The sequence below is a fragment of the Lolium perenne genome, chromosome 5 (assembly GCF_019359855.2).
Source record: "Lolium perenne isolate Kyuss_39 chromosome 5, Kyuss_2.0, whole genome shotgun sequence".
In the NCBI taxonomy this organism is placed as follows: domain Eukaryota; kingdom Viridiplantae; phylum Streptophyta; class Magnoliopsida; order Poales; family Poaceae; genus Lolium; species Lolium perenne.
This window is the reverse complement of record NC_067248.2, coordinates 107,353,671-107,425,270: the sequence shown is the minus strand read 5'-3', so window position 1 is coordinate 107,425,270 and position 71,600 is coordinate 107,353,671. Positions and strand designations below refer to the sequence as shown.

Here is a 71,600-nt window from a genome sequence, read left to right as displayed (position 1 = left end):
AAGAGCTCTCCGGCGGGCAGGAATCCGCCGGGGAAATTCCCTCCCGGAGGGGGAAATCGACGCCATCGCCATCGTCATCGAGCTGGACATCATCTCCATCATCATCATCATCATCATCATCATCATCTCCACCATCTACACCGCCATCTCCACCGCTGCATCTCGTCACCTCTGTAACGATTTGGGTTGGATCTTGATTGTTTGATAGGGGAAACTCTCCCGGTGTTGATTACTACTTGTTATTGATGCTATTGAGTGAAACCATTGAACCAAGGTTTATGTTCAGATTGTTATTCATCATCATATCACCTCTGATCATGTTCCATATGATGTCTGGTGAGTAGTTCGTTTAGTTCTTGAGGACATGGGTGAAGTCTAAATGTTAGTAGTGAATTATTGTTGAGTAGTATTCAATGTTATGATATTTAAGTTGTGGTGTTACTCTTCTAGTGGTGTCATGTGAACGTCGACTACATGATACTTCACCTTTATGGGCCTATGGGAGTACATCTTGTATTCGTTTGCTAATTGTGGGGTTGCTGGAGCGACAGAAACCTAAACCCCCGTTAGTATATCGGTGCAGGAGGGATAGCAGGATCTCAGAGTTTAAGGCTGTGGATAGATTTATCTTAATTACTTTCTTATATTTGCGGATGCTTGCAAGGGGTATAATCACAAGTATGTATTAGTCCTACGAAGGGCGGTGCATTAGCATAGGTTCACCCACACAACACTTATCAAAACAATGAAGATTAATCAGCCGTATGAAGCGAAAGCACTAGACTAAAATTCCAGTGTGTCCTCAAGAACGTTTGGTCATTATAAGTAAACAAACCGGCTTGTCCTTTGTACTAAAAAGGATTGGGCCACTCGCTGCAATTATTTCTCTCGCATTTTATTTACTTGTACTTTATTTATCTGCTATATCAAAACCCCCTGAATACTTGTCTGTGAGCATTTACAGTGAATCCTTCATCAAAACTGCTTGTCAACACCTTCTGCTCCTTGTTGGGTTCGACACTCTTATTTATCGAAAGTACTACGATACACCCCCTATACTTGTGGGTCATCAAGACTAATTTCTGGCGCCGTTGCCGGGGAGTGAAGCGCTATTGGTAAGTGGAATTGGTAAGGAAACTTTTACTGTACGTGCTGATTTTGTTTCTGTTTGCTACTATAAGTCATTATGGAGAGATCCTCCCTTGAATTTCTATTTGGGAAATCTACTACTACTGCAACGGTAGTGGATGAGGCGCCAGGTGAGGAAGTGATACCATATAAAATACCTATTAAAATTATTGAACGTGTTGTGGATAACCGCTATGAAGGGGATGGAACTGTTCATCCTGGAGATCATTTACTGTTTTTACATGAATTATGCGGGTTATTCAAATGTGCAGGTATTTCAATGGATGAAGTTAGGAAGAAATTATTTGTTATGTCGCTATCTGGTAAAGCGGCGCATTGGTATAAACTGCTGAAGGATGGGCATTCTGTTGATTGGAAGGATATTGTGCCTCTATTTTACTCTAAATTCTATCCTCCAAGTTCACAAAGACCGCAACCGAATATATAATTTCTGGCCTCATGATGGAGAGAGTATTGCCCAAGCGTGGGGGAGATTGAAGTCTTTAATGCTCAAATGCCCCATTCATGAGCTTCCTGGTAATATTATCATTGATAATTTCTATGCAAGACTTTCTTTTCAAGATAAAACCTTGCTGGATACTGCTTGTTCTGGATCATTCACACGCAATAAAGAAGAGTTTAAATGGGACCTTCTTGATCGAATCCAAGAAAATACTGAAGGATGGGAGAACGACAAAGGTAGAGTGTCAGGTATAAATTATAATTATGAATGCATTGAAACTTTTATGGATACTGATGAATATCGTAATATAAGTGCTACATATGGTCTTGACTCTCAAGTTGTTGCAAATATTTATAAAGCCTTTGCCTCTCATTTTGAATTGCCTAGGAAGAATTTTGATAAGTATCATGAACCATATAAAGATAAAGTTGATTCGCCTAAAGGCAAATGTATTGAAATTAAAACTGTTGATCATGTTCTTCCTGAAGATTATATTGAAAAAACTCCTTTCCCTGCTAAAATGAAGGAGTATTCTGTTATAACTAGTGTAGTTAATAAAAGTGCAAAGAAACCCATAGAACCTGAAGAACAAATAAAGGTTGAACCTGCTGTTGCAATAGTTAAAGATCTTGTGACTGAAAATGTGGAAGATGGTCATATTATTTTTTGTGAAGATGCTTCTAATATTGTTTCGCATCCTAATAAGTCTAGGAAAGCCAGTGTTCCTGTGCTCTCTGTTCGAATTGGTGATCATTGCTATTATGGTTTATGCGATATTGGTGCAAGTATTAGCGCCATTCCTTATGAGCTCTACACGGAAATCATGCATGAAATTGGTTCTTGTGAACTTGAAGATATTGATGTGGTTATTCGGCTAGCTAATAAGAAACTATCTCTCCCATTGGTATTGTTCGAGATGTTGAAGTTCTATGTGGTAAGATTAAATATCCTGCTGACTTTTTGGTACTTGGTTCTGCTGCTAGTAAGTCTTGTCCTATTATTTTTGGTAGACCTTTTCTGAATACTTGTGGAGCTATTATAGATTGCAAGAAAGAGAAAATTGTTACTAAATTTGCTGGTGAATCTTATGAGTTTAACTTCTCTAAATTTGCCAAAACTCCTTATAAGGCTGATTTGCCTAATGATGATTTTAGAGTTGAACAGTGTGCATCTATTGCTCTTGATCCCAGTAATCCTTTGCAGCAACATTTGGAGAATAGTGAGAGTGAAGTTTTTAGGGAAGAAAGGGATGAGCTTGCTGAAATTTTCCTTCGTCAACCTATTCTTAAACATGACTTACCGGTTGAAGATTTAGGCGTAACACCACCACCAAAGGAAGATCTTGTATTTGATTTGAAACCATTACCTGATAATCTTAAGTATGCTTATATTGATGATAAGAAAACATATAATGTTATTATTAGTGCTAAGCTTTCAGATATTGAGGAAGAAAGGTTATTGGAAATATTGAAGAAACACCGAGGAGCTATTGGCTATACTCTTGATGATTTGAAGGGGATTTCTCCCGCTATTTGCCAACATGCCATCAATATAGAAGATGGTGCAAAACCTGTTGTTGAACATCAGCGTCGTCTAATTCCCAAGATGACGGATGTGGTAAGAAATGAGGTATTAAAACTTCTTGAAGCAGGTATTATATATCCTATTGCTGATAGTAGATGGGTTAGTCCTGTGCATTGTGTTCCTAAGAAAGGAGGTATAACTGTTGTTCCCAATGATAATGATGAGCTTATTCCTCAAAGAGTAGTTGTAGGGTATAGAATGTGCATTGATTTTCGAAAAGTTAATAAAGTTACTAAGAAAGATCATTACCCTTTACCTTTTATTGATCAAATGTTAGAAAGGTTGTCTAAAAATACTCATTTCTGTTTTCTTGATGGATATTCTGGATTTTCACAAATTGCTGTTAGAGCTAAAGATCAAGAGAAAACCACTTTCACTTGTCCCTATGGAACTTACGCTTATAGGCGTATGCCTTTTGGTTTATGTAATGCTCCTGCTACTTTTCAAAGATGCATGTCTGCTATTTTTCATGGCTTTTGTGAAAAGATTGTTGAGGTATTCATGGATGATTTTTCTGTCTATGGGAATTCTTTTGATAATTGCTTGCGGAACCTTGATAAAGTTTTGCAGAGATGTGAAGAAACTAACCTTGTTCTTAATTGGGAGAAATGCCACTTCATGGTTAATGAAGGAATTGTATTGGGACATAAAATTTCTGAAAGAGGTATTGAAGTTGATAGAGCTAAAGTTGAAGCAATTGAGAAGATGCCCTATCCTAGGGACGTTAAAGGTATTCGTAGTATTCTTGGTCATGCTGGTTTTTATAGGAGGTTTATTAAAGATTTCTCTAAAATTTCAAAGCCTCTTACTAATCTTCTTCAAAAAGATGTACCTTTCGTTTTTGATGATGATTGTAAGGAAGCTTTTGAAACTCTAAAGAAAGCCTTAACAACTGCTCCTGTAGTTGAACCTCCTGATTGGAATTTGCCTTTTGAAATTATGTGTGATGCTAGTGATTTTGCTGTAGGTGTTGTCCTTGGACAGCGAGTAGATAAAAAATTAAATGTTATTCATTATGCTACTAAAACTCTAGACGCTGCTCAAAGAAATTATGCTACAACTGAGAAAGAATTATTAGCCGTAGTTTTTGCATGTGATAAGTTTAGACCCTATATTGTTGATTCAAAAGTTACAGTTCATATTGATCATGCTGCGATTAGGTACCTTATGGAAAAGAAAGATGCTAAGCCAAGGCTTATTAGATGGGTGCTTCTTTTGCAAGAATTTGATTTACATATTGTAGATAGGAAAGGTGCTGATAATCCTGTTGCTGATAATTTGTATAGATTGGAAAATATTTCTTATGATCCTGTTCCTGTTAATGATAGTTTTCCAAATGAACAATTGGCTGTAATAAAGGTGGGCTCGCGAGATAGTCCTTGGTATGCTGATTATGCTAACTTTATTGTTTCGAAGTATTTGCCTCCAACCTTTTCAGCTCAGCAAAGGAGGAAATTCTTTTATGATTTGAGGCATTATTTTTGGGATGACCCACACTTATATAAAGAAGGAGTGGATGGTATTATGCGAAGATGTGTCCCAGAATATGAACAACAAGAGATATTGAGTAAATGCCATGGTAGTGTTTATGGAGGACATCACGCCGGAGATAGAACCGCACAATAGGTTCTACAATCAGGTTCTTATTGGCCAACACTTTTCAAGGATGCAAGGAAGTTTATCTTATCTTGTGATGAATGTCAAAGAGTTGGTAATATCTCTAGACGCAATGAAATGCCTATGAATTATACTCTTGTTACTGAACCATTTGATTGTTGGGGATTTGACTTCATGGGTCCTTTCCCTTCTTCAGAAGGTAACACTCATATACTTGTCGCTGTTGATTATGTTACTAAATGGGTAGAAGCTATACCTACAAAAAGTGCTGATGGTGAGACCTCTATAAAAATGCTTGTAGATGTTATATTTCCGAGATTTGGAGTACCTAGATATATTATGACTGATGGAGGTTCTCATTTTATTCATGGTGGTTTTAGAAAAACTCTTGCCAAATATGGTATTAATCATAGAATTGCTTCAGCTTATCATCCTCAAACTAGTGGGCAAGTAGAACGTAACTAACCTATCGCCCTTGTAAAGGATTTCTCCATAATGACCATTAACAGTTGCTCCTGTAGTGGCCAAATAAGGTTTAGCTGCTCTTATAACAAAGGAATCCATATTAATAATGAAAATTTGACCAGATTTTTTTATGTGCGATTTAAATAGGCATACATTTTCACAAATAAGTTGTCCAATATAGTCTTTTTCCGCCTTTACCACGCATTATTGTATGCGCTTCTATAGGAGTATATATACTAGAAGTAAATTCTAGCCGTTTTCTTTTGAATCCTAAAATTCGATTAGAAAGATAGAAAGGCCATGAGGGTGGGAAAATAAAAATCAAATCTTTTTAATTAGTTCTCCTTTTTTGCAATTTTATTATTTTATTCCTTTCGTTTTTTTAGAAAATATTTTTTATAGAATACTCGACCAGATTAATAAAACTGAGAAAATTAATTCGGAAAGAAATTTTTTTGAAGCTCCATTGTGGAATTCAGACCTAACCATTCAAGGAGAAGCAGTGGGAACGACGGAACCTATGATTCGATAACTTTTCCTAATAGAATTCTCATATTTATCATGTGGGAGTTAGAATTAATTCCTGTTTACTTACTTTTATCCATGTGGGGGGGAAAGAGGCGTCTATATTCAGCTACAAAGTTTATTTTGTAGCAGTTCCCCTTTCTCGGTCCGAGAAGTGCATTGTTGGAACTGGATTGGAACGCCAAACAGCTCTAGATTCGAGGGTTTCCGTTATAGCCGAACGCGAGGGAAAGATCCTTTTTTTCTTTCTTTAGAGTTTTCTATATGCACAATTTCTCGATGTTTCGATGAGAATTTCTTGACTTTCCATATATAGAAAGAGATAGACTATAAATGACATCTCTTATGTCAATAAGACCAAAGGGATGGATATTAAATGATAGGAAGTGCTAGGAAGTGAAATAGAATGAAATAGAGCCACTTTTGGCTTCCCTATGAAATGAGGGAGCCAATATTTTATTGCGAATAATTCCGACAACCTCAGGAGAAAAAAAGGCATTTACTTATTATAGAGATGGTGCGATTTGACTCTTTTTTTTTTGTTTTTTTTAGCCCTACCTATACCTAGACGAGCCAGCTTCGCTTCAACCAATTCTTTCGTACCCTCAGCTTTACTCAAGTTAGCTTCGGCTATTTTAAGTGCCTGTTGAGCTTCTTCCGGATCAATATCACTACCCAGTTCCGCATCATTTCCTAAAATGATGATTTCATTATTAACTACTCTCGCAAAACCGCTCCACAGAACCGCCGTTAACCATTGGTCGTTGAGGAGGCGTATTCTCAAAGGACCCATATCTACTGCTGTGTTAATGGGGGCGTGGTTTGGTAATACGCCAATTTGGCCACTATTAGTGGATAAAATGATTTCTTTTACTTCACAATCCCAAATAGAGAAATTAAAGCTATTTTGGGAAAGACTGTTAATAAATCTAGAAAGAATTGGGCTAGTAAGTTAAAGGAAGCATTGTGGGCTTATAGAACTGCTTATAAAAATCCTATGGGAATGTCTCCTTATAAAATGGTTTATGGAAAAGCTTGTCATTTACCTTTAGAACTAGAGCACAAAGCTTATTGGGCTGTAAGAGAACTTAATAAAGATTTTAAACTTGCCGGTAAGAAGAGGTTGCTACAATTGAGTTCTTTAGATGAATGGAGAAGTGAAGCTTATGAAAATGCTAAACTTTTTAAGGAGAAAGTTAAGAAGTGGCATGATAGAAGAATTATTAAAAGAGAATTTAATGTTGGAGATAAAGTCCTATTGTATCGGTCTCGTCTCAGATTTTTTGCAGGGAAATTACTCTCAAAATGGGAAGGACCATATGTTATTGAGGAGGTATATCGTTCAGGAGCAATAAAAATTAGCTCTTTGGAAGGTAACGCCACACAAGTAGTGAATGGACAAAGACTCAAGCATTATATTTCTGGAGATTCTTATAATGAAGATATTGATGTTATTCAAGTGATAACTCCGGAAGCTTTCATCAAAGATCAAATTGGCAGTTCTGCAGAGTCCGACTTTGAATAGGTAACAGTGTTAGTAATAAAAAGTCTGCGTTTAGCTTTCCGAACAATATTTCTGCTGTTTATGGAAAATATGAAAAATTACGGGATCGAAACGGAGTGGAGGAGACGCGCGAGGGCCCGTCACCATAGGTCGGCGCGGGCCCCACCCTGGCCGCGCCGCCCTATGGTGACAGCCCCTCGGCGTCCCATTTCCACTCGTTTTCGGCCTGGAACCTTCCTTTTATCGTAAAAATATTTGCTATATAATCCCCCAGATCTCCAGAGGTCCGTATATCGTTTTCTCGTCGTGTTTTGTTTCGAGCTGTTTTCTGCCAGGATCTGTTTTGATCTAGAAGCACCATGGTCTCCAACAACAAAGACAAGGGACCTTTGGAGGAAGATATTCAAGACACTGAATTGAAGGAAGAAGTCGAGAGCGAGGATGAGGAAGAAGTGGAGGAAATTCCACGAGTACACCCGCGTGCCACCATTGCAAGCATTGGCGTGATATCAAATCCGTCCAACACCAAGAGAAGTGCACGGATCGCTACCGGAGGAGCAGTTCCACGTCGCTTCTTAGCTCCAAGGACATCTTCTCCAGTCAATTACCACCCTTTCCGCAATCTAATCTGCAATCGTCAAACTGAAAGGACCCCCAAGGTAGTGTTGCCAAGTGGTTGGGATATAGATCGTTCTAACATTGCAGGAGAGATGAAACCTGAAGCTGAAGGGTGGGGAAGCAACTCTAAGAGCTGGGACTCGCCATCTGACATGCTTATGAGCCGCGTTGAGCACAACTCGGAGCTGATTCGCAACCTCACTTATGAGATTGAGGATTTAAAGGAACTTGTTAAGAAGCTTGTCGGGAAGAATCCACCATCATCGCCGAAGGAGTAATTCATCATCGGTATTGGCATCCCCTTGGTTTGTTCCAAGCTTGGGGGAGTGCCGCGGTATCACATCATCACTATCTTTATCTTTTACTATCAAGTAGTGTCATATCATGAGTAGGGAAGTTATTATATAGAATAGTTTGCAGTGTGGAAGTATCTCTCTCTTAGTTGGGTATCTGTGTATCCGTTGGTGTGAGTTATCGTTATAGAATATTAATGAGAAGTCTTATCATTTACTTTTTTGCACACCTTATTTTAGTTTGCAATTTCTTTTATATGATTACTCTTGACATTAGTATTGATATCACTTTGGGAGCATCAAGTAAATCTATTTGGTTTTGACAAAGTTAGCATTGGTCAATAGCAACAACACCTTGATGTTTAAATAGAAAAGGGAAATACATGTAGATATACTATTCTATTATCTTTATGCTAATGAGTTTGGTATTCTGAAGTTAAAATTGCTTGTGCTTATGAGAAAGATGCATGATTGTTTCTATCACATGTATATTTGTTTGTTTCCCTCAACCTTTATGCTTGTTACCCAACCTTGCTAGCCAAAGACCTGTATCGAGAGGGAATACTTCTCATGCATCCATAACCTTAGACCAAACCCATGCCATTTGTGTCCACCATAACTACCTACTATGTGGTATTTTGCGCCACTCCAAGTAAATACTTCATGTGCTACCTTTAAATAATTCAAATTATATTACTCCTTATTTGTGTCAATGTTTTATAGCTCATGAGGAAGTATGTGGTGTTTTATCTTTCAATCTTGTTGGCGGACTTTCACTAATGGACTAGTGGCACATCCGCTTATCCAATAATTTTGCAATAAGAGCTGGCAACGGGGTTCCCAGCCCCAATTAATAACTTTCATTAATAATTCTCTTCACATGTTTTGCCCTGATTTATCAGTAAGCAACTTAATTTTGCAATAGACACTCCTCCGTGGTTTGAGAAATGTTGGAAGGCACCCGAGGATTCGGTTAGCCATGGCTTGTGAAAGCAAAGGTTGGGGGGAGTGCCATCCATAATAAAACTAAAATCCATGTGTAAACAAAAGAGAAGGGGGATGATCTACCTTGCTGGTAGAGATGACGTCCTTCATGGGAGCCGCTCTTGGAAGGTCTGTTTGGCAAGGGGGTTATAGTACCCACTACCATTCGTTGACAACAACAAACACCGCTCAAAATCTTACTTTTATGCTCTTTATATGATTTCAAAACTTGAAAAGCTCTAGCACATGATTTAATCCCTGCTTCCCTCTGCGAAGGGCCTATCTTTTACTTTTATGTTGAGTCAGAAAACCTATGTCCTTCTATCTTAAGCAAGCAATTGAGTTGTTGTGAACCAACCATTTATGCTATGATCTAGTTAATCATGTCTTTTATGCTTTCTTGTTTAGTACAAATTTTATCTGAATGAATATGACTTTGAAAGTTATCAATGACTATGAGGAGATTGTTATGATTGAGGATGAAAGCCCTGCTATATAAATTCCGATATGAAAGCTTTGCTTAGAAGATAAATACAATTTGTTAGTAGTTCTCTGACCAAGAACAAAGTTTGCCATAACCAATCATGATTTCCTATGCACCTCTATTTGTGATTTCTCTTTACTTAGTTCAAGTTTAGTTATATGAAGAGAATGTTTACTAGAATGTCTTGTGCGAATCAATATGATGCTTCTTGTCCATATTTTATTTATCGACTCTTCACTCCATAAACATGTGGTCTTGTTTAGTGAGCTCAGTTTCGCTTGGGGACAAGCGAGGTCTAAGCTTGGGGGAGTTGATACGTCCATTTTGCATCACTATTTTATATCATAATTTGCTGTTATTCATTGATATATTTCATATTTAGAGATGATACTTATGTTATTTCACCTATTTTGCATGTTTCATGATCATTGGAGAATTATTCACCGGAGTCAGGATTCTGCTGGAAAAAGCACCGTCAGGACACCATATTTCTGAAGATCAACAATTGACGGAAGTTATACGAAAAATCCTATTTTTCTAGAAGACGAAGGGAGCCAAAAGGAGGAGCCGAGAGGGGCCACCATGGGCCCCCCCATAGGCCGGCGCGGGCCCAGGCCTGGCCGCGCTGCCATGTGGGGAGGGGGCCCATAGCCCCCTCTGGCCTCCTCTCCTTCGCGTACTTCTTCACCCAGAAAACCTAAGGCACGGGGAGTTACGGAGAATAGCCAGAGCCGCCTCTGCGGGGCGGAAAAACACCAGAGAGAAAAGAGCTCTCCGGCGGGCAGGAATCCGCCGGGGAAATTCCCTCCCGGAGGGGGAAATCGACGCCATCGCCATCGTCATCGAGCTGGACATCATCTCCATCATCATCATCATCATCATCATCATCATCATCATCTCCACCATCTACACCGCCATCTCCACCGCTGCATCTCGTCACCTCTGTAACGATTTGGGTTGGATCTTGATTGTTTGATAGGGAAAACTCTCCCGGTGTTGATTACTACTTGTTATTGATGCTATTGAGTGAAACCATTGAACCAAGGTTTATGTTCAGATTGTTATTCATCATCATATCACCTCTGATCATGTTCCATATGATGTCTCGTGAGTAGTTCGTTTAGTTCTTGAGGACATGGGTGAAGTCTAAATGTTAGTAGTGAATTATTGTTGAGTAGTATTCAATGTTATGATATTTAAGTTGTGGTGTTACTCTTCTAGTGGTGTCATGTGAACGTCGACTACATGATACTTCACCTTTATGGGCCTAGGGGAGTACATCTTGTATTCGTTTGCTAATTGTGGGGTTGCCGGAGCGACAGAAACCTAAACCTCCGTTAGTATATCGGTGCAGGAGGGATAGCAGGATCTCAGAGTTTAAGGTTGTGGTTAGATTTATCTTAATTACTTTCTTGTATTTGCGGATGCTTGCAAGGGGTATAATCACAAGTATGTATTAGTCCTACGAAGGGCGGTGCATTAGCATAGGTTCACCCACACAACACTTATCAAAACAATGAAGATTAATCAGCCGTATGAAGCGAAAGCACTAGACTAAAATTCCCGTGTGTCCTCAAGAACGTTTGGTCATTATAAGTAAACAAACCGGCTTGTCCTTTGTACTAAAAAGGATTGGGCCACTCGCTGCAATTATTTCTCTCGCATTTTATTTACTTGTACTTTATTTATCTGCTATATCAAAACCCCCTGAATACTTGTCTGTGAGCATTTACAGTGAATCCTTCATCAAAACTGCTTGTCAACACTTTCTGCTCCTCGTTGGGTTCGACACTCTTATTTATCGAAAGTACTACGATACACCCCCTATACTTGTGGGTCATCACGGCCGCTGCGGTTATTGGGGTTATTGGGGGCAAACTTTTTGCCGGTGGAGACACGGCGTTGGTGCTGAGCAGGTGCAGCGGTGTTGCCTGCAAGCTTGGCGAGTCTCTTGGGGCACTCGTTGGAGTAGTGTCCCACTACACCACACTCATAACAAGTGATGGTGGCCTTGTCCTTGGTTGCAATGGGGATGGCGTTGCTTCCGGTTCTTGGAGCGGTGTTGGTTTTGTTGTTGTTGTTGTTGTTGTTGTTGTTGGGGGCTCTGGGTGGAGCACGGTTGAAGTTGTTGTTGTTGTTGTTGTTGCTGTTTTTGTGGTGGCCTCCTGGCCTGGGGTTTCCTCCACTCCGGTTCTGATAACCCGGGCGTGAAGTCTGCATCTGGGGCTTGCTGTTGTTTCTCGGAGTGAAACCTCCGCTTGAGCTGGGGCGATACTTCGGGGCATTGCTGGGCCCACTCTGGTGCATCATGCGGCGTTTGCGGTTCTCATTGGCTTGATTCAGCTTGCCTTCCATCTGGATGGCAGAGTCCACTAAGGCTTCAAGGTCGGCGAAGGGGATGTTGACAAGGACAGTCTGCATCTCATCGTGCAGTCCGTTCAGGAATCTCTCCTGCCTCTTCTCGGTGGTGTCGGTCTCGTCGGGGGCGTACCTTGACAGAGTAAGGAATCTGTCGCGGTATTCTACCACCGTCATCCTGCCTTGCTTGAGTTCACGGAACTCATCCCTCATCTTCTTGATAAGACCCGGGGGCACATGGTACTTGCTGAACTTGAGCTTGAAATCTGCCCAAGTCATGACTTGACCTCCGTTCATGGCACGGGTGCTGGTCCACCAAGCTCTTGCTGGTCCTGCTAAGTAGTGCGTGGCAAACAGCACTTTCTCATTGGCCTCTACTCCAGCTACTTCTAAGTTGTTTTCCATGGTCTGCAGCCAGTCATCAGCATCCAAGGGTTCTTCAGTCTTGCTGAAGACAGGTGGGTTGGTGTTCTGGAAGTTCTTGAGCTTTGATCCAGGGTGATCATGGTTTCCATGGCCATAATTGTTGTTGGCCAGCTGCTGCAGTGCTGCTATGTTGGCTTGACGTTCAGCTCTGTCAGTCTCCCTGTCTGCCATCAGGGTTTGCAGCAGTTGCATCATTGCATCCGGATTCGCGTTGTGATTCAGAAGAGCCATCTGAACAGGTAGACAGATCATGAGATAAGAGGGAATTTCTATGGCTTGTTTGGGTAAGTTTGAAAATATTTAAAACTTGGGAAACTTTTTGATGATGAACATAACACACAAACATTCATTCATTCATCCATCACATATTACAAACTAACACACCCATGGTTTTAAGAACCATTCTTCTCATGCTACGATACAAGGGACGGGATACAACTCACACCTACATAAGTGATCTAGTGCAACTACTCCTCCACATCTACGTCCACATCGATGGGGATGATCCCATCCTCTGCGGCCTCCAGGAACTCGTAGTCCTCCTCCTCGGTGAACTCGTCCTCCTCAAAGTCGTCGTCGTCACTCAGGAAGGCTCCTCCTCCCTGAAGGTCGATGCCTCCATCGTCATCCTCCATCTCTCTCACCTGGTCCTCTTGGGCCTTGACAGTGATCTCCAAGGTTGCTATCTTGGCGCGAAGGCGCACTATGGTAGCATCCTTCTTGGCACGCTGCAAGCAGAGTGACTTGCGGTCCTGGTTGAGCATCTTGATGGCATCGGCGTGCTGAGCCAAGGCCATGTGAGTCTGGTTGGCGTAACCACGGGAGTTATCCAGCTCCTTCTGAGTCTGGAACAGCATGTAGTCCAGATGGTCCACATGGTGCCTCAGCTGGGGGTGCATCTGTACCTCCATGGGTGCTCCAAGGGAGTCACACCTTGCATGGTGAGCAAAGTGAGACGCGAGTACCGCTACCACGTTCTGTCCGCACAGACGCGCAAGTGCTTCCTGAAGAGCACGAGCGAGTCCGTCCATCCAGCTGCTTTCCCTGAAGGAAAAGAGGATCCTCTCAGAGGTGGGAGGCTCCATCTTGCCCCTCAAGTCAGCGGTGATAACCCACTGAAGCTCCCCTCTGTGCTGGTCGTTGACCTTGACTCCGTGAAACTCGCGGTGGGGGCGCCCAAGGTACTCCGACAGACCGTCGAGGTCCCTCTCGAAGATCAAGTCCCCGCCGTTCCCGAGCTGGTAAAACTTGACGTTGGTTGGCTCCATCTGAAAGTGAAGTGGATGAGCAAGTTAGAGAGTGAACAAGTCTGTCAAAATTTTAAGTTCCTTTATAAGGAAGAGCATGGCATATCATTTTGAACAGATCTCAAGGAAAAGAGGGGGTGTAAATTTTTGCAAGTATTCATTTCCTTTGTTTTTGTGAAACTAACTTTTTCAGAACGTCCATTCTAAACTAGGGTCTCCTAAGGTCAAACAATGGCTCTGATACCAACTTGTCAACACCCGGATTTTTAAGTCCAGATGCCTATTATGTCATTCATCGCAATCCCAGGAATATTATTGTTGCGAGGCATAATAGTTAAGTATCACAGTCATCATTCATTACAAACCATATTGTCTTACAACTTGAATCACATGATACATATTACACAAATAGTTGATCTATTGATCAACGAACAAACACAAGTTCATAGCGGAAGCGTAAAGATAAATGGACTCTCTAGTCCACAGGCCAACGCTTGACGTCAGAAGACTCCTAGTTGTCGTAGGCGTCCTGCTGGTAATCTCCTTGGTAGTTCTGTTCATCTTCATACTCTGGCCATTTGAATAGCCAGGGACAAAGCCGTGAGTACTTTAAGTACTCGCAAACTAATACTAGTGTAAGTGCTAGCAATTCTAGTAAGGGGTGCTAAGCTCTAGTTTATTTGCATAAAGCCAATTTTTGTTCACAAGTATTTGATAAAGACTTATTCAGGTGCTAACTAGCTCAAGTGGGAACATTAGTGTCATTCCCACAACTCTGTTGTGATTCAAAACAAATCACCATTTCACCCTTCATTCTATCAACACTTTATCTAACACTGGAAAATGTATGGCCTTTCCAACCGTCCGTAACCATGGACACGGCTATTCGAATAGGTTTACACTCTGCAGAGGTTGCACACTTGTGCCGCAACATTTGATTTCATCCGTCGGGATAACCCCGAATCATCGTAACACAGTACGCGGATCATCAACCATAACCTTTCATTTACAAACCCTAGTATGAGCACCTCTCCCCATGAGCTTGGCCTCCCAGTGAAAACCAACTGTCAGCCTGGGAACTGCACAGGGCTTGGCCGTACAATTCACCTCAATTCACATCATTTCTCAACAACGGAGGTAGCCTCGGCATAACCCCTATGATGTGTGTTCAGAGGGAACCCATACTAAGATACATAAATTTCTAGTTACGCCCTTACCCATAATCAGGTATTGTGGGGGTACTCAAGAATTGGAAAGGTATCACATCCAAACCAATATCCGTTGTTAATCAAAAATCACTATCTTCTCTTGGTCATATTCACCTTCAACATTCATTCAATGGAATGCATCATCATTCCAAAGTTTCAATTTTATTTCAAGTCACGTGTTCCCATCTAGAGTAGTCAAGTTTTAATATTAGCACTAGCATCTAGTCATGAGGGGTGCTAACTACTTGTAATGCTAGTTAGGCTAAGTTTGCTACTCTTGTAGTATTCTAGACTTAGACCAAAGTTAACTATAAAAGGAAACTTAAATATTCAAATTGAAAACTTGCAAAGTAAAACTTGGGATGGGTTCATGAAGCATAGAAAAGATGAGTGTGCCTTGTTCTTGGTAGAACTTTGCACTTTGCAAGAATATTAGCTTGCCTTGGTAGTGGTCAAAGTTCTCCTCCTCCTCCTCCTCTTGGTAGCAACCTTCCTCTTCCTGGTATTCTCCGGTACTAGCGTCTAAATTTGAATACGAGGTATAATCACTCAACAAATTTATTGGCTATTCCAAACATCACAAATATTCACACAAACTACTCTAAGCACACAATTAATATAATTAGGGTGCATTGGTGGTGTTGCTTGAGAGAATTTAATTCCTTCTTATTACCTATGTAAATGATAGTTTCCATAGGGTTCTTGAGAAATAATTTCCTCTCATTGAAATCTTCTTAAGATTTAATTTCTCAACAATCATACATGAATTTTATATTGACCTAGGTCAACCATTCATGATCATCATTTGAGAAAATGATTTAAATGAGGTAGACCACCTCATACCATTTAATAATTCTACAAATGATTTAAATCTCCAAGTATTTCATCTAAGAGTGTTTGACCAGGGGTGCAAACATCACATGAATTCACTTGGGACAAGATTTAAATGAAGTAAAATACTTCATATGATTTGCATAATAGTTTTGGACAATATCACTTAAATAAACTAGCCCTATTGTCCATTATTTAAACTAGGGCATGATCATGCAAAGTGACCACACCATTTTCTTGCAGAAACAATTAGTGTAAGTCAAAAGTGAGCTATTGGAGTTGGAATTAACTAAATATCTATTTTGGTTGATTTTTAATAATTATTTGAATATGAAAAAGTCCCTGCCTTCTTCTTTTTATCATTTTTTCTACAACAGATCTTGAGGTGGGACCAGTGGCATGTTGTAGAACTTTTCCCTAGCTTTCCAACGATATAAAATTTGTTGAATTTGGCCAAGCCAAACAGATTCTAGGAATTTTCAAAGTTGGGTCCAGTATTGAAATTTAAATGAAATGGGAAATTCGAGTTTGAATTAAAAGGGCCGGCGGGAAAACTAACTGGGCCGAATTGATTTAAACGGCGCAAGGCCAGCCAACCACGCGTCTCGCACGCGTGGGCTGTCTGACGGGTGGGCTCCACCTGTCAGCCTCCTTTTAACACGCGAAGCGGTACGAGGCGTGTGGGGCGTTGGATTAGAACAGAATCGGACGGCTCACGTGCATCGTCGTCTCCGACGAGATGCCATGGCTTCTACGGCGAGCCTAGGGGGTCGGAGGGCTAACCAGTGGTCCAGCGAGCGGCGGCGGTGGTCGAGGCGAGGTTGTCGATGAAGGGGAAGAAGCATGTAGCAGTGGCGCAGCTTGAGGAGGCCTGGATCACCGGCGATTGCACCAGGGCTTCCGCGGCTCCGATCGCTCAATTGAGCTTGCTCCGGCAACGATTTGGTGAATGGAGTGGTGGTAGAATCAGGGATGGGAGGAGAAGGGGTTGGTGTGCTCAATGGTGTCCAGGGAACACCCTATTTATAGAGGAGCTTGGGTGCTGCGGGGCAGTGGTGGTGGCGACATGCGCGCGGCGGTTCCGGCGGGCTAGAGGGCTGGGCAACGACGCAGCGGTGTTCTACACGTCCAGGCGGTCCTCCTGGGGGCGACAGAGGGGTTGGACGGTGCCTAACGCGGTCGCGTGGCTTCCGTGTCTGCCGCGGCCATGGCGGGATCGTGTCGTCGTCTCCGGCGGCGGTCCAGGGTCGCGGTCATGAGCGTGTCAGGCGGGTCTGAGGTGGCTCGGGGGTGCTCAACTCGTTGCTGGAGGGGCCAGAGCGATGGCGTGCTGGTGGGGTGGCGCGTGGCCAGTGATTCCCATGGCATGCACACTCGCGACGCGAGCGGCATCCTGGCGTGTTTTGGGCGCGCGTCGTGCGGCGTTGGTCGTCGTCCAGCTCGACAGTGGCGTGGCTAGGGAGGACTAGGGTTGCCTGGTGGCGCGTTTGGGCAGCAGGGCCGGTGCTGGGGAGGAAGGAAGAGAGGGGAGGCTCGGCATGGCCGGCATGGGCCGGCATGGCCATGCCATGCAAGCTAGGGCTTGCCCTCCTAGGGTTTCTTTGGTGGTGTGAGGCTGAGCGGGGACCAGGGGACATGTAGAGTAGTTTGGGGGCAGTAGGGTTGGGGTAGAACACTATTTGAAATAGTGTTGAATGTTTCCCTATTTGTAATTTGCAATATTTGCTCAAATTTGAATGAGGTAAAAAGGTTGCAAGATTTGGAAGTGGGGTATTTGGTTGAGTTGTAAATGACCAGAGAGAATGAGAGGTGGTGGTGGAATTGTCCAATTCAAAGAATTGCAAAAATTGCTAAGTGTGAGATTGTTCCACATAACAAAAAGTCCTAACTTTACATGAGCATAGAATTGGATCCAAAGTGAATTTGGCATGGTGGTCTTTACAAAAGTTGTTCATCTTGATGTCCTCTTGGATGACATGCAAAGAGTTGAGAAAGTTTAGTTTAAAAGTCTTGAGATACAAGGGCTCAAAGTAGGGACCAGAATATAATTGGCAGATTTGACCATCATCATATGTGATCACCATTTGAGTTTGATTTTGATTTGATTTGTGTTTCTTTGGTTCCAATAGTTGTAATAAGTGTTTAGTAACATACTCCAACTAATGGTGAAGACCAAAATGGTCTAGGGTCAAGATTTATAAAAATGGCCTAAACCATATGTGAGGGTATTAGGGTTTTTCTTATTTGATTTCTTTCTCTTTTATTTTATTTGATTAGTGATCTTCACTTGATCACATTAGGGTTTTAGGGTTTAGCATACTAACACATTAACAAACATCATGGCATATCACTCAAATGCACAAGTCCTATGCAGGGCACTATATGCAATTTAAAAGTTTTTGGTTGGCTCTGAATTTTGAATCTTTGGAATTCTTCTTCTTTTATTTTATTAAAATTTGGGATGTTACATCTGCCCTTATGAATCATCGAGACCTCTCCATTGGTGTTGATATAAGGACCGTTCATTGGAGCTGCCGTTATTCGTAGCTGGTGTCGATTTTCGTCCGTGATTGCGGGAGGAGGTGGCAGGTGGATCTCACTCCTTGGCCCCTGGGGGTTTCTGTTTGCTGCCTGTGCGTTGGCATGCCCTGCGTACCTATTCAGTGCTTGGAAAGTTCGGCAATCCTTTTGCAAGTGCCCCGACTGCCTCTTTCCGTTGTTGTCGAGATAAAAGAGCATTTGGCATGGTCCGTTCATCATATCTTCGCGAGATATATACGGCCTTTGGAACCTTGGACCATTATTTTGCCTGTTAGGACGGGGGACCATCCCTGTAATCGCTACGCTGTTCACCACTCTTTTGATAATCATCTCGATTATTTCCTCCACTATTTCCTCGGAAGCCAGCCGATACTTGGCCGGGACCGTCATACTCTGAAAACTGGCGAGAAAAACGCCGTCTATTTTGATTATTTCGATTACGATCTTCCTCGGGCGACCTATGTCGCTTGTTGTTGCCAGCATCCTCTCCATCTGCCCAGCGATTCGCTATTTCCATGAGTGCGGCTATTGTTTTTGGGTTAGTCCTTCCCAAATCCTCGATCAAATCTTTCCTTTGGATCCCAGCGACAAAAGCATCTATCGCTCTCTCGTCACATATGTTTTCTGCCGAGTTTTTGATAATGTTCCACCTCTGGATGTACATCCTCATCGACTCATCGTACTTCTGTCGACAAGCTCTCAATTGCTCTATTGACGCAGGTTTCTTGCATGTGGATAAGAAGTTTTTCACGAACATGTCCTCAAAGGTCTCCCAGCTATCGATAGATCAAGGTGGTAACTTTTTTATCCATGATCGCGCCGCCCCACTTAAGTGTACCTGGATATTCTGCATAGCAGTTGCTTTGGTTCCACCCGTCAGTTTTACTGTCTCCGGGTAATCTACGAGCCAGTCCTCAGGATCTTGCAACCCGTCGAACTTCTTATAGTTATCAGGCAGCTTGAATCCAGACGGGACCCGCATTTTACGAACTCGTCGTATAAAACAAGGGAAACCGCACATATCCTCCTCAGCTACCTCGGGTGACTGCCGACGTTCTCTCCTTTCATGTCGCGCCCTGTCGACCCGTGCCTGTGTCGCCGTATCTCTTGCCGATGTTCTTGGAGGGTCATGTACTGCCACTGCAGGACGTGGACTATTTTTCCTTGCCGCGCCTTCGGGAGGCGTGCTTGTACTTGTGAATGTCGTCCCCATGACTCCGACTCCTGCCAAAGCCATGTTATACAATGCTTCTCTCGGATCTCCAGGAGGTGTCCTATTTGCCAGTATAAAAGCCTGTGTCGCCATGTATCCAGCTTCAAGTGTTTTAGGGATGAAGTTCCCTCTCGTATCTATCGACATGAAAGACATGTCGAGGTTCTGGATTAGATGCTCCCTCTCGCCTTCAGGTATGTTCTGCAACCGAGATCTTCCCCTGGTGCGAGCGTCTCTGTGATTATCTCCCGAAGTTCCTGATTGTCGACTCAACTTAGCTCTTCGCCTGCTTGATGCGGAAGCGGCAGCTCTCCTCTTTTCAAGTTCAATTCTCTGTTTTTCAAGCTCTTGACCAGCACAGGCGAGTTTATATTGGTACGCTTGCAACTCTTCAGCTGTTGCAGTCGTATTCATCGGCTCTGTGCCGTCCAAAGCTTTTGTCGCTCTGTCCCAAACTGATTGCGGGAGTTGCACCATCTGCCGCGTCGCAGGCCAGACATATTTGGTGCCTAAACCTCGCATAAGATTAGCGGGATCGATGAACGGATTTCCCGCATCATCGAAAGCCTCCGACGTTTCTGCTTCTGGTCGACTTGAATCTCCAATTACACAGACTTGATGATATTTTGAAGTTTTGCTTTCTTCGAGATCGGTGACACCGTCATATAGATCGGCGAAGACCTCTCGAACAGAAGTAGATCTATCGATGAAATCAAAAGTGTCGACATTGTCTGAGTGGTTGCTTATATTTGAGTCCGCAGACGACCCGAAAGACATGTTGCGAGCTTTCCGCTTGAAGGGGGCTTGGTGCAGATTGTTGACGAGATCTCTTCCTCGCCTGACTCGAACGATGACACCGATCCTGAGGAATCAGAATCGGCTGCCATCGATCTTGACGAATTCGATATCGCGAGACGGTGAGATCCCTCCTTCCCGACGCGGAAGTGGAACCTTCCGAACGTCATCTCCATGGGCTCTTCCAAATACGCATATGCATCCACAAGGGAGGGCGGGTGAGGAATAAAATCGACTAGATCAGTTTCGACCTGTTTACCTCCGTCCATCGCGTTTCTTGCCACCGAAGATGTCGAAGATGTTGAACGTGCCATCGAGATCAGTTCCTTGTCGCCTCTAATCCCCACAGATGGCGCCAATTGACAAGATATTAACTTGTCAATGCCTACAAGTTGTAGACTAGGGTTTTGCTGGAAGCAGAGGGCAAGTAGATCTCGAAGGTTTCAGCCGGAAAAGTACTCGACTGCTAGAAAACTAGGGTTGTGTTGACAATGAATCGATCCTCTCTCTGTCCCTCGACTCCCCCTTATATAGGAGGCGGAGCCAAGGGTTTCGTGATGTACAAGTTACAAAGTCTGGGAGACTCTTTGAGTTCGTCCCGTAATAGTTACAAGTCATTATTCCTAATACAACTCTATATTTCCAAACTATTTCATAACTGGGCTTCCGGGCTTCATAAACTTCGGGTTGTGGGCCTTCAGTAAACCCCGGGTACCATCTTCGGCAGGCCCATTGGGGATGCCGATGTCACCGGTTTTCTGAACACAAAGGATTAGACATATCGAGTGGAAAGAGATGTTTGCAGAAAGTAAACAGAACAGGATTGCAGTTGAATTTATCAGTAAAGGAAATAGGACTGGGGTCCATAGTTCACTAAAGGTGTCTCTCCATAAAGAAATAGCATGTTGGGTGAATAAATTACAGCTAGGCTATTGATAGAATATCAACCAATACATGACAAGATGATTACTATGATATTTTATATGGGCATTACAACATAATACATAGACCGTAATCCAACTGCGTCTATGACTAATAATCCACCTTGAGGTTAGCGTCCGCACCCCTTTCAGTATTAAGTTGCAAGCAACAGATTATCATATTAAGCAATGTGTGTAAAGTAAACAGTAGAATTACCCTCGGATAAAACTTTGTTGTTTTCTCCCTAGTAGCAATAGCACATCTATACTCTTAGAAGTTATAAAGTCACTCTCCCAAAAAACTAGAGGCATGAACCTGCTATCGAGCATAAATACCCACTCTTGGAGTCACAAGTGTCCACTTGGCCAGAGTTTCTACTAGTAACAGAGAGCATGAAAGATCACAAATAACGTATGACATGAATATATAATCAATCTCAACATAGTATACAATATTCATCGGATCCAAGCAAACCAAACATATAAGATTACATAAAGATGATCTTGATCATGTAGCGCAGCTCACAAGATCGATACATGAAGCACAAAGTGGTGAAGACAACCATATAGCTACTGCTACGGACCCATAGTCTAGGGATGAACTACTCATGCATCACTTCGGAGGCGGGCATGGCGATGTAGATGCCTCCGGCGATGATTTCCCTCTCCGGCAGGGTGCCTAGAAAAGCTTCAGAACCCCCCGAGATGGGTTCTGCGATGGCGACCGCGACGGAACTTTTCGTGGATGGAGGCTCAGGTGTCCAGGGTTTTCCCGAGAAGATGTATGTATAGGTGGAGGATTTATGTGTAACACCCCAAATTTCAAAACAAAGATAAAATAAATTGCCTTTTTCCAAAAATGAGAACCAACAAAAACTTTTCTTAAATAGAGTGCTATGCTTAGTGCTCATACCTATTACTTGTGATTTTGCCATGAGGAGTGTAATTATGCTTATGTGATAAACAAAATAAAATCAAACATATGCATAGAGGCATATGTGACACTTAACCAAAATATTAAAATTTGACCTAGGCACCCACCTTGTCCCAAAATGGTGTGAACCTTTTTCCCAGCTCAATCAAACCCCAAATAAACCTCACTCTGGTCAAAGTAAAGAAAAGAAAAATAAAAGAATAAAAGGTTAGAAAATCACAAACCCTCACATATGACTCTATGCCATTTTTATAAATTTTGAACCTAGACCATTTTGGTCCTCACCATTATTTGAATAGTGTTACTACACACTTATTACCACTGTTTGAATCAAAGAAACACAATTCAAATCAAAATCTCACTCAAATTGTGCTCACATGTGATTATGGCCAAATCTGCCATTTCTAGTCTGATCACTACTTTGAGCCCCTGCATTTCGAAATTTTTAAAATAAAATTTCCCAACTCTTTGCATGTCATCCAAGAGAACATAAAGGTGAACACTTTTGTAAAGAGCACCATGCCAAAATCATCTTTGATCAATAGCTAGGTTCATCCAAAGTTGGAACTTTATATTATGATCAACAATCTCACTTTGTCACTTTTTGCTTTTCCTTAAATTTGAAAACTCCACCACCACCTCTCACCTTCTCTGGTCAAATACAACCTATCTAAACACACACATTTCCAATTGGCCAACTATTTGAATTAAACCAAATTTGGTGAATTACATCAAAATTCAATTATGGAATAATACAACACTATTTGAAATAGTGTCCTAGCTAACCCTACCCTGCCCCAAATCACTCCACCTTGATCTCTTGCCCCCTCTCTGCCTCACCACGCACAGGAACCCTAAGGAGACAAGCACTAGCATGCTTGTGCATGGCCATGCCGGCCATGCCGTGCCCCCTCTCTTCTCCTTCACCCCCAGCTCTGGCCCTGGTGTCCACACACACCACCTCACCACCCTAGCAACGCCTAGCACCGCCACGGCCATGGACACTGTCGACACTCGCCGGAAAACGCGCGCCCAGAACGGCCCAGGCATGTCGTGGACGTTGCACGTGCACGCCATGGACGCCCACGGGCCACCTGTCGCCTCGCCGCTCGACGCCTCCCCCGGACCCCCTGGCTGCGCGTTGAGCTTCGCCGTCGCAGCACCAACCCGCCGGACACGCTCCTTTGCCCCCGCGCATGGTGTCGCCGTCGACATCGTCGCCGTTTCTCCGCCGCCGTGCCGCACGGCATCGCACGCGCCAGCACTAACCCGACCGTCCCCCACCTCGCCCTCTAGCTCTCTGGAACCGCCTGGCCGCCACCTACCTCACGCCTACCTCGCCAACCCCTCTCCCTCGCCGGAATCGCCGCGACCTGGTCGAGTTCGTCGCAGACCTCCGGCCACCTCGAGCGCCTATAAAAGGGGAGCCCCTCCTCCTCATCTGAGCACGCCAAGCCACTTCCCTCCCTCCTCTGAGCCTCCTCGCCCTCTCTCCCCGCAACATTGCGCAGCGCCGCCGTCCAATTTCCACCTCGCCGCCCGTGAGCCGCCGCAGATCAATCCGAAGCTACCGTCCACCCCCGGAGCTCCAGCGACAACCGTTGAGCTCGCCGTCATCGACAACGTCGACTGGCATCAACGCCGCCACTCGCCGGAGCCCAGGATCGCCGCCGACCCCCTACTCCGCCGTGCCAGCACCGCCCCTCTCGTCGACGACGACGACGCGCCTCGACCGCCCGATCTGCTCCTGATCCAACGGCCACCACTCGCGCGTACCGTTTCGGTAAGAATGGCCCGCTGACGGGTGGGTCCACCTGTCAGCTGGCCCGCAGCGCTAGTTGGGCTGCCCCCTGGCTTTTCAAATCTTTTGGCCCGTTTAATTTCCCGCCGGCCCATTCTGCAAATCCTGTTAAATCAATTGGGTATAAATTTAAATACTGAACCTGTTTTAGAAGTTGAATAGTTTCAAACCTACCCAACCAAATTTGATGAAATTTATGTTGTTGAAAAGCTAGAGAAAAGATATATCCAATGCCACTGGTCCCAATTCAAAATCTTGTGTAGAATTAATGTGACATAAATAAAAAGGCAGGGACTTTTTCCTATCCAAATAATTATTAAAAATCAACCAAAATAGATATTAAGTTACTTCCAACTCCAATAGCTCACTTTTGACTTACACTAATTGTTTCTGCAAGAAAATGGTGTGGTCACTTTGCATGATCATGCCCTAGTTTAATTAATGGACAATATGGCTATTTTATTAACATGATATTATCCAAAACTATTGTGTAAATCATATGAAGTATATTACTTCATTTAAATCTTGTCTCAAATGCATTCATATGAAGTTGGACCCCTGGTCAAATAATATCATATGGAATTATTGGAGATATTAAATCATAATAGGCATTAATTAAATGATATAAGGTATTCTACCTCATTTAAATCTTTTTCTGAAATAATGGTGATGAATGGTTGACTTAGGTCAACATGATATCATGTCCTATTGTTTGAGAAATTAAATTTTAAGAAGATTTCAATGAGAGGAATTTATTTCTCAAGAACTACATGGAAACTATCATTTACATATATAATGAGAGGAAATTATTTTCTTAAGAATAAAGCCATAACAACCCACATGATGACAATGTGATAATGCTAGAATAGTATGTGTGATTTATGTGTGTGCTTAGTATAGCTCTTGAACTGGTGTGGTGATTGTATCCTCGTATTCGTGTATAGACGCTAGTACCGGAGAATACCAGGAAGAGGAAGGATTCTACCCAGAAGAAGAAGAGAACTTTGACCACATCAACAACCAAGGCAAGCTAACACTACTGCAAGCTCTATGGTTGCAAGCTAATATTCTTGAAAAGTGCAAAGCTCTATCAAGAGCAAGGCACACTCATTCTTTTATTATGCTTCATGAGCCATCCCAAGTTTTACTACAAGCTTTTACTTACAAGCTTTATTGCTTTTGTTTTATCAAAGTACTTTTGGATTCATGATTCACTTGGTCTAGAGTAGAACAAGATCATCAAAGTTAGCCTAAGGCAATCAAAGCTAGTTAGCACCCCTCATGACTAGTTGCTAGTGCTAATACTAAAATTTGACTACTCTAGATGGGAACATGTGACTTGAAATAAAATTGACACTTTGGAATGATGATGCATTCTATTGAAGGAATTTTGAAGGTGAATATGACCAAGAGAAGATAGTGATTTTTGATATAAAACTAATATTGGTTTGGATGCGATACCTTTCCAATTCATAAGTACCCCCACAATACCTGATTATGGGTAAAGGCTTAACTAGAAGTTTATGTACATTAGTATGGGTTCCCTCTAAACACACATCATAGGGGTTATGCCGAGGCTGCCTCCGTTGTTGATGAATGATGTGAATTGAAGGTGAATTGTACGGCCAAGCCCTGTGCGGTTCCCAGGATGACAGTTGGTCATCACTGGGAGGCCAAGCTCATGGGGAGAGGTGCTCATACTAAAGTTTGTAAATGAAAGGTTATGGTTGATGATCCGCGTACTGTGTTACGATGATTCGGGGTTATCCCGACGGATGAAATCAAATGTTGTGGCACAAGTGTGCAACCTCTGCAGAGTGTAAACCTATTCGAATAGCCGTGTCCACGGTTACGGACGGTTGGAAAGGCCATACTGTTACCAGTGTCAGTTTCTTTGAAAATAGTGATGCAACGAATGGTGAATTGTTGACTTGTTTTTGAATCACAACTTGAGTTGTGGGAATGACACTAATGTTCCCACTTGAGTAGTTAGTACATGAAGATTCTTTATTTCCAATACGTGTGAACTCAAAATTGGCTTTATGCAAAAGAAACTAGAGCTTAGTACCCCTTTACTAGAACTGATAGTACTTACACTAGTATTAGTTTGCGAGTACTTTAAAGTACTCACGGCTGTGTCCCTGGCTATTCAAATGGCCAGACTATGAAGAGGCGCAGCAGTATGAAGATGATGGACAGCAGGACGTCTACGACAACTAGGACTACTCCTGACGTCAAGCGTTGGCCTGTGGACTATAGAGTCCCTGTATCTTACGCTTCCGCTATGAACTTGTGTTTGTTCGTTGACCAGTTCGTTGATCAATAGATCAACTATTTATGTAATATGGATCATGTGATTCCAAGTTGTAAGACTTTATGGTTTGTAATGAATGATGACTTATGATATTCAACTGTTATGTCTCGCAACAACAATATTCCTGGGATTGCGATGTATGGCATAACAGGCACCTGGACTTAAAATTCCGGGTGTTGACAAGTTGGTATCAGAGCCATTGTTTGACCTTAGGAGACCCTAGTTAGAATGGACGTCTGAAAAACTTAGTTTCAAAAACAAATGAAATGAATAATTGTGAAAACTTATTCTCACTCTTATCCTTGAGATCTTTTTCAAAAAAAAAAAAAAAGAGAAATATATGCTCTACTTTTCTTTGCAAGCTTACCTAAAATTTTGCACACTTGACTACTTCTCTAACTTACTCATCCTCTTTGCCCACAGATGGAGTACCAATGGGAGTTCTATCAGCTTGGTCACGAAGGCGACCTAAAGTTCGAAAAGGATTTGAAGCAACTAGTGGAATATCTAGGACACCCGTATCCCGAGTTCTTCGGAATACCCCTCAAAAACCACTCCGGAGAACCGCCTAGGTGGGAAGTTTCTACTGATCTACGAAGAAAGATTGGAGCCCCGGTATGGGAAACCATCTGGTTTTCTGTAACGGGAAACACTTGGAAGGAAGGACTAGTCAGTGCTATGCAAGAAGCCATTGCCCGTCTGTGCGGACAAAATGAGAACAAGATCAAAAACACTCGCTTCATCTACTACCCAAGACATGACTCCATGGGAAGACCGACGACCATACCCCCGCACACGGAGATGAACCCCTATGTAGCACACCAGGACTTCAGGCAGTACAAAACCCGCAGGGATTTGGACCACGCCCTCGCCTCTCGCCAAGCACATCACCTGTAAAGACGAAGAATCCACCCAGAAGAGTAGTATCACTCCAGCACTTAAGTAGGTGTGAGTTGTATCAGGATCCCCTTGTATCGTAGAGCGAATGAATGGTTCTTCAAACCAACGGTGTGTTAGATTTGTAATGTGTGATGTTTGGTATGAATGAAAAAGTGTTGTTGGTTTTACCCCTTCAACACTACTCAAGTTTTCAAGTTTTGAACCTTTGAAACTGTTTGAACTTTAACTCAAACAAACCATAGAAAATTCCCTCTTATCTTATCATCTACCTCAATCTTCAGATGGCCCCACCAACCCGCAGCGCCAACCAAGACGCCATGATGCAGATGCTAGAGATGATGATGGCAGACCGGGAAGCCGATAGAACTGAACGCCAAGCCAACATCGCTGCACTGCAGCAGATCGCTCAGAACCACAACGGCCATGGAAACCACGACCACCCTGGTTCAAAACTCAAGAACTTCCAGAACACAAACCCCCCTGTTTTCAGCAAGACTGAAGAGCCCTTAGATGCAGACGACTGGTTGCAAACCATGGAAAATAACCTTGAAGTGGCTGGAGTAGAAGCCAATGAGAAAGTGCTGTTTGCCACGCACTATTTAGCAGGACCTGCACGAGCCTGGTGGACAAGCGCCCGCGCAATAAATGCGGGACAGATGATGACCTGGGAAGACTTCAAGCTGAAGTTTAGCAAGTATCACGTGCCCCAAGGACTGATCAAGAAGATGAGAGACGAGTTCCGCGAACTCAAGCAAGGCAGAATGTCTGTGGTAGAATACCGCGACAGATTTCTTACTCTGTCAAGGTACGCCCCGGATGAGACCGATACAAATGAGAAAAGGAAAGAAAGATTTCTGAACGGACTCCATGACGAGATGCAGACCGTACTGGTCAACATTCCCTTTGCTGATCTAGAAGCCCTGGTGGACTCCGCCATCCAGATGGAAGGGAAGCTTCACCAAGCCAATGAGAACCGCAAACGCCGGATGATGAATCAGCATGGGTCCAACAATACCCAGAAGTACCGCAACAACTCATCTGGAGGATTTACTCCAAAATACAACAAGCCCACTGCCCAGACTTACCGCCCAAACTACACCAATAACCAGGGAGGACCCCCGAAGCCCGGAGGCAACAACAACAACAACAACAACAACAATCACACCAACAACAACGGGAGCAACAACAACAACAGCAACAACACTGGCCCTAGGACTGGAAGCAATGCCATCCCCATCGCCACCAAGGACAAGGCCACCATCACTTGTTATGAGTGTGGAGTGGTTGGGCATTACTCCAATGAGTGCCCCAAGAGACTCGCCAAGATTGCCGCCAACACCGCTGCACCTGCTCAGAACCAACGCCGCTTCGCCGCAAGAAAGAACCAGAACAACAACGGCCGCTACTACAACCTGACTGCCACCGAAGCTCCAGAAGCACCTCAGAACATGCCAAGTATGTCTTCCTGTTAAATCATACCGCCCAATCTCTCTTAGGAACCTAACTTTTCTTAAAATCTCGGGACGAGATTTGTTTAAGGGGGAAGGGTTTGTAACACCCCAAATTTCAAAACAAAGATAAAATAAATTGCCTTTTTCCAAAAATGAGAACCAACAAAAACTTTTCTTAAATAGAGTGCTATGCTTAGTGCTCATACCTATTACTTGTGATTTTGCCATGAGGAGTGTAATTATGCTTATGTGATAAACAAAATAAAATCAAACATATGCATAGAGGCATATGTGACACTTAACCAAAATATTAAAATTTGACCTAGGCACCCACCTTGTCCCAAAATGGTGTGAACCTTTTTCCCAGCTCAATCAAACCCCAAATAAACCTCACTCTGGTCAAAGTAAAGAAAAGAAAAATAAAAGAATAAAAGGTTAGAAAATCACAAACCCTCACATATGACTCTATGCCATTTTTATAAATTTTGAACCTAGACCATTTTGGTCCTCACCATTATTTGAATAGTGTTACTACACACTTATTACCACTGTTTGAATCAAAGAAACACAATTCAAATCAAAATCTCACTCAAATTGTGCTCACATGTGATTATGGCCAAATCTGCCATTTCTAGTCTGATCACTACTTTGAGCCCCTGCATTTCGAAATTTTTAAAATAAAATTTCCCAACTCTTTGCATGTCATCCAAGAGAACATAAAGGTGAACACTTTTGTAAAGAGCACCATGCCAAAGTCATCTTTGATCAATAGCTAGGTTCATCCAAAGTTGGAACTTTATATTATGATCAACAATCTCACTTTGTCACTTTTTGCTTTTCCTTAAATTTGAAAACTCCACCACCACCTCTCACCTTCTCTGGTCAAATACAACCTATCTAAACACACACATTTCCAATTGGCCAACTATTTGAATTAAACCAAATTTGGTGAATTACATCAAAATTCAATTATGGAATAATACAACACTATTTGAAATAGTGTCCTAGCTAACCCTACCCTGCCCCAAATCACTCCACCTTGATCTCTTGCCCCCTCTCTGCCTCACCACGCACAGGAACCCTAAGGAGACAAGCACTAGCATGCTTGTGCATGGCCATGCCGGCCATGCCGTGCCCCCTCTCTTCTCCTTCACCCCCAGCTCTGGCCCTGGTGTCCACACACACCACCTCACCACCCTAGCAACGCCTAGCACCGCCACGGCCATGGACACCGTCGACACTCGCCGGAAAACGCGCGCCCAGAACGGCCCAGGCATGCCGTGGACGTTGCACGTGCACGCCATGGACGCCCACGGGCCACCTGTCGCCTCGCTGCTCGACGCCTCCCCCGGACCCCCTGGCTGCGCGTTGAGCTTCGCCGTCGCAGCACCAACCCGCCGGACACGCTCCTTTGCCCCCGCGCATGCTGTCGCCGTCGACATCGTCGCCGTTTCTCCGCCGCCGTGCCGCACGGCATCGCACGCGCCAGCACTAACCCGACCGTCCCCCACCTCGCCCTCTAGCTCTCTGGAACCGCCTGGCCGCCACCTACCTCACGCCTACCTCGCCAACCCCTCTCCCTCGCCGGAATCGCCGCGACCTGGTCGAGTTCGTCGCAGACCTCCGGCCACCTCGAGCGCCTATAAAAGGGGAGCCCCTCCTCCTCATCTGAGCACGCCAAGCCACTTCCCTCCCTCCTCTGAGCCTCCTCGCCCTCTCTCCCCGCAACATTGCGCAGCGCCGCCGTCCAATTTCCACCTCGCCGCCCGTGAGCCGCCGCAGATCAATCCGAAGCTACCGTCCACCCCCGGAGCTCCAGCGACAACCGTTGAGCTCGCCGTCGTCGACAACGTCGACTGGCATCAACGCCGCCACTCGCCGGAGCCCAGGATCGCCGCCGACCCCCTACTCCGCCGTGCCAGCACCGCCCCTCTCGTCGACGACGACGACGCGCCTCGACCGCCCGATCTGCTCCTGATCCAACGGCCACCACTCGCGCGTACCGTTTCGGTAAGAATGGCCCGCTGACGGGTGGGTCCACCTGTCAGCTGGCCCGCAGCGCTAGTTGGGCTGCCCCCTGGCTTTTCAAATCTTTTGGCCCGTTTAATTTCCCGCCGGCCCATTCTGCAAATCCTATTAAATCAATTGGGTATAAATTTAAATACTGAACCTGTTTTAGAAGTTGAATAGTTTCAAACCTACCCAACCAAATTTGATGAAATTTATGTTGTTGAAAAGCTAGAGAAAAGATATATCCAATGCCACTGGTCCCAATTCAAAATCTTGTGTAGAATTAATGTGACATAAATAAAAAGGCAGGGACTTTTTCCTATCCAAATAATTATTAAAAATCAACCAAAATAGATATTAAGTTACTTCCAACTCCAATAGCTCACTTTTGACTTACACTAATTGTTTCTGCAAGAAAATGGTGTGGTCACTTTGCATGATCATGCCCTAGTTTAATTAATGGACAATATGGCTATTTTATTAACATGATATTATCCAAAACTATTGTGTAAATCATATGAAGTATATTACTTCATTTAAATCTTGTCTCAAATGCATTCATATGAAGTTGGACCCCTGGTCAAATAATATCATATGGAATTATTGGAGATATTAAATCATAATAGGCATTAATTAAATGATATAAGGTATTCTACCTCATTTAAATCTTTTTCTCAAATAATGGTGATGAATGGTTGACTTAGGTCAACATGATATCATGTCCTATTGTTTGAGAAATTAAATTTTAAGAAGATTTTAATGAGAGGAATTTATTTCTCAAGAACTACATGGAAACTATCATTTACATATATAATGAGAGGAAATTATTTTCTTAAGAATAAAGCCATAACAACCCACATGATGACAATGTGATAATGCTAGAATAGTATGTGTGATTTATGTGTGTGCTTAGTATAGCTCTTGAACTGGTGTGGTGATTGTATCCTCGTATTCGTGTATAGACGCTAGTACCGGAGAATACCAGGAAGAGGAAGGATTCTACCCAGAAGAAGAAGAGAACTTTGACCACATCAACAACCAAGGCAAGCTAACACTACTGCAAGCTCTATGGTTGCAAGCTAATATTCTTGAAAAGTGCAAAGCTCTATCAAGAGCAAGGCACACTCATTCTTTTATTATGCTTCATGAGCCATCCCAAGTTTTACTACAAGCTTTTACTTACAAGCTTTATTGCTTTTGTTTTATCAAAGTACTTTTGGATTCATGATTCACTTGGTCTAGAGTAGAACAAGATCATCAAAGTTAGCCTAAGGCAATCAAAGCTAGTTAGCACCCCTCATGACTAGTTGCTAGTGCTAATACTAAAATTTGACTACTCTAGATGGGAACATGTGACTTGAAATAAAATTGACACTTTGGAATGATGATGCATTCTATTGAAGGAATTTTGAAGGTGAATATGACCAAGAGAAGATAGTGATTTTTGATATAAAACTAATATTGGTTTGGATGCGATACCTTTCCAATTCATAAGTACCCCCACAATACCTGATTATGGGTAAAGGCTTAACTAGAAGTTTATGTACATTAGTATGGGTTCCCTCTAAACACACATCATAGGGGTTATGCCGAGGCTGCCTCCGTTGTTGATGAATGATGTGAATTGAAGGTGAATTGTACGGCCAAGCCCTGTGCAGTTCCCAGGATGACAGTTGGTCATCACTGGGAGGCCAAGCTCATGGGGAGAGGTGCTCATACTAAAGTTTGTAAATGAAAGGTTATGGTTGATGATCCGCGTACTGTGTTACGATGATTCGGGGTTATCCCGACGGATGAAATCAAATGTTGTGGCACAAGTGTGCAACCTCTGCAGAGTGTAAACCTATTCGAATAGCCGTGTCCACGGTTACGGACGGTTGGAAAGGCCATACTGTTACCAGTGTCAGTTTCTTTGAAAATAGTGATGCAACGAATGGTGAATTGTTGACTTGTTTTTGAATCACAACTTGAGTTGTGGGAATGACACTAATGTTCCCACTTGAGTAGTTAGTACATGAAGATTCTTTATTTCCAATACGTGTGAACTCAAAATTGGCTTTATGCAAAAGAAACTAGAGCTTAGTACCCCTTTACTAGAACTGATAGTACTTACACTAGTATTAGTTTGCGAGTACTTTAAAGTACTCACGGCTGTGTCCCTGGCTATTCAAATGGCCAGACTATGAAGAGGCGCAGCAGTATGAAGATGATGGACAGCAGGACGTCTACGACAACTAGGACTACTCCTGACGTCAAGCGTTGGCCTGTGGACTATAGAGTCCCTGTATCTTACGCTTCCGCTATGAACTTGTGTTTGTTCGTTGACCAGTTCGTTGATCAATAGATCAACTATTTATGTAATATGGATCATGTGATTCCAAGTTGTAAGACTTTATGGTTTGTAATGAATGATGACTTATGATATTCAACTGTTATGTCTCGCAACAACAATATTCCTGGGATTGCGATGTATGGCATAACAGGCACCTGGACTTAAAATTCCGGGTGTTGACATTATGTCGGCTTGGCACAAGGTGGGCCCAGACCTACCCTAGGCGCGGGCCAGTTCCAGGCCGCGCCTAGGGGTGGTCTGGCTGCCCTGATGCACCTCTTCGACCCCCCTCTGGACTTCGTCTTCGTTTCAGTAAAATATTGACTTCGGCTTTTGTTTCGTCCAATTTCGAGAATATTTTCTGTACAACTTTTCTGAAATACAAAAACAGCAGAAAACAAAGAACTAGTACTGTCGCATCTTGTTAATAGGTTAGTGCCGAAAATCATATAAAAGTGCAACGAAGTGTAAACAAAACATATATCAATTGGTGTAAAACAAGCATGGAGTATCAAAAATTATAGATACGTTTGAGACGTATCAACTAGCATGTCAGTGAGAGATAATTTTACAACCACTAGCCAACCACGCGTGAACAATGGAGCTCGCCCGACCTAAACTTGTCGGGTAATTTGTCCACAAGGTATTGAAGTTGCCCGGAAGCAGCGAAAAGTTCTTGCATATCAAATGGTAGTCCCATGTAAATTTGGAGGGAAATTGGGCAATGCCACATCGAAGCTCTTTGATGATGAAACTTTGCTATGTTATGAGAAATTTATGAGATGGAGTGAGCATTTGGAAATATCGGTTTCGAGGCTCAAAGCTAATACAAAATTCTTGCATGGCCGTCTAGCAAGCATGATCGACGGTACACTAGTTGCTTTTGGGTGTTCATGTGATGCATTCTAAACTTTGCAAGTATAGTGTCAATCAGGGTTGTCGTATTAGTACAAAGCGACGCTAAGGACGTCCCTCAATTAAAACGGGAGCTACATGACCTACGGTTAAAAATATTACTCATGGCAAATGAGGCCCACGCGAGCCCGTGAGTCAAGCCCGTGGGTCGTCACCCAAGCAAGATCAGCAATGGATATTTCGGGGTAAATGTTTCCTTTTAATAGAAACGGATTTCCGAGAATAACATAATCTCATGTGAAGATCAATGGCATCGGGTAATCATGGAAAACTATTGGCACTGAATTTGGATGATGGAACAAATCATTCCAGCGTATACAAATAGTTTAGGCCTTAACAAAGATAATTCCGCCAATACAAAATAATCACTCGAAAGACTTTCTGTAGGCATGACAACACTAGTTTCATACTTGGAACTAATAGATTCCATCAAACAAGTATAGTTCCGGCCGTAGCAATAAGCACTTCAAACAAATATTTTTAACTTAAAAATAAAATAAACTTATTTACTTTGGTATATTTTAGGATATATATACACTATACATGAGAATCCATTTCATTGGTTTTTTACAATGTGCGTATTTTTTTAGTTCAAGTGTGTGGGGCCTCGGACTTACTAGTCTGAAACTCCTGTTATGCATACCATTTCACGATCCCAAGATCATTCCATCGTGAATACATAACCAAACTGATACCAGATTACAACATCCATTACAGTACCGAATTAAAAGGATTACACAAGTTTTACATCATAGGCCATGAAGACCGTAGTTCACAAACAGCAGCGGAAACAACTTGACTCCAAAAACGGTGGAACCCAAGTTAGGCCTTTACCCTACAGACGACTGACTGGGAGAGCATCCTAGTTTACGTCTTCGGCGTCGTACTCCTCTTCTTTGTAGTACTCCTCTTCTTCGTAGTACTCCTCTTCACAGCCTGGCCAAGTAAATAGCCAGGACAACAATGTCAATGAGTACTTTTGAATATACTCGCAAACCACCTTAGAGAGAAATAAAGGATATGCACTATGGCAGTAGCAAGGAACAGACACTACACTAGGGCGACAAGGAGCGAGAGGTAGTTCCTCTCGAGAGTATGATATCTCTATATATTTGTTGAAAACCTTTTTGAAAACAAGTTTATTTGAAGACTAATAGGTAAGGGTGACCCAATTTCCTTTTCGGCCATCAGAATGACCAAAACAACTTTACCATCTTTCCTCCGTACCTCCCAGGTACATCTCCACCAGTCCTACTGGTATTTTTCTGTACCTCCCAGGTACATTTCCAAAAATCATTTTGGAGAACACTTTTGTAAAACAAAAACCTTCCTTTAATGCTAAGCAGCTTCCATTCCCACGTCCATAACCGCGGACACGGCTATTCGAATAGTTTTGCACTCTGCAGAGGTTATACACTTTTCCCACAAGATCCGAATACTTATCGTGTGGGCATCATCCCTGGATAATAACATATGCCACGACAAGTACCTGATCGTAGTTTTTCGCCTGCTCGCCTTAGCCTAAGACATGCCGAATGAGTTGTACCTCCCAACACCAGAGTTCGAGGGCTGTCCAGGAGTAGCAAGGTCACCAGCACACTCGACCCTCCGGAATTCTATCCAACCACTTAGGCATATTTCAATGGGAGCTCATAAGTTGTACCCCGCGTACCTGGACAGGCAAATGGGTTGCGTCCCTTCTCAGGGAAGAACCCCGGTCGAAGCGTCCATGGTCGGACTGCCACTACACTTGCAGGACCCAAACTAAGGCGAGACAAACTACTACGCTACGCCCCGTCCACTTAAGGGTAATGTGGTTGTACTGGCTAGGTCCGGTTAGGTACTCAGTCACCAAAGTTTTTCGAAAACAATTTTCTCCACTTGCCTCCAGCAACTTTCTTCCCAAAAACCTTTTCCTTTTTATAAACTCGCACTTGGTCAGGGCTACCCCATTCCAAGGTTTTCGAAACTCATCTTTTCTTGAAAACATTTTCACAAATCTTTTTAAAGAGGGATCCCAACCTATAGTCCGGCTTTTCTTGAAAAGCGGCGACAAGCATGATAAGGTGCTAAGCACCATATCTCTAGCAATTGTTTGATCAGTAGGTATCACGAGGGCTGCACCTGTCAGGGTGGAATAATTAAACTCCGAGTGGCATGACCACTCACATAAATAAATAAAATCATGCAATTTATAAAACTTATAATAATGCAAAAGTAAGATAACTAGGACAAGGTATGCATCAAGAGATGGCTTGACTTGATCAGCAAAGTGTACCTGGCTTGCTTCTTCCAATTCCCCAAAGTCACCTCCTCCTTCGTTTCCGGCAGCGTTCGAATCTAGCGTCGCAAAATAAAAAGAAACAAGCAACACACCAAATCAACAAACCATTCCAGAATAGTCCACACAAAAATTTGATAAAATCACAGTGTGTAAAGGTTCACAATAACAAGCTACTGGAAGTGGATTCACTAGTTTAGGGTTTTTAACACAAAAGTTATGATTTTTACAAATCCAAAAATGACTTAGGAACCATTTAAATGCCCTAAATCTTTCTATGAGCTACAAAAATGCATGCAACATACCTACTAGAAGCTATCAACATGTAGAACACACTTGCACAAGAATCACATGCAAATGAATTTTTAAATAACTTGGAAAATTTAAACAAGACAGCAACCAGAGCAATTGAATAACTAAGCACACCAGCATCAGAGCATAATCAACCAGAGAAAAACATACCAATGGATAGTTGTTACTAAAGGTGATCTAACCCCACTAGTTTGGAATTTTTATGACTTGTAAAAGAATTTACAAAAATTAGATATTGAAAAGGTGCCTTGTTTCAGTAATAAAATCTTCAGACATAAAGTACCACTCACAAAATTATTTCCTTTGGCACAAAAGTACCCTATCATGACATCTACCAGCAGCACTTAGATTTGCTCCAAAAATATATGTAGTTTTCAAAACAAAAATCAAAGAATGGCTCTCTGGACAGAATTTTATTTGTAAATCAAACCAGATCCAGGAAGCTCCTGCATGTCATGCCTATGCCAAAAGAAATGTATTTACCCATACGACACACCGAAATTAACCTAATGCAAAAAGGATCTATAAATCTCACACACTAAATAAAATACACAACTAGTAACATTCTAGGGTTTGATTTATCAGCTCAGATTTATAACCATAAAGCACATGCAAGAAATTGTTTGTGGTTAAGAACTTTTTTGTGAGCATCCAAGAATTTGAATCATCAAATTTGGATCATCGAGGAATAAATGAAATTTCAAAACCTACAGCATAAATTACTGGCAGATTTAACAAGAAATTAGAGGGGAAATGAAACGGGCTGAGATGGCTGCGCGGCCCAGATCCGCCCAGCATACGCCATGGATGCGCGGGATGCGGCTTTTGAATACGGCCAGACGTGGCCGGCCACGCTGGCACGCGGGGCCCGGTGCTACCCGATGCACCCGTTGGATTTAAATCCAACAGTGCTCGGGCTTTCTTCCACCCCGCGATGCGGATGGATGGCGACGGGGAAACCCTAGCAACTGCAGGCTCCGTATGCTCACCTAGGTTGACATAAATCGATGGGATTAAGTGCGTCGGGCTCGGCAGAGGAAGTGTTGTCGGATGGCGGTCGTGGCGGCAAAAATAGCAGTGGTCGCTGCGACGGTCGGCGGCGGCGCACCACACTATTGTTCATGCAGGAGTCGGCATCGAGGTAACCTGGGTGAAAAGCAAGTGTGTGTTAGAGAGGGAGAAGCGCGGCGCATCTAGAGAGCTAGAGAGGAGAGTTATAGAGGAGCAGTAGCGACGGCAACCTCCACCGTGCTGCAGCGGCTACCACGTCGTCAAGCAAGAACTCGAGCCGCAGGAGAAGCAAGGCTTCTCTCCGCTCTAGAGGGAATCGAGTTGGTGGACGGGGGAAGTGGTGGCGAGAGGATAGCGTAGAAGGAGGGACGCACGGTGGACTCGGTGCGTGCACGATGAGGTGAGGGCGCGACGGCTCCCTACTGGGCAAGATGGATGGTTCTGCTGCGTGCTTGAACTGCGGAGGAGGTTTTTGGAGGGAAGTTGATGTCGCTGGTGCGAGGGAAACGGATGGAAATGAGGGTTCACGTCCGTCTGCGACGTGTTCGACAAAATGCCAGCAGGGTGGCAAGGTCATGTGCGTGCATGGCGATGCAGGGTGGCGCATGTCCGTGCGTGGCAGAGATGGTGGTAGCCTCCTCGTTCGCAGAACGGCGGCTAAGGTCACCGATACGGGGGTGTGGGGTGGACGACGTGGATGTGTGCTCGGCGGCGTGCACGTCACGGGTTGGGGGTTGATGAGCGTGGGTCAGAGAGAGGGAGCGTTCCAGAGAGTGTCCAAGAGAGATAGAGAGAGAGGAGAGCAGGGACGCGTCAAGGTCGCTGGTCCCTGCGTGCACGAGCATCAGAAAGGGAGGAAGGGGTGCGGCCTCCCGTGTGGTTTTCCAAGAGAGAGGTGATGGGAGAGGGGATCCTAGGTCGATGGGTAGGGGAGAGGAGAGGGGGTGCAGGTGAGAGAGAGCAGCAGGGAGCAAAGTGTCCAGGTTTGGCTTGACATAAGTGGAGCTATGCTCCAACCTGCATGCACACACCCAACCCGGCCATCCTCCTCTCTCAACCCCTCTCTCACTCCACCGGATGGAAAAAAAGGGCCATGTATTGCACACATGTGAGGGGTGAGATGAGTGAGGGAAAATGAGAGGGAAAGAAAATTTGGGAAAGAAAAATGGGAGCAGAAACTTGTTGACTAGGGCATGGCCTTTGTGACCATTTCTAAACCTATGCCAACTTTCAGATTTTTGGCAAGACCACCCCCATGTGATATTGGTCAAGGCAAAGATGAAAATGAGATGGGGCCATATGCACAAGGCTAGGGAATTTTTCAGGATAATAATTGGTTAAGTAATGGGAAGGAAAAGACAAAATCAAAAGGAGTAGAAATGTGATATCAAAATATCCCATTCTTATGCACTAGGGGTTTTTGTAGCCCTAGGGGTTAGTAAGGATTTAAAAACCCACTAGTCAATCAACAAGGAGAAGTTACAATACTCTAATGGTTTTAAGAAATTTAAAGTTGGTGCTAAGGTGGAGATTTCCTACAAGCAACATGCACACACACACAAAAACAACAAGGGTAAGATCAAACATGCATGCAAGAAACAAAGACAGAAAAAGTTCTTGTTGGCCCTAAATTTTGCATTCCAAAATTTTAAACCTATTTGCAAAAGTTGGCTTGTTACAAAGTGACCACGGAGCTCAATTTGAGATGAAAATTTTGAAGCGTCCTTTTCTAGGATTTACCAGAAGATGATAAGAAGTAGACTAGGAAGCTCGTGGGCCTCGATAGAGGGCCCACGTTGCAACCACCCCCGAGCCTACGCTGTGGGACCCACCTTAGTACTCGAGCACTATGTCGCCTCAGTTTCAATGCCATCCAATGAGTTTGGCCCTAAAAACGCCAATGCATATGATGGCATAAGCAGTTGGTGGCCGTTGATGGTGCTTCGGTGATGGCGCCGGACAATCTTGCTGAGCGTTGTTGTGGAAGCGGTTGGGAAACTCAAGAGGAAGGTGTGATGAGCACAACAGCAAGTTTTCCCTCAGTACGAAACCAAGGTTTAATCGACCAGAAGGAGAAAGGAGTGACTTCTGAAGGTGTTGCTAGCTGACTAGTGGCAGGGCGCACTACCGGCGTCAGCAACAACGTGGAACATGCACACAACACAACCAAAGTATTTTTCTTCAACTTGCAGTGAGGTTGTCAATCTCACTGGTTTGCTGAACACAAAGTATTAGACGTATCGAGTAGAAAGAGATGTTTGCAGTAATTAAAGAGAACGGGAATTGCAGTAAGTAAACAGAACATGTGTAAGGGTATATTGCCCCTATGTGTGGTTTTGGTAATTAATGACAACCCCTATGGACTAATGTTTTCATTGAGTTTATATGAAGGAATATTCCATAGGTACTACTTGTACTCCATATGTTGGATTCAAGTATGGATGCCATGAAGATAAAGATATACCTTGTGTATTGGCATCAAGATCATCGGTTTGAAGATATATATGTGATATGATCAAGAAGATAAAATGAAGATGGAGTTCTTAGGTGGAACTCAATATTAGCCATGCTCTATCTTAAGTGAGTATGAGAAGATACAAGGTTGAGTTGGGCAAGTTCAAGATGAGCATCTTGAGTGGATCACATGCTTGAAGCTTGCCGTCCATTTGGTGATAATGGACATGTGAAGATGTGCATCAATGGAGCTTTCCCATCATAGTGTATGGGGGAGCATTTGTGAGTCTTCACGAAGCAACATTGATCAAGTGAGGCATTCCGGCTTGTGTAGAGCTTGAAGAGTTATCATCAAGATCAAGCGGGATGCGCAAGGCAAAGGTATGACCTTGATAGGTTTTCCTTTTGCCGGTCTCAAGGTGGTTGTTGGGAGACCGGATTATAGGATAGATAGCCGCACTATCAAGAGGGGCTTTCGGTTGGGTAACTTGATCACATCGTCTTAGGGAGCTCAACCCTTTGCATACTTTGCATATCCTTATTGCTTCTTGGTGTTTCTCTGTGTGAGGTTCTTGAGCTTGTTGCTAGCTTTACAACAAGCCCAAGTTCATCGAAAACGGAATCCGCATGCATCTTCTATTGCGTTTTCGAGTTTGGACGTCTTCACCGTTTCTTGACGGTGGGAGACTCCCTCTCTAAAAACATCTAAAAATATCCTGTGAGGAGTCTCCATATTTCCAACAAAATTGGTTTCATGTCAATCGGGGTCCGGACACAAAAGTTATCACAGTTTTAGTAAAACATGTTTTTCCTGCTAGCCCGGTTTCTCGCCCGGTTTGACCGGCCTCCCAACCGGCCAGTCCGGCGCGCAGTCCGGTCAACCGGTCGCCAACTGGGCGCCAAACGTGCGTCTAACAGATCCGGTCTGCAGCCCGGTCAGCCGGCCTACAGACCGGCGGGCCCGGTGTGCTGTCCGGTCGACCGGTCGCCAACCGGGCGCCAACCGGAGGAGCTCCTGGACGACGCAAAGTGACTCCGGTCCCTGGTCCGGTCCGACCGGCCCCTGCACCGGGCGGGCCGGTCTGTGGTCCGGTTGACCGGGCTCCTCGACGGTTGACTCGGCCCAACTTTTCCCCAACGGTTATATTTGCTCTTGGGCTATAAATAGCCCTTCTTCCACCTTGGGCTGAGTTAGTTCTTCCCCTTTCTTCACCTTCATTGTTGCTCTTGGAAGAACTTGCTTCCCCTCTTGATTCCCCCCATGATTCTTGCCCATTCTTGAGGATTTGAGAGAGGAGATCTAGATCTACAATCCCCACCAATCAATTTCTCCTCTAAGTGAGGGGAACCCTTTGGATCTAGATCTTGGAGTCTTTTGTTGACTTTCCCCATTGTTCTTCCTCTCCAATCTCATCCTAGCATTTGTTGTTCGGGTGGGATTTGAGAGTGAAGGACTTGAACACCTCTAGTGTTCTTGCTTTGCATCATTGCATAGTGTTGAGCTCTCCACCACGATTAGTTCGAGTGAGAGACCGTGAGCTTGTTACTCTTGGAGGGAAACCTCCTAGTTGGCTTGGCGGTTGTTGCTCCAGTGATCTCTTCAAGAAGATTGTGAAGAGGCCCGGGCTTCTCCTTCGTGGAGCTTGTGAAGTGGTTGTGGAGCTTGCCATCTCCGGAGCGGAGGAAAAGCTAACCATAAGGAAAGGGCCATTATCCTTCGTGGGTGTGGTTCGGAGAATAGGGTGAGCCTTCGTGACGCGGGGAATCCTTCGTGGGACCTCCACTCCTCCAAACGTGACGTACCTTGTTGCAAAGCAAGGGAACACGGGAATACATCCTCGTCTCCGCGTGCCTCGGTTATTTCTATACCCGAGCTCTCTTTCCTTGTGATAGCCATCGTGCTTGAAGTATATATATATATCTTGCTATCACTTGCGCTACATATATCTTGTGCCTATCTTGCTTAGCTCTAGTTGTTATTGTTATACTTAGTTGAGCTTAGCATATCTAGGGTTTGTGCTTGTAAACTAAACAATAGTTTAATTTCGCATTCTTACAAGACAAATCCGAAAGAGTTTGTAATCGCCTATTCACCCCCCCTCTAGGCGACATCTCGGTCTTTCAACATGATTGCAGTGGTTGAATTTATCAGTGTAAAGGAAACGGACCGGGTGTCTCTCCATAAAGATAAATAGCATATTGGGTGAACAAATTACAGCTGGGCAATTGACAGAATATCGATCATACATGACAAGATGATTTACTATGAGATTTGATTGGGCATTACAACATAATACATAGACCGTAATCCAACCGCGTCTATGACTAATAATCCACCTTCCGGTTATCGTCCGAACCCCTTTCAGTATTAAGTTGCAAGCAACAGATTATCGCATTAAGCGAATGTGCGTATAGTCAATAATAGAATTACCCTTGGATAAAACATTGTTGTTTTATCCCTTGCAAGGATTGTTCTCTTTAATTCCACAACAAACAAACATCTCTTTTCAGACTATATATTTAATCCTTTGTGTTCAGCAAAACCGGTGAGATTGACAACCTCACTGTAAGTTGGGGCAAAGTATTTTGGTTGTGCTGTGTGCAGGTTCCAAGTTGTTGTTGACGCCGGTAGTGTGCCCTGCCACAAGTCAGCTAGCAACACCTTCATAAGTCACGCCTTTCTCCTACTGGTTGATTAAACATTGGTTTCTTACTGAGGGAAAACTTGCTATTGTGCTCATCATACCTTCATCTTGGGGTTTCCCAACGGTATGCAATCTGCGCTCATCAAGCTCTTTTTCTGGCCCCGTTGCCGGGTAGAAAGAGGATTTCTGCAAGGTGATTCTCTCATCTCCAATCTCTTTACTTTGTTGTAGTTTTGATTAGTTTATTTTACTTTGTCTTGTTTGCTTCGTTATATCAAAAACACAAAAAATTAGTTTCTATTATAGCTTTTATTTCTGTTGCTTTGTTTAATTTTGCTAAAATGAGTATTCCTGAAGTTTAGGTTCATTCTTTTATGCAACAAGGGGGAGAAAGTTTGAAATATGATTGGTATAGAATAAGTGATTCTCATCATAGATGTACTAAAAAATATTCTACCATGATCCTTCTTAGATTTTTTATGTTGGTATATCTAGCTGGAATAGGTACGTTTTGCATACTCTCACAGGGGGTAATTTTCTGGGTACCCCTGCTTTGGAATCCTGCAATTTAATTGAAAGCTTAGTAGGAATACCACATACTAATGTTGTTAAAACTGAGATCACTTCGGAAGATGTTATAAAAAGACTAAGCTCTCTAGAGAAAAGTTTGATGAATTTCCTTAATAATGCTAGCCAAATTAATGAATCAATAGAAAGTACCAATAAAAGAATCATTGTTTTAGAGGCTAGGAATACCCATGATAGTATAAACCTTAGGATTGGTAAACTAGAGAAGGCTATGGAAAATTTAAGTTCAACTTTTTATTCTCTAGGGTTTAAGAAGGAGAAAGCTTTTGCGGGAAAAGAGCAAAAATTCATGTATGTTCCCAAGGTACCTAAACCAAAATCCCATAATATGTTTAAAATTGATAAAAATTTCAGTACAACTAAGAGTGATTTGCATGTTGAATCATCTACAGTGGTATCTAAAGTGCCTATTTTGAAATGTTGTGTTTTAGAGGAAGTGATTGATCTTGATGCTTCTTCATATGAAAATACTTGATGCTAGCTCTTTTTCTACGCCTAGCTGAAAGACGTTAAATAAAAGCACTTTTGGGAGATAACCCTTGTTTTATGACTGTAATTTTCTTTTGTTGAGTCTTGGAAGTTATTACCTCTGTAATAACTTCTCCTTGTCATTTTTATTTCGTTTTTGTGCCAAGAATAGCCTCTAATAGAAAGAAAGTAAGATTTGGGAAAGTTGTTGTCCCAAAACAGATTCTGTGTTGTTACCATAAAAATTCTTATTCCCAGCCAGAACGTAATTTTGAGCTACCAATTTTTTAGCATATGCCCCAGGTTTATTATCTAACTTTCGTTAGTTGAACACTTTTTGATCTGAGCAACAGAAGATTTTAGAAAAAATCGATCTTTACATGCTATTCTGTCATTTTTGCCACTATTTGCATTTGCCTCTTAATCTCTTTCTTTTTGAGTTATTTTGAGCAAAGAGCTTTTTGAAGAAGTTGTTACACTAGATAATGTTTTAATAGATGTTTGATATATGTTAGAACTGAACCCAAGTGGATTTGTTGTTTTGATTGCACTAATGCTGCTAATAAGAATTGTATGAAGTTTTGTATGAAGGAAGTTTTCAAGTGTAGGGAGAGAAGAATGATGTAATAAGATGAAGTATGGACTAAAGCTCAAGCTTGGGGATTCCCCTATCACCCAAAGAAATATCCAAGAGGTACAAGCGTCAAAGCTTGGGGATGCCCAAGGCATCCCCTCTTCATCAACAAAGCACGCTGCCAATTGTCTTACCAAGCGCAATTCCTAAGCTCTACTATTTGGCCTTCTTGTTCGCCGTGTTGTGATCACGGGCACCTCCAAAATGTAAAATTTTGGTTTGCCTTGCACTCCAAAGTCGATTATGGATGACATACCTCCCGGCCTCACTTACCCCTATGTCAGCTTTGCAGACCAGCCCGTGAGGTGGTGACTCAAATGTTGTTTGCATGTCATTACTTAGAAAGGATTTGGGGTGGTGTTTCTTCATGCTTGGGAGCACAAGTTGTTTCACTTTCCTTGATCTTCAGGATAGTCTAGCATCTACCTTGAAGTTCATGTTCCTGTCGAAGGACTTGTTTAGGAGATTTGGAAGGAAAGAAACTTGAGTTTTCAACAAGTCCCCAAAACTGACTTGGGTTCTTGTGAAAATCAAGGAGGCGGGCTAGGCCTTGATCGATGTAGGCGCAAGAACTTTGCTCACATGGTCCCCTAAGGGCCTTTGGATCGCTCTCTTTGACATGATATGATCCAAGGCCGTATGGGCGGCGAATCTACAACCTCCGATGCGGAGGCCATGACTCGACTCCGTCGCGGGTGCTCGTAGCTGCCTTTCTGCGAAGTGATTTGTTCCCCGCGGGATGGTGGTGGACCGCGGCGACGCCTGGAGGACGCCGACGATGAGTGGCAGAGACACTCATGTACTGGATTGCTTTGTTCTAATTTATTGTAGGGCGTTTTTTGTAAAGTATAAGCCCCTTTCTTCAAGTACTAGGTTCTTACAGCGAGTTTATGCTAGGGGTTTACTGCAAAATGTATCTAGACCCCTTCTTGTGTGCAAAAAAAAAAGATGTGATATGATGTGTTTTTGTTTTTGTTTACATGTTCTTCTTTCTTTAGCTTGGGATATGTCCTCTCCTTCTTAATCAATGAAAAGACACAGCGTCTACCTCATAAAAAAAACTATGTCACAGGATATCAATTCCAAATTGAATGTGTAGCTCAAGAAAAGAAAAAATAAATTCAGCGGTGGTATGGTCAATGGGCCGAATTCATGGCCCATATTGATTACACAGTATGCATACATAGATTTGTCCTTTTTTCATTTTAGATCTATTTTACCAATCTGGATTCTTTATTTTTTTTTGGGTCTGGGGTGTTTATCAAGCACGTCGCTCGAATTCGTACAAAAGTTAATGCACTGTCTATCTAGTAGGTTACTTATTTAACTTTTAGAGAGGGGTCTTTTTTTTACAGGAGAGTCCGAGAGGGTTTTTTTTCGATTTGGAGTACAAGTACTCCACGGCCGGGAGTGCACGATAATTTCTCATGAAAAGGCTGCTTCTTGTACTCACCTGAAGAGGCTCCTTGATCTTTGATTGCACACTCTGGTCAGTGACGGACCAATGGAAATGTTTTTTTTTACGCTAGTAGGTCAACCAGTACGATTACCCGGGCAAGCTGTAAACAAAACCTTGACAAGGGAAGAAAATAAAGTTACAGACATACCAGAAGAGGCTTTACTCTTACGGTCATCATCATGGCTGGTGTGGGGTCTGCTTGCCTTGCCTCCATGGCATGCACCGGAGGCCTGACCCAACCGGGAAGTGATGCATACACTGGCACCATCATCATCAACCGCTAGTCTCTTTTACACTGAAGAACCATACCATATATGGCAGGAATATACACACTGTAAAGATAAAGCTACATAGGTAGTTGCAAGTTACTGCTGCTGGTACGAAGGCACCACAAGGCACAAGCAGTCGACGCTGCTGACATGAGCACGGAGAGGAGTTGCAGAGATGCTAGATGGGTACTGCCGCTCGGAACAAGGAGATGGAGACAAGGCAGACGCATATTGTGTACGAGCTCATCTCATGAATGGGGGATGCAGCTGAAAAGCTGCTGATGAGCTTTACCTCAGCTCCAAATTTTGGTGGAGCTCCAACTTCCAAGCATCCCGCAGTTTTAATTCTGGTCCATATATACACAATATGTAAAATTAGATATCTTTCCAGTTATCCAGTTTCAGAATCATAAATATGTGCAGAAGAGACGAGAGTGGCGATACGTGGGCCGAGCTACACGTAGGCCTTTTTTTTATCTATAATTTTTTATTTTAGACATGTCAAAAAAATCGAAAAAATACCATAATATAGACAATATTGTAATTTACAAATGTGTAAATTTTCAGAATAAAATATGTTGTATTTTAGACTCAGAAAAATTAATAAATCTTGATTTCACCATTAGTGAACAGTAATGAACAGTACACTACAATCTAGATTTTATTATTTTGTGATATTTTATCATTTTTATTGAGGGCAAAATACAACGTATTTCAATCTAAAAATTTACACATTGATAGATTCCAACATTCTCTACCTCTATGTATTTTTTTTAAAAAATCAGACACTATAAAATCAAAAGTTTTGTAGTTTTTGAGAAAAAAAAGAAACCCAGCTACAAAAGAGGTCTTCGCGGAAGTGACACCATATGAAAAAAAAAACCATTTCAAATTCGAATAGGCATGTTACAATCTAGAGAACAGAAAAGAGAAAACAGGATGCACAAAGATAAGCACACACGTGTGTGATGCTCTTCCATCCACGAGTTCCTTCGAACCGCAAGCATAATCCCAGGTCAAATGGCCATACGGCCGTGCGAACACTGTCAACATTCTCCAATAAACCAGAACAAATTCTCAGATTAGATATTAGTTAGACACGATGCATGAGATATCATGATTCCATACGTCTGTCAATTAACTAAAGTCTTTGACTCTTCCACGTGTAGCTAACAAGTGTAATGCTATCTTTTCATAAAACTAGAAAGAACCTGATCGCATATTGACCTACCACCTGAGCTAACTTTAAGCAATGCTTAAGCAACGATGCCACTAGAAATTAATTAAGATGCCCATTGCCTATATGATGGGCAATAGCTGCATGACTGAGTGGAGATTCCATGTAATTGTTGCTTAATGTTTTGACTCGGAGGCATATATATTAGCTTACAGCATATCGTGTACTGAGGAAAAGCATCCTAGAGCTCAAAAGTCAAAAGTAATATTGTCTAATTTGTCTGTCACAGATATCATCGTATGCTTGGCGTGAACAGGTAGCAACAGCAGTGCAATTAAGCTAGAGAAAGAAAATAACTGTTGACCTTACAGGCTTAAATCTAATGAAGATGCAACAAGTTTGTTTTATTGTATCCATTACAGCCTCTGGGATTTGCTGTGTTGTTTAGTGCTGAACAAAATTTCCTATTTATATAGTACTTCTTATAAAAGAAAACCCCCAACTGCAATTGTGATAGTTTATCTCTTCATGCCAGCTATCCACATCATCAGGTTTTCTAGGCCGTTGATTTCATCTTATTTACGGCTTTAATTAACTTGCATGCAACATCAACATTAATTTGTCATATACACAATAATGCCACGTCGATTAGATTTAGCGCACATATACATGTTAGACAACTTATTTATTTCATGCATTTTAGACTATTTCATTTACAAAATAAAATTTCTAGAAAGTATCATTCTAGTATAAATTATGTTTCTTCGCTGGTCGGTAAAACCAATGTGTTTCAAAATAGAGAACAAAATATCGTTAGCAGAACTTCTAATATTCATTCACTAACAGGACCAACCTATCTTCAACAGACAACAAGAATACCAATAATAATTTGGTCAAAAAATCGAACACCCTTTAGGCTTTTGCTTCTTTTTAAGGAATAACTGAATCTGATTCACTGAAACTTTATTCCAAATTGCATGCGACATGAAACATTCCTTAGAAAAGGAAAATAACTGGAAACTGCCAACCTATCATCAATTTTTTCAGTTAAAATTAACACAACTTCTTGGCCTCTCAAACATGGAAGAGTTTTAAGCATACATCCAATCATGGTTCAAAATAATTACCAGTCAGAGCTGCTGCTGCCAGTATGGCATATAGATGTTAAACCTACATGTTTGAAGCGTTGTCTACATCTAGGATTTTCCACCTACAGTACATGCTTATCAGATATAAGCAACAAATTTTAGTACATTTCACACATTCCCGCCATGCCACCACCACTACTGATGTTCCCACTCTCAGTTCCTGCCAGCAGATGGCATGTTATGGAAACTAAGCAGATCATGTCCCTTATCAAATTAAAGTTTTGTTGAGCAGCTCAAGAACCTGGTATAAAGACGTGCAGAGATTTGTTACCATGACACATGATTAACTGAAACGGTAAAGAAACATAATTTTTTCGCACCGGCTGAACACAAAAAAAAATCCAAAAAGAAAAGCATTTGCATTTGGTCAGAAATTATCCAAGAGTTACATAGTATATGTCATTCAGTTATGCTAAGCAACTGCTTCTTGAAATGTCAAGGCACTGGTATAATATGGCCATATTAATCACAAAAAATGTACATACTTTTCAGTACAACCATAGAAGTTTGGAATCAAATACAGAGAGATGTAAACATAACTTTGCCATGCAACTAGAGCATACTATTAAGAAAAGTGATTGAGAAATATGAATTATCAAAACAATAGCAATACAGCAGGGAGAAAGGGCGCATTGGGATCCAACAAATAAATACCAGTGTGCAGAAGGTGGTACAATATAAAAATGAGTTCTAGATCCAAATAGTCACGTAGTTTTGCATTGTGATTGGTATAGTACCCTGGAGATATTCTTAGAGCCTAGATTTCTACAAATACTCTACAATTATTAGTTAGATTAGTCTCGAACTACAGCAATTTATTGGATTCCGGAAACAAGACCAAGAGTCAATCCTGCACTGGAACTACAGAATAAACTAATGGTAAAATCTGATAATATGTAACTCTATATGTTCAAGATAACCGACCTTTAGTGGGATAAACAATGAAAAAGTCCTTGGATGTGATATCAGAATCTTACAAGATTAGTTAAATTACTCACAAAGCAAAGAAGCAATAAGTATAATACTGTACCATATTACAATATTTATGAGAATCTACAAGAGCAAAATGAAAGATGTACAATGACTTGCAAAGTGCTTTTAAGTACCCTGGAGGAATGCCAAGCTAGACTCATATTCCTCTGAAGTTGGAGTGCTATATAAAAGCAGATCGCTTCATTGCATCAGTAGTTTGATCTGAGAGGAGTACGCAGTTAATATCTTTTAGCAGCACCACTATAACTTCAAGGCTAGTCCAGGCTGAAGGTCATCTGCAGGCAGAGTGGAAACCATGGTAAGAGGGAAGGTGCGGATGCGACGAATTGAGAACCTTGCCCACAGACGGGTAACCTTCTGCAAGCGTCGAGAAGGGCTGCTCAAGAAGGCCAGGGAACTCTCAGTGCTTTGCGATGCTGAAGTCGGTGTTATCATTTTCTCCTCTCAGGGAAAACTCCATGAACTGGCAACTAATGGGTGCGTTTCCAAAATTCATGCTACATAGTGATTTTTAAATGTCTGAATGCAACTCTGAGATGTTTTCCTTTTGTTCACAAAATGCAAGAAACATGCAAAGCTTGGTTAAGAGGTACCAGGGCGACGTGGTAGAAAGTCAAATGCAAAACAGAGCTCTGCAAAGCCAGGTCTACGTATTTACTTTGCAAAGCTTGAAAACATTGCAACATTTGCAAGAACTCCAAAGAGATATATATCTAGTAAAAATTCATCTGTAGGGACTAACGCATTAAATATCCAAGTGAGCCACTGGATGATACTCAGGGTGGATCACATTTAGATACAATTGGGAGGAGCACAATTTTTGTTATAAAAAAGATCGATTCATTTTACAAAAAGTGGTTTATTAAGCAACCAAACAAACATCACATTTTTGTTTTAACACTAAATAACTGATTTTGTCCATGACAATGATACCAAAGATAACTAATACTCTTTTGCACCATATAACAGGTAGCAGAACCCGGGATTTATTTGGTAAGGGAAGAAATAGATCAACTTCAGCAGGGTCTAAGGTAATCTTCCTCTTTAAGATGGATGGTTACATATCTTGAATTGAAATTGATTGTATTAGCTTAGTGAGGCCTTAGTGCCTCCTAAGAGACAAATATATGCACAATTCAGCCCCTGCAGTGCACTGCTAACGTTTCCATCGTTTGTGCATCTTGCAAACTACAATGGTTATTGACAACCATCAAAGATATATTTAGAATTCCCACGGTACTGCATGACCAACATATAAAGTAACGCGCAGAAGTACAAATAGAGCTCCATAAAGCCTTAAAAGTTGAATCCATGGTCAGCATGAAAGATAATCTAGAGCTTAGAACAAGAAACTGCTGAAAAGATGGTAAGGGACTTCAATTGATAATTCATGTCATTAAGATGTAAGTAAGGACTTCAAATAATATTTTAACCCATTAAGATGAATATAAAACAACAACAATCAAGCATCAGCAGAAACCCAATTGAATTTTCTGTTTCCATACAAAATAGGTTTCCGTGATCAAATGAGTCAAAGAAATCATAAAAGTGATAACTTGTAGGAACGTTTAAACTAGCTACTATTAAGAAAGTATATCCAAGAGAGCAAGACACATCGCTAGTAATACAAAGAGAACTGCATCCAAGCTTGTATAGTAGCTTTAATTATTTTCTAATCAAGAAATGCTGCAACTCAATTTATGAGTGAAAGAAGTGATTCTGAATGACATAAACATTACGAATTAAGTCAAATCATGATGTTCCTGTACAGTCACTTGTATGGATTGCTTAACACATACAACAACCTCCGGAAAACATTTAAGTGATAACTGAAGCAACGCAGGTCCATGTATGGAGGGGGAGCAGGGGACATGACGCTAGATAAACTGCATACACTAGAGAAAAGTCTTGAGCTATGGATTTGTCAGATGCGCTCCACAAAGGTAGGACATCTGTTATCCACTTTCTTATTGTTCTGATTCCTACATGGTATTCACTAAACTAGTATGTAATGCTTCCCATCAGATGCTAATCATGCAGCAAGAGATACAGTTTCTTGAAAATAAGGTCAGTCTCGATGTCTCATATTCTTTTTTTATTCTACAAAGATTCCTTTATTCAATGCATGCTTTGTCTCTTCAAAATATAATTAAACCAATTAAACGGAAGTCTATAGCAACCAAGAATTTGCACAGAAACAGAGGATCATAATACGTAAATCAAATATGGGTCAGCCAATTTGACACTTCACAGAATTAAGAGACACATAATATTACTTTGAAGTGGGTTTACTGCTAAATAAATTATGTAATATTTTTCAAAATTTTAACCGATTGACCTTGCTTAAAGGAGGGTTAAATGCCCATATATAATTTAACCTCTTAAATTTAGGGTTGAATACAGATTACCCTCAATTTCTCAAGGTAGCAGCAAGCAAAATAAACCCACCACTTGTAAGATAAGTCCACATTACCACCTCTATTTGATCTGAAAAAGAAATTTGAACTTTTTTCTAGAGAGTACAAGGTGGACACAAACCACACTCACGCCACCACACACAAACACAGGTCTGCACTTCCCCTACACATGCTAAGGGAAATACTGGAGAATCTACCGGCCTCACTTAATGTGGGCACGCACTGTTGCACTTAATGGGCACACCAATCACTAGGAGGGCCACAAGCCATCTGTGTATCAAAAACAAATGTACAAATACAATTTCATCAAAATGATTAACAGGTGGCCTAATAGACCGCCATATTAGAATGAAAGGGGTTATTCTCTCACTTGATAAGTTGAGTTTGTAGTTTGTCCTTAACACTAACCTACTGAAGTTTAAGCATCACAATGGCACTCCTCTATTTTCCCACTATTTAATAAAAAATCTGAAATATTCAGTTTTGTCAACGGTACAGCTATTTCACATTTTTGTGTGGAGTAGGGATATTATCCAATGTCATAAGAAATTAAGAACTACCAGAATATATATTATGATATTTATGAGCTATCATTTGCACAAATCTGAACCGGCAAAATGCTCAGTAAGGCCCTTCCCTACTGTCCCTGTAAAAATATATGCAAAATGCCGATGATAGGGTATGCTGATTATCTTTTTCATTTACAATGTCCAGGTGAAAGAACAGAATGAACTCATGAATATGTGCTCAGTCTTTGGTGGATCTCCATATTCAACAAATCCAGTTAGCAACGAAAACTGTTTCTTTTCGATCTAGTTTGTGAACCGCCCTCGCCATGTGTGATTTGGTGTGTGTCTTGAGAACATCTATATTCACAAGTTCTGTTCTCGGAGTGCAAGTTGTATTGAATAACCCATATGATTTGAATTGTACTGTATCTGCTGGCTCTTGTGACTGAAGGAGTATTATTTTTGCAATCCAAAATCTGGAAAATTTACTTGCATTGCATGACATAACATTATATAGCAACATACACGGACTCGTGGAGCACATATTTCATATGTTATCCCTGAAAAAGTGAATTTTCATGCAGCTTAAGTACAGGGGAGTGGGCTAAACACAAACAAGTAAAGCTACATAATGTTGCGCAACGCACGTCCAGTGGTGGACTAGACAGGTGAAAAGAACAGGATGAACTTGTGAATATGTGCTCGGTCTTTGTCGGATCTCCATATTCAACACACCCAGTTACCAATGGAAACTGTTTCTTTTCAAACAAGTAGTGTGAACTGCCCTCCTCACTATCATTTGGTGCGTCTTCGGAATATGTATATTCATAATGTTTTTACTCGGAGTGCAAGTTGTATTGAATAGGCTGCAGGAACTGAACTGCACTGTATCTATCTAGTGAATTTTTGTGACTGCGATCCATATAGTATTTACTTTTGCAATCTAAATGTCTGGAAAATTTACTTTGATAGCATGACATTTGTATAGCATCATAGTTGTGGAGCGCTCATATGGTCTGCGCAAAGAACATAATTTCAGGGGAGTGGGCTAAACAGAAACAAGTAATAAGTAGGCAATTTTGTCCAACACGCGTGCAGTGATGGACTAGACACTAGACTAGAGGCGGGAGGAGGAGAAGAATGGGCGTCCGTCACTCACAGGAGCGCGATGAGGACGAAGAGGAGGAGCGCGGCGACGAAGGAGTACTTGAGGGCGGCGGCGAAGATGGAGGCAGAGATGAGCACCAGCTGCAGCAGCAGCGACGCGCCGGCCCAGACCAGCGCGGCCGTGAGGGCAACGGCCGCGGCGTTGTCCGGGGACGGCGCTAGCAGCTCCCCCCAACGAATCTCCGACAGCGCCGGCAGGGAGGATCCCTGGGGCGGCTTCTCCGCCGGCGGCCCGCTGCCTCCTGAGGCCGGACAGGTGAGCTTGAGTCGCCCGAACTGGGTGCGAGAAGGCCCAGCCGGAAGGCTGCGGAGCGGACGAGGAAGCAGGGGCGGAATCAGAGTCCGGATGTGTGCCGCCATGGCCATGGGAGGTGACTGGAGAGAGCACGAGGCAACACAGGAAAAGGCACTCATTGGTTTCTCATAATCCATTTCTCGCTGCCAAAAATAAGTTTAATTGAGCATCAAAGTTTCGATTTTATTTCGAAGCAGATTTAGTGTACATGAGCACCGGTGCTTATAGTTTTTAAAATATTTAAAAATTATATTTTTATGTTTTAAAAAGCTTTAAATTTATTTCACGAATACATACACATGTCTCGAATAATCGTGTAAAATTTTGGTAGAAATTGCATTGTATTTTAAGCAACAGAAATAAAAAGAAATTTGTGGTTGTGTATAGGGTCAAATATTTGTCACAAATTTTTTTTTGTAGCTCAAAATACAACAGGTTTTTCTCCAAAATTTCTATTGTACCTTCAAAATGTTTATATGTATATGGGTATTTAATTCAATTTTTTAAATCTAAAAAACATGATTTTTAAAAATTAGAGGCACTAGTGCTCATGTGTCGAAGGCACTTTTCGTATTTTATTCCTCTATTTAAGTGTGACGAAGATTGTTTTGGTTTTAGTTAACCTGCTAGATATCCCACTGCATGGTTGCAGATCGATCTTTGTTTGTTCTCTAAGTTGTTGGTTGGCTTATGTTCTTTAGTAATCACGACCAGTTTGTGTTCTAATCTTTTTAGAGGCGTGTTTATGAAATTTCTCTTTTATCCTGCAATGATTTCAACTTAATTCATCCTTCTATTTATTTTTAGTAAGTAGCATTAGTTGAGATTGTCCTTGTTGTGTCTGCTCCCATGAATTCATAACCGAATATTTATAGGAGTGTACGCTTGCACACATAAACATATTTTTATTATGGTGCATATAAATATAAACAATGATGAAATAAATTACAGTGATACTCAACAACAATATTTGGTAGCTAACTATTGCGCCACTCTTACTTGCTGACTAGCTAAATATCACCATTATTTGGTAGCTACCTAATCACATTTCATGATGTATATTGTTGGAAGTTGATGCTCAGGTAAAATGATATGGAGATACATCTTCGAGACAATAGGTTCATCCTCTTTTCAAGAATGTTTTCTTTTTGAATTTAAGCTTTTATTGGGATTGGACATTCTTACCTAGTTTAGGCTATGCACATTATTTGTATTTATTATTTTTTGTGTGGCCACAATGTGGTTTAAGAAAACATACATACAAGCATGAAATATGCGTATGTGGTGCTGCTTTAATAGAAGTGTCTTTTGGTAATAACGTACTTAGCCACCTAACATGGGATATTCAATTCCAATGACATTGCAATTTCAGGAAAAAGAATGGTAAAATGAGGAGAGAGAGAGAGAGAGATTAAAGGGGTTTATGTACTAGAACAAGAAGGGACATTAAAGGGATTCATGTACTTCAACGTAAAAAATCAGTGAAAGAGCACTTTGTTGCAAATCCCCATAAATCAAGGTAAAGCAAATACCTAGGGAACCTCACATATCATGCATATATCATATCATATACCAAAGTTAAGGTGATAAAACAACATGAACTTTATTATCTTAGCATTTAGTTTCATATCTTAATGATCATTGATGTCATAGTGTATTACAAGTGTTAATAATGACAAGATTTGCAACACAAGCCGACGAGTGATGCATCACGCTCTGGCGCGACGGCCCCGCTAGAGCTGCATGCCTAGTCATCATCTTCCTATTCCAGAAGAAACCGGTAGATGTAGCGGCACTCTCTGATAGATCCTTCGGGCTCTCTAACTTGGTGATGGTTGGGCCAAGAACCAACTACGATGGGACGATTGAACAAAATTGGCGGCGGCAAAGCTACATAATTGTAGGAAGGGGTGAAGAAGGGGGTACGGCCGGTGTAGAAGGTGTGGTGCGACTTGAACTGAGTGGAAGAGATAGGTGGACGATGCATGGCGACTATGGTGCGACCCAGAAACATTTGGATCATTGCGTTCATGAGTGAAGCAATGCGAGACGAGGTAGGGCGCTACACACATGGCTACAACGCGGCATCGGGAGGCGGCAACACATGTTGGAAATCTTGTTGCGTCGGGGGAGGAAGATGTCGGCAGGGCCAGGGCACGATATCGGTGCACGATTTGAAATTATTATTTCCTTTCCAACAGCGTTGCGCTATGACGCGGCACGAACGGAGGGTGGTAGGCGTTAATGCGCGAAAATTTAGCGTGAGGTGCGGACAAAAAGCAAATATTAAGCGTTAGATCTTATTTTCTCAGCAAGTTCATGGTTTTATTATAATATATAAGAAGTAGAGATAAGTATACATATGTGTTTTTTCTACTAAAAAGAGAAATACTTCCTCTATCTGAAAATATGTATCTCATTTTTATCTAGATAAAAGTATATTTAGATACATTTTAGTTAGAGATACATCTGTATCTATAAAAAGTTAAGACACATATTTTTAGTAGTAAATTACAAATGACATAATAACTGTTTATTAGAGAATAAAAATAGTGCGGAATACAAGTTTCCGACGGTTGTCTTAGCCAATCTTAAAACCCGTCAGACGAGTAGTGTTCATGGGGTAGGAGTGTGCGCGTTCATAAGGAAGAGTGTATGTATGTATGTGCGACCGTCTACGTCTGTAATTGTGTTTCGCAAAAAAATCTTTTTTTCTGACGCAAGCTCATGTTTTTATTATAATATATAATTAAGTAGAAATAAGTATAGATATGTGTATTTCCTTAGGCCGGTGCCACCGCAGGCGGTAGGCGGGGCGCTAACGGCGGCGTCGGGGCGGCAGAGGGGCTGGAGGCGGGCGGGACGAGAGGAGAAGCGCCGGCGGGCGCCCGCTCCCGCCGCCGGGCGCCGCGTTGGCGGCTTGAGGAGAAGGCGAGAGGGCGACAAGCGGGGCGGCGCGATGGCGGGGTGGGGCGAGAGGGTGGCGGGCGGTAGGGCGGGCGAGAGCGGGCGAGAGGCGGGCGGGAGGCGGGCGTTATGCGGGCGAGAGGCGGGCGAGAGCGGGCGAGAGTGGGGCGGGAGTGGCTAACGGCTAGCTGACGTGGCGCGACGCGATTCGTCCACGTCAGCTAGCCGTTGCTGGTTCAAAAAACCCTATAAATACCCCCATATGTTTTCAGTCATTCCACACCTCCACTCTCCATTTCCACTCCACTCTACACCATGTCTTCGTCCAGCAGCAGTTCGAGCGACGGAGTGGAGGGTGATTTCATCGCTGCATTCCAGGAGGGGTATGAGGAGGAGATGCAAGCCGAGGAGGTGGTGCCAAGACGTCGGCGCCGCCGAGAGGTCATCAGGCGTGATCGTCTTGGTGCCCACGATCGGCTGTTCGAGGACTACTTCGCCGACGACTGCAACTACCCTCCGAGCTTCTTTCGCCGAAGGTATCGGGTTCAACATTCTAGCAGTTCCGGGCCGCTCCTTCTCCAGGCGTACTCTTGGGTTGATCATGCGTGCATGTGTCATTCTGCACAACATGATCATCGACGATGAGCGTGGTACAAATTTGAGTCCAATGTCGGCCCTGCAATACACCACCATGCACCACCAAGCCTAGCAGCGAGGATTCAGATGGACAACGAAATGAGGGCCTCACCGGTGTATAGACAGCTCCAGCAAGATTTGATTGAGCGTGTGTGGGCTCATAATGCCTAGATTATGTAATTTTTTCAAATTTTTATGTAATTTTTTCAAATTTTTATGTAATTTCTTTTTATGATGTAATCGGTACCAATTTTAGTTTAATAAAATAATTTCCTTGCATTATTTTTAATGTTGTAATCTGGAAAAAAAAGCTAATGTTGAGGAGAGAGAAATGCCTATGTGGAGGAGAGAGAAGTGAGAGTGGGGACTATAGCCCATGCATTGGCAAGGTGGGGTGAGAGTGGGGTGAGAGTGGGGTGAGAGTGAGGAAAAAGCTGACGTGGCGAGGCTAGAGTGGGGCGGTGCATTGACACCAGCCTTAGAAAAAAGAGAAATAGTAACTGTTTATTTACAAAAAGAATATAGAGAACAAAAATTGTGCGGAATACAAGTTTCCGAGGACGGTTGTCTTCATCCTCCCCCTCTCCTCCTCTCTCAAGAGAGAGAATAAGGTAACCATCGCCATGGTCCCCGCACATGCCCGAACAATTCATCCCCATTTGCAACGCCAATCCACTCCGAGACCACAGCGAGCGAGCCATCGAAGCCAATAGATCGCCGATCTCGCATGGAGCATAAATTCAATCTTGTTCGCATCGCATGTGACCTCGCCTGAAATCGCCGCAAGAATCCACCGAGGAAGAGGGGCAGACACATTTCTCCTCGCTCTACGGTCGGCGGAGCCGCCATAAACCTCCCCTAAAGCTCCTCGATCATCATCTGTTCTTCCGCCAGTAATCCATAAAGGAAAGAGGGCCCGTTTCAAGATCCAATCTTTTTTGTGTTGTGCAATCGAATCAAAATCCCTATAAATTTCCTAGGGAAGAAGCCGAGGAGGCGGGAACCAACTTGCATTTTTTTAATCCGTCGTTGGTCAGGATTCGTGGCTCGCCAAGAAGGGGAGGAGGGAAAGAAGTTCCTGATCCCGCGGGAACCACAGAGGTCGACGCCAATGCAGCCGGACCCGAAAGGCCCGGGCAGGGAGAAGGCCAAGGGCAATGCGCACGCGCGGCTGCCGCCGCCGGTGGCGGCGCCGACGGCGTTGCGGCCGGCGTCGGTGCTGCCGCACAAGACGGCGAACGTGCGCGACCACTACCGCATCGGGAAGAAGCTGGGGCAGGGGCAGTTCGGCACGACGTACCTGTGCGTGGCCAAGGAGGACGGCGCCGAGTACGCCTGCAAGTCCATCCCCAAGCGCAAGCTCCTGTGCCGCGAGGACTACGAGGATGTCTGGCGCGAGATCCAGATCATGCACCACCTTTCCGAGCACCCCAACGTCGTCCGCATCAGCGGGGCCTACGAGGACGCCCTCTTCGTCCACCTCGTCATGGAGCTCTGCGCCGGCGGTGAGCTCTTCGACCGCATCGTGGCCAAGGGCCACTACAGCGAGCGCGCCGCGGCGCAGCTCATCAGGACAATTGTCGGGGTGGTGGAGGGCTGCCACTCGCTTGGCGTCATGCATCGGGACCTCAAGCCAGAGAACTTCCTCTTCGCCAGCACTGCCGAGAATTCCCCGCTCAAGGCAACGGACTTTGGGCTCTCTGTGTTCTGCAAACCTGGTGCGTATGTGATTGTCCACGCAGATTTCTCAAATTGATTGCGATCGGTGGTAGGGAGAATGCTTGTTAGATTGTTCATGTTATTTATAGTAAGCTTGTTGTCAATATGGCATTTACGTTGATCGTTCATTTAGTTACTAAGTTTTTTGATAGATCGTTCTCTGTGTTCATCAGGGTATTCATACCATTGATGTTTACTAATTTGACGAAAACTGAATATGATATCGTAGGACAGTAGGAGCAATTGTAAGGGGGGTAACTTTATAAGAAAGAACATGCTTTAAATAGTTTGCACCCCAGTTATCTGATGTAAATGCTGGGGGAGATGGATTCCTGTGGTTTGTCTAGTTTGAACTTTGATGCTACTTTTTTTTTGTCTTACATAATGATGGCAGGTTATTACATTAGATAACAACACATTTGTTTGTAATGATCGTATGAGGCCCCAATCTTCTGTTGGAAATTCATATTGCCATGCGTAATTGTGACTAGAATTGGGAGGAAATTGTTGGTAATTTTTAGGACTTGTATTATTTAAGTGTAGGTATAGTATTGTGGAGTACGACAGTGATTTACAGTTATCAACTTCGATGGATAAACATTAGCAATTTTGGTCTGAATAGTCATAGATGATTATTCGTGTGGCCTTATCTGGGTTGGTGCCTGATGGCATGTAAAATTTTAGATATTATGGCCTTAAAATATGTCAGAGTCTAGCTCATACGCGTTTGCTGTTTTCTTAGTATGGATTTGTCTTGTTTGATACTTTGATGTCACTATGCCATCATATAAGTAGACACGTCTTCTTGTTGTGTTCCCTGATGAATCCACTGATTCCTTTGTTCATAAGATTCAGCTTAAATCGGATATCAAATTGCCTCATGAACTGCATTGTGAACTGTGGCGTTTGCATTATATAGATATGTCTTATTGCTGTATTCCGTGATGAATTGCTGCAGAACTGATGTTCGTAGGTGTGCACTTGATGGAATAACATCGCTACAATTCAAACATGGTTGTGATACAGAATGTCGCTTATTCTAGTTTGTTACCTTAACTTCGTGCTGATAATGTGCACCCTAGGACACATCGCTACGTTAGTTATGCTTTGCTGAAGGTTTCATAATTCAGCAAAAGGAAGATGCAAGTAGGAAAACCTGGCAGGAGTGATAAGCATTATATAGTTTATGACAAGAAATATTTTTTGCTAGTTTAACAGAATTTGTGGAATGCACCTACGAGCAGCTGCCATGCTTCGCGCAGTGACATATTTTAGTAGTCTTGAGTTGATGTGGCTTACTCTATTATTTCGCTAGAAATGATTAACAGAATTTGCATCAAAATCTCACTCACAGCAAAAACGTCTCTTCGAATATTGTCAGGTGATAAATTTTCTGATGTTGTTGGGAGCCCCTATTATGTTGCACCTGAGGTGCTTATGAAATCCTATGGCCCAGAAGCTGATGTCTGGAGTGCTGGAGTAATTCTGTACATTTTGCTGTGTGGTGTGCCACCATTTTGGGCAGGTAAAACATTTACTGTTCCAGCAAATTGACTTGTGAAGTCTAGATAAATTATCATTTACTGACCTGGCTATCTTTCCATGGGTCAAATATGCTTTTGTTCCCTCAGAAAGTGAATCAGGAATCTTCAAGCAGATTCTTAGAGGTAAACTTGATTTGGAAACTGAACCATGGCCTAGTATCTCTGATAGTGCTAAAGATCTAGTTCGTAAGATGCTTACCCGGGATCCTAAAAAGAGACAGAGTGCTCATGAGGTTCTATGTAAGTCTCACTCCGTCCCGCCCCACATCACCCTCTGTGTCACGCAAGTGTACTTGTTACTGATAACAATGGGATCCCATGCCAGGTCATCCATGGATTGTTGATGATTCAGTGGCACCTGACAAACCTATAGATTCTGCTGTGTTGTCAAGGCTGAAACACTTTTCTGCAATGAACAAGCTGAAGAAGATGGCATTGAGGGTGTGTAGATGAGTAGATATCTTTTGTTCTTTACCCTGTTAGTGACATGTAGCATATTTTGCACAATAAATTCAGTAGTACTTTGTTTTACCGCTACATTAGATTTAGGGCTCTGTTGTACCATTGCATTATAGCCTCCTTTGTTTGACACTACATATTATACAAACATTTAAGACTATAAATAGTTTCGCTAAAAAAAGTAACTCGAAAGTTGAACTGGTTTCATTACCATTTGCACATTTCTATTGAAGATCAGGATTTCAGTAATGAATATGCATTACTGTGTATCAATCTTGTTATGAGGCCTTGTGTCTTCCTCATTTGTATTGGCTGTACAATCTCGTTTGCTTTAACTCTTGGTGAACTGGCATCTCACATTAGATTGTGATAATCATATTGCAAATGCTCAATAGAGATAACACCATGGTGCAATATGAATTACCTTAGACCTTGATCCTCTCACAAACTAAGAATATGTTTCTGTTCTTGCAGGTAATTGCTGAAAGTCTATCTGAGGAGGAAATCGGTGGTTTAAAAGAATTGTTTAAAATGATTGATACTGACAATAGTGGTACAATAACTTATGAAGAACTGAAGGATGGCTTGAAAAGGGTGGGCTCCGATTTAATGGAACCTGAAATCCAGGCGTTAATGGATGCGGTAAGTGCATTGCAACTATGTTGTTGAGTGCATTGTTCCACCTTTAATAGAAACAAAGAAATTGCAGTCTGAAACGTTTTAGATGTTACACACCATTGAGTTTGTAATACGGTTTTATCTATCTTTTGCAGGCTGATATTGACAACAGTGGATCCATTGACTATGGTGAATTCTTAGCAGCTACGCTGCACGTGAATAAACTGGAGAGGGAGGAAAATTTGGTGTCAGCATTCTCATTCTTTGATAAGGATGGAAGTGGCTTCATAACAATTGATGAGCTCTCGCAAGCATGTGATAAATTTGGTCTTTCTGATGTCCATCTTGAGGATATGATCAAGGATGTGGATCAAAATAATGTTGGCATTCCTTATCACGATTCTGCACTTCTCTGTTGTCACATGCTTACTTGTATACTTGTCAATTGATATATCTAAATTATTTTGTAGGATGGACAAATTGACTACAGTGAGTTTGCTGCAATGATGAGAAAGGGTAACGCTGGTGGATCTGGTGGGTCTGCTGGACCCCGTACCGGTGTGGCAGGTAGGAGAACCATGAGGAACAGCCTGCATGTGAACCTCGGTGACATCTTCAAGACCGGCGAGAAGTAACTCATGTCGGAGGGTTCTGCCTTTCCAGATATTACCATCTGAAGTTTTTGATGTTTTATCATCTGGACCAATCGAAACAGATGATTTAGTAACTGATTCGTTACTTGCATCACCAGGGTGTTGCTGAATTTTATTAGTAGTTAGAGGAGGGCATACTATGATAATTTATAGTGTAAACAAAATTTAGGTGCTGAAATGATAAGCTAAGTTGTTTATCGTCCTTTGATGAATAAAATGTTGATAAATACATGTTTGTATCTAATCAACTTTTGTTGTTAATGCACAAATTGTTGTTGGATATTTCATAAGGTAGGTATGGAGTTCTGTTCCATAAATTTCCTCAGTTGTATTTTAAACATGTTATTGTAACAGAGACAAATTTGTACTATACAAGTTATTTCTGTTTTGTCTGTTGTGTGTTGCTGCTATACAACAGTTGCAAGGATGTGTAGATAGTAAAATTCAGTATGGAGATGTGATGAGAAAGATGATCTTCAACATGGGTGGACTTCCTTGAATCCTATTGTTGCTAGGGAGGTCTTCAAACCAGTGGCCGTTGTTCATGCTGCATCTAGTTGCGAGGCACAACCACATCCTAGCAATGAACCTGCCATTGAAGCTATAGTGGCTGTGGCATTTGAGTCACACAGACTATGAGAGCAACAAGCAACTCACAGCTGTAGCCGTTACTATCAACGAAATCCTAGAGGGAAGGGGAAAAAAATGATGCTGCAGCCCGACGTGAACAACCGTGAAGTCTGAAGTATGGCAACCACCCGGGATGAATCTGTCTATCCATGGATGCCCTATCCTAAGAAATCTCCGCCGTAGGCCGCTGGTAGAAACCAGCCACTGGTGATGATGTCAGCTAGGACCTAGGAGTGACCTGTTTTGAGGCCAGCAGCATTTAGGCAATTCCCTTGGTTTGGATGAGGTGCAGGAATTGCTGAGAGGCTGCCCTTTTACACGGTGCACATAAACATTGTGAATTGGCGAGGAATAGTATGACACAGCAGGTGAGGACAAGAGGAGATGACAGCAACAGGATTGGAGCAATGGAGAGCCAGCCATTGAGGCATCCAAACCTCCACCCCACACCTCATATCCCCTTTGCCCCAGCCATTCAAATATCTACCAAGGAACCGCAGCCCAGCGCAAACTCCATTCCATTGGTCTCAGTTAGTGAAGCAGAGAGGATACCAGCCAGCTTGAGCCTGAGGCCAGTCACCAAGACAGGAAGAAGAAGAAGAAGGATATGGCATCCGCTACTCTCCTCAAGTCCTCCTTCCTCCCCAAGAAGGCCGAATGGGGCGCGGCACGGCAGGTGGCCGCCCCGAGAGTCTCTATGGTCGTCCGCGCTGGCGCCTACGACGATGAGCTCGTCAAGACCGCGGTACGTTACCAATTCTTGTGTTTCCGGCCGGTGATACTGAATTCATACAAGCTAGAACTAGCAGGAGAAGTGAAACGAGAATCTATGCATGGATGCAGAAAACGATCGCGTCTCCCGGACGCGGCATCCTAGCCATGGACGAGTCGAACGCGACATGCGGGAAGCGGTTGGACTCGATCGGGCTGGAGAACACGGAGGCGAACCGGCAGGCGTTCCGGACGCTGCTCGTCTCCGTCCCCGGCCTCGGCAACCACATCTCCGGCGCCATCCTCTTCGAGGAGACCCTCTACCAGTCCACCGTCGACGGCAAGAAGATCGTCGACATCCTGGTGGAGCAAGGCATCGTGCCCGGGATCAAGGTGGACAAGGGCCTCGTCCCGCTCACCGGATCCAACGACGAGTCCTGGTGCCAGGGCCTCGACGGCCTCGCCTCCCGGGAGGCGGCCTACTACCAGCAGGGCGCCCGCTTCGCCAAGTGGCGCACCGTGGTGAGCATTCCCAACGGGCCCTCCGAGCTCGCTGTCAAGGAGGCCGCCTGGGGCCTGGCACGCTACGCCGCCATCTCCCAGGACAACGGCCTGGTCCCCATCGTGGAGCCGGAGATCCTGCTGGACGGTGAGCACGGCATCGAGCGCACCTTCGAGGTGGCGCAGAAGGTGTGGGCGGAGACCTTCTACTACATGGCCCAGAACAACGTCATCTTCGAGGGCATCCTGCTCAAGCCCTCCATGGTCACCCCCGGCGCCGAGTGCAAGGACAGGGCCACCCCGGAGCAGGTCGCCGACTACACGCTCAAGCTCCTCAGCCGCCGCGTCCCGCCAGCCGTGCCCGGGATCATGTTCCTGTCGGGAGGGCAGTCGGAGGTGGAGGCCACGCTGAACCTCAACGCCATGAACCAGTCGCCCAACCCGTGGCACGTCTCCTTCTCCTACGCCAGGGCGCTGCAGAACACCTGCCTCAAGACGTGGGGTGGCCGGCCGGAGAACGTCAAGGCGGCCCAGGAGGCGCTGCTGCTCCGCGCCAAGGCCAACTCGCTCGCCCAGCTCGGCAAGTACACCAGCGACGGCGAGGCCGCCGAGGCCAAGGAGGGCATGTTCGTCAAGAACTACAGCTACTAATTAATCGCTCTCGCTCAAACCCACTCCGGCCCCGTTATATACTATCGTACTAAGCAGATGGTGATGATGATGATACTCCAAACGCAAGTGCAAGATCGATCGAGCAGCAGCGCGCCGATCGCACGGAGAGATGGCTTACTGCATTCCATTACACGATTTGCTAGATCTTTTTTTTTTTGTTTTTTAAACTTTGGCGCCTCTCGATTATGCTCCACTAGATTGTAAAGCTGCCTGCCTGTATGTGTGACCCGTGGATTTTCATGCATGGTTACTGCAAAATTTTGCATGTTCGTACCTAATTAATTATTAATGGTTAATATATCTTTCTTTTTTACTGGGAAAGCATGATATATTACCCGGACTGCACCGCAAAATCGCTGGCAACCAACCGACGAGCAAAACTAGGGACATGTCCATTCCAAAGAATCTGTGGAACATGCACCAGTTTTTCCCCATACATCGCCATAGCGTTTGCAACCGAATTACACGCCCGTGGGCTAAACGAGAAAGTAAAAGAATTAAAGTTTGGTACAGCAAAAGACTTTATCGCTTTGAATAGAGCACCATTGGCAGCACGATCAAACACATTCCCATTGACGCCGAGCACCAGGACTTGAGCATCAGACTCAACCCAGATATCCGACACGTCCCAATCCGCCACCGCCTGGATCGCCTTAAACACAACAACAACCTCCGTGTGGAGAGCATCACTGGCATTATCAGCAGCTCCCAGAACAACACCATTGCAGTCCATGATCACATACCCCCATCCTCCCATGTCTGAGGCCGCAAAGAAGCTGCCATCAGTATTCACCTTGATCACTCCTTCATCAGGCGGCTTCCATTTTGGGTTCAGCTGGGGCTTTTTATGAGACAGACCAACACAGAATTGGGTATACTCGATGGCATTCCTCACAACATTGATCACCACAGCATCAACATCTAACTTGATACCCTCAGCATTGATTTTATTCATGTGTTTCCACCATTCCCAGAGCAGAGCGACGCTTTTAATCTTGTCCCCCTGCTCAAGCTTAAAGATAGAATGTACCAGCTCTTTGGGGCCAGTGCAAGACAGAAGCTTGTCTCTCACCTTCCCCAGCGCCATCCTCCTCCACACTTGTTTCACACCTTTGCATCTCAGCAGAACATGGGCACCATCATCATTAAGACGATGGCAGACTTGGCACAGGGATCCAGGTCAACCCCCCTTCTTGCGATATTGCACCCTTTGGATCCAGCATGAATGGTTAATATATTGGGTGTAGTACAATGAAATTTTTTTGTGGAAGTGCTTTGTTGGTTTTAACTGTTGCCCATTCCTCTATAATCCTCCCGCCGCCTGCCCTGTATAAGAGTGGTTCATCCTCCATCACATATCTTGAATTTGCACAATATGTGTATGAGTTGCATCTATTTCTATGTAACAAATAGCATTCTCCTACTTTTCTACACACCATACATATTAGATATCATTTCCACTTGGTCTTCTTGCATTAAATGTTTAACTTTTGATCATCTGTTCCTAGCTCTAGATGCCAGAAGACCCCCCCCCCCCTTTAATAAAAGCTATATGTTCCCTCCCATATCATTATCTGAATCGGAGCAATTGTTATTCACGGAAATCGCCATGTTCTCCTGATGCAGGCCATAGTCAATTGAGACACACACGGTTTACTTTATTCTATTAATAAAGATAAGGTGAACATGGCGGCAAAACTACCTTTTAGGAACCCCCCGCAAGATCTCCCTCTCTCTACTCTAAGGCAAGGGAACTTTTCAAACTGAATAAAACGCCTCATCTTATATATATTTGTGGTTGAATGTAATCCATCCATTGAGGAAGAGGTTATCCCAGCGGGGGATAAAAATATGATCATCTCGTCTGACGAATGGGAAGTCTTAGTTTGTATCTTTATTCAAGTTGGATTCTTCTATGCACAATTCCGTTGAGTTTGGACATAGCTCTGCGCTGCAACTCGAAATGCTAGTGAAATAGAAAGTTTCTACTTTCCACAATTTCTTTATCCGTTTCTTCTCCTTTTGCTTTGTTATTACCCTCCATTCTTCTATATGCTAGTGAAACAGGACCCATTTGGATTGGCTTGAGAGGATCGCATTCTTGAGATGCTAAAGGCTGGCCAAAGGGTTAATTAATCTAATAAGATCTCTTCTTCCATCTATTTTATGCTTCAATAAATCGACTTCTCGATGGTGGACATCCACATTTCTAGAGTCAGATTCATGTGCAGCCTTTGTCTTTCATTGATTATGTTTATTATTCTCGAATAGAAGATGATAAGATGCATACTCCCTCCTCATTAAGTAATAGGGCATCCTTTTTGGGACAGACGGAGTAAAAAAGATTGGATGGCTTCGGTCCGTATTTTTCCCAAGTTAATGGTTTTCCAAGTAAAAAGATTGATATCATGCAACTGTTGTTTGAGAATTTCTCTCTTTATGATAGACATTGTTTTTGTGTGGGTGTGAGCTTTCACAGTGATAACTTAGCCTAGGTACGGTGTGAGCTGGAAAAGTGTGACCTTTTCTCCATATATGTGTGATGCATATGTTTTCTTAAGACAAATAATATATAAGTATTTTAAGGAAAACAGATTTGTCTGGCATTGTATTAAGCTCGAAAGGTTGGAACAGAAATCCTGTACACCGCTAAGAAGCAGAAGAAAGCAAGATAAAATGAAAGGTCCCCAAAGGGAACCTGAAAACCACCACAAGAAAGTTAGTATATAAGTGGTGCTGATGTTATAACTCAAATCACGATAAGTATGCGCCATGTTTCACCGACATTGTCTATATGCCACTCTCTCCGCATCCGGCCGTTGCTATGCCACCATGGGCATGGAAGAGGATCCTCATCTTTTCACTGAGATTTTTGACTTTGTTATGGTTGTTGAGAGAGGTGAACAGGGCATCGGTTCAAAGTGGCGGTGTTGCAACTAGGAGGGTATGTGTACAATGTTCTTACAAGAAAGGAGGTCGTATACTCGACAAGATGTCACTTGGGTGTTTTTAATAGGTTAGGCCGCCTAGGGCGACATGATCCTATGCCACTACCGCTGGCTGTATGTCAAGTATAGAGCCGTTGGCCCAGTTCTTTTGATTAGGCACTTAGGCTAATGCTGCTATGTGTCACTAGCATCAACGTTTGATGGGAAGGAGACAAAGCTACTCTGTTGGTGGCATGTCACCGGACACTCGACAAATATTTTATTGTTTTCTCTGTCGATGTATTTTCCTGCCTATTTAATATGTTTGCCAAGTGCTCCACATATGACACTCAGGCCCTCTGGCTGTAGGTGGGCTCCAGGGGCTCTAGATCTTCATTTTCCATAAAAACTTTCATAGATAAATCGATTCCTCAAAATCGAAAAATACACAGCTACCTATGAGGATGTTATAATAGAAATAAAAAGATCTTTGAGGAAAATCCCCAAAATAATTCTAATTCACGGTTATAAACACTTATATTAATAAATTATGATAAAATATATATGGCACATTAAACTACAAAGAGCATAGATGCAATTTAGATGCATTTTAGCACCCGAGAAGATTATATATGTGTATGTATTTTGCCATCCATTTGATGACAATGGACATGTGATGATGTGCCTAAGTGATGCTTTTCCAAAGTGCTATATGGGAAGCAAATTGAGGTTCTTCAACCACGATCAAGAGAAGAATACCGACCTGAGGTAAGCATGAAAGCCGTTAACGAGCTCAAGTGGAAAATGCAAGGCTAATATATATCTTGGCTAGGTTTTCCTAGTTTTATCGGTCTCAAGGCGTTTGAGAGATACTGGATTATAGGTTCCATGGTCGTACCATAAAGAGGGGATATCGAATGAGTAGATCCATCTGAACATTAACTTTATTCCTTCATTTTATGCACGTGGGATTTACTCTACTTGGAAGATGATAATTTTTTCTTCCATTTTTTTTGAAAATTAAACTTCCGCGTGAAAAGTCAAATTAATGATGCCTTTAACCACACCAGACCAACAAATACAAACCAACTCAAATTTTAATTTGTAAAGAATCTTATGGTCTCTTTATCGACATATTACAACTATACCCGCATAAATTATGCGTGTCTAACAAGGGTCACCCACTTATTAGCCCTGCACGCTGGATTATGACATGCATAAAAGGCAAAAACTAGATCCGCCCTTTCCCCACCCCCACTTCCAGCGATCACGCGACATTGTGAACCGCTCATATCTGTTGGCCTAATAGCATGCACCCTACGACCCACACACACACAGAATGCATCGCCGCACCACCCTGTACCACACACCTCCCATTTGGATCACGAACGACCCCGGCCGACCATCCCTCTAACCCCCACTCACTATTTTTGTTCTTTGGCACCGGCCACGACACCCTCCATTCCAATCATATGTCTATTACTCACTGGGCTCGCGCATCAGCGACCAAACACATCACCCAATCTCCGGTTTAGTCTAGTCTCGCCGTCGTCAACAACGCCATGACCAACCACGTTGGCCATGCCTTCGGATCAGTGTTGGCGGAGCCGGTTGAGGAGGGGCGGGGAAGGAGATCCAATGGCGCGAGCAGGGGAGAAAGAAGAGGGAAGATAAATGATAGGAGATCGGGCGAGAAATGGGAGGAGAGGTGGTGTCCCCACACCCATCTCTTTCTCAGCTGGAGTGCCTTTTGGGCATATCACAACGGTAGGGCCAACTGGCGGTCACCCACGTAGGAAGCTGCGCTCAGTCAATCCCGTCCAACGGTTGGTTACCGGACGGTTACCAGATTTCTTAGTTCTCGTGGCGATGGCTTGTTTGCTTCTAGTGTATTTGAGGGGATGAGAGGGATTATCCCAAATCCTGGAAAGTCCCTAATAGAGTATTTCGTTTACTTATCCGGGTTTCGCCGATATTATCTGAAAATATCCCCGTAATTCTCTTATTTTTATCAAAATTTAAAACTCCATCATATTAGTATACTGTTAGGAAGAATATTTCAGAGGATTGGATGACCACCAAATCTCATCACATCCCAAACCTCTTGAAGATGAAAATATGAGAAGAATGAACAAGATCTAAATGGAATTGTCCGCCAGATTTAAATTTGGGCTAAGCCTAAGCACCCAATGAGAAAATGTTGGTTATCATCTGGTTATAAACCAGTTACCAGATGGTAATGAAAATATTTAAATATTCCCAGAATTTGATTCTGAATTTTATTTGCGAATCCCGTCTAATAACTTTTGGATAACCATGGTTACCACCAATCCCAACCCTCTCAGAAAAAAAATCAAATCGGTAGCAAAACACTTTTGAGGCTAGGGAGCGATTTGGATTTCGCACGCAGATCATATGAAAATGCTACAGACGAGGGCTGGTGGGGACAGAGATTTGGTGCACATGAGCACCAGTGATCTCACTTCAAAAAATAAATTAAAAATCATGTTTCTAAGCTTCATAAAAATCTGAAAATAAATCATGATGTAGCCGGTATTGTATCCCACAATCGTGTAAATTTTTAACTGAAAATAATGTGTATTTTAGGCTGCACAAAAATAACAAATGCATAGATGTGAGTATAGTGATTCAAATCTACGAAAAGAAAACAGATTTTGTCATTTTTGTATAGGTCAAAAAACAAAACATTTGAAATTGAGATTTTGTAGGTTATTGGGGTACATCATTAGGTACTTTTAGAATTTTGTTACATAATTCTTTTAAACATATAAATATAATTTTCAATTTTTTTAATCTGGCAAGAGCACTGGTGTCAGGATCCGATATGACTTTTCGGCTGGTGATAGAATACTTTTTAGCGGTGAGACCAGACACAGCTCATTCTACAAACGCTAACCCAGCAAACCAAGAAACACAAACCCGACTCATTGCGATCCCCTCCCAGCTCCCAAGCTCCAATCTCGCGACTTCTCAACCGACATCATCATCGCCCAGCATGGTAACGATCGTTCCTGCGTTCCACCCCGCCGGTTTTCCTCTCTGAGATCTGACATCGTTCCATCCGATCTTGACTCTCCTCTTTGCAGATCCGATTCATCCTGCTGCAGAACCGGCAGGGGAAGACGCGGCTGGCCAAGTACTACGTCCCGCTCGAGGACTCAGAGAAGCACAAGGTCGAGTACGAGGTGAGCGGAGCCAGAGCCGGGACCCTTTTGCTGTAGAGAATCATCTGGTCAGGGTGTTGATCTGGGTTGTTTTTCTGTATCTCAGGTGCATCGGCTGGTGGTCAACAGGGATCCCAAGTTCACCAACTTCGTTGAGGTGATTGAATTCTTTATCTGGAATTAAGGCCGAAGAGTTGTATATACGCGAGCGAAATTAGCAAAAGGATCGTTGGTTCTTGGATTGTCTTAGAACTGAGCATGGCTCCATTGTTCTTGATCTGGGAACTGATCTTAGGGTAAAATGAGTTCAGTCAATGTGGAGTCGGGGATACTGTTGTACTTAGGTGAGCTACACGGAACGTTAGGAAAGGTTGTGTCTTTGGGCCTGGCTGTTGTTTGGTTACCGGTAATTATGCAAAGATTTACATGTTGAATATACTAGTTCTTCAATGGGGATCTTCAATAGAGAAGACATCGCGGGCGATAATGCTGGGTTCATACTGCATCTGTGTTTGAGGGGGGGAATCTAGGTGCATTAATATAAGGGTGTATAGTTTGTGAATTGGCAGTTGATCTGCGAGGATCCATGATTTAGAATGATGTTTATGAGTATTTTGTTGTTATTACTGGATGCCATAAATTTTCCAAATCAATATGGAACACTTACCACAGAGTTGCTAAGAAATTTAAAACTTTCTGACAAATTTTCCCCAGTCAAGCCAGTTGGTTCATAAATCATAATACTACATG

The 71,600-nt window shown here is 43.0% G+C and overlaps 5 protein-coding genes across 5 annotated transcripts in view; 4 read left to right on the top strand and 1 right to left on the bottom strand.

Moving 5' to 3' along the window:
* Positions 1-49,313: 49,313 nt before the first annotated feature.
* LOC127299576 (uncharacterized) lies at positions 49,314-53,781 on the bottom strand. Its single transcript, XM_051329553.2, has 2 exons — positions 53,386-53,781; positions 49,314-49,575 (listed from the first exon to the last, which is right to left on the bottom strand). Exons 1-2 carry the CDS (start codon positions 53,757-53,759, stop codon positions 49,572-49,574), a joined length of 378 nt encoding a protein of 125 aa, XP_051185513.1. The 5' UTR covers positions 53,760-53,781; the 3' UTR covers positions 49,314-49,571.
* Positions 49,596-52,657, top strand: LOC127299575 (MADS-box transcription factor 33-like). Its single transcript, XM_051329552.2, has 6 exons — positions 49,596-49,777; positions 49,866-49,944; positions 50,270-50,331; positions 51,144-51,243; positions 51,326-51,367; positions 52,432-52,657. The coding sequence occupies exons 1-6, from the start codon at positions 49,596-49,598 to the stop codon at positions 52,531-52,533; spliced, it is 567 nt and encodes a 188-aa protein (XP_051185512.1). The 3' UTR covers positions 52,534-52,657.
* A 4,006-nt stretch (positions 53,782-57,787) lies between the features above and the next one.
* On the top strand, positions 57,788-62,610 carry LOC127299573 (calcium-dependent protein kinase 28). Its single transcript, XM_051329550.2, has 7 exons — positions 57,788-58,949; positions 60,332-60,475; positions 60,582-60,734; positions 60,820-60,935; positions 61,428-61,595; positions 61,727-61,951; positions 62,042-62,610. Exons 1-7 carry the CDS (start codon positions 58,343-58,345, stop codon positions 62,204-62,206), a joined length of 1,578 nt encoding a protein of 525 aa, XP_051185510.1. The 5' UTR covers positions 57,788-58,342; the 3' UTR covers positions 62,207-62,610.
* Positions 62,611-63,401: 791 nt separating this feature from the next.
* On the top strand, positions 63,402-65,036 carry LOC127299574 (fructose-bisphosphate aldolase, chloroplastic-like). The gene is made up of 2 exons (XM_051329551.2): positions 63,402-63,599; positions 63,698-65,036. Exons 1-2 carry the CDS (start codon positions 63,462-63,464, stop codon positions 64,715-64,717), a joined length of 1,158 nt encoding a protein of 385 aa, XP_051185511.1. The 5' UTR covers positions 63,402-63,461; the 3' UTR covers positions 64,718-65,036.
* A 5,520-nt stretch (positions 65,037-70,556) lies between these two features.
* The window catches only part of LOC127299572 (AP-2 complex subunit sigma), a 3,751-nt gene continuing 2,707 nt past the window's right edge, over positions 70,557-71,600 (top strand). The window contains exons 1-3 of the mRNA XM_051329548.2: positions 70,557-70,684; positions 70,773-70,871; positions 70,957-71,007. Coding sequence (XP_051185508.1) covers positions 70,682-70,684; positions 70,773-70,871; positions 70,957-71,007 — 153 coding nt within the window. The 5' untranslated portion in view covers positions 70,557-70,681. The remainder of the gene's footprint in view (positions 70,685-70,772; positions 70,872-70,956; positions 71,008-71,600) is intronic.

What these genes read in the sequence shown, in the direction of transcription:
- LOC127299573 (XM_051329550.2), top strand. Translation starts at nt 58,343, where the DNA reads ATGCAGCCGGACCCGAAAGGCCCGGGCAGGGAGAAGGCCAAGGGCAAT. An exon ending in GAGTGCTCATGAGGTTCTAT is followed by an intron (nt 60,735 to 60,819) that starts GTAAGTCTCACT and finishes ATCCCATGCCAG; the next exon opens with GTCATCCATGGATTGTTGAT. An exon ending in AGGATGTGGATCAAAATAAT is followed by an intron (nt 61,952 to 62,041) that starts GTTGGCATTCCT and finishes ATTATTTTGTAG; the next exon opens with GATGGACAAATTGACTACAG.
- LOC127299574 (XM_051329551.2), top strand. Translation starts at nt 63,462, where the DNA reads ATGGCATCCGCTACTCTCCTCAAGTCCTCCTTCCTCCCCAAGAAGGCC. An exon ending in ATGAGCTCGTCAAGACCGCG is followed by an intron (nt 63,600 to 63,697) that starts GTACGTTACCAA and finishes GCATGGATGCAG; the next exon opens with AAAACGATCGCGTCTCCCGG.
- LOC127299575 (XM_051329552.2), top strand. Translation starts at nt 49,596, where the DNA reads ATGGTAAGAGGGAAGGTGCGGATGCGACGAATTGAGAACCTTGCCCAC. An exon ending in CAACTTCAGCAGGGTCTAAG is followed by an intron (nt 50,332 to 51,143) that starts GTAATCTTCCTC and finishes GAAGCAACGCAG; the next exon opens with GTCCATGTATGGAGGGGGAG. An exon ending in TACAGTTTCTTGAAAATAAG is followed by an intron (nt 51,368 to 52,431) that starts GTCAGTCTCGAT and finishes TACAATGTCCAG; the next exon opens with GTGAAAGAACAGAATGAACT.
- LOC127299576 (XM_051329553.2), bottom strand. Translation starts at nt 53,759, where the DNA reads ATGGCCATGGCGGCACACATCCGGACTCTGATTCCGCCCCTGCTTCCT.